Raw genomic sequence first — 72089 nt, forward strand, 5'->3', positions numbered from 1 at the left:
AGAAAGACATTTTGGTGACACAAAATATTTAGATATTTTTACAAGGTCACAGCATGTTACTAGATAAGTGTCTAGATGTCTGAATGATGAAGGGAACAAAGTATTTGCCATTTGCGAAGTTGTATTTATGTATCTCAGTTGATATGAGAGGGACATATTCCAATTCATTGGAGTCACAAATGTCACAACAGTGCATGGTCTTCCAACTCTACAACAGAAAAAAAAAACCCACAAAATATTTTGGAGGTAATTCTTACTATAGGCAAAGTGCCCAAACAATGAGATGCATATGATACGTATCAGTCATCCTAAAACATATCATTCATTTAATTTCTTTGATTTAATTATACATGTTTTGCTTCATTCAATGCTTTGGGTGTTGGAATGCTTTGGGTGTCCAATGAAGAAGCAGAAGTCCAACTTTGCAATAGGAACTTCCATGTAATATATTTATCATGTTACACCAGACTCCTACTTTTTTATTTTTGGAATGGAGTATACAAAAAATATCAACTGAATGATTATGGAGAAATTAAAATTATGGCATTGAATTATTCAATATTGGCATATCTATAGAGAAAAAAAGATTCATATCTTTTAACAGATTGAAAAAAAAGTTAAAATTTGATTTAGAACCAGTCTTCAGTTAAATGTATATAAAATAAAAAAAACCTTGACATCCAAAATATTTTTATGTATTTTTTCTACCACTCCAAGTAAAATATTTCTAAGAAGCCCAGAAAGATGAGAAATCACCTAAATCTTATGCAACTGTACACACAAAATAATGAACTCGTGCCAGTGTGAATAACTATGGTTAATATTTTTGAAGATGACATCATATGACTACTATAATTTGCTTTATCAAATAATGATAGATTTTTTTAAAAAAAGTAAATATTTCAGATGCTTTTTGTTCTATCTGTGATTTTATTTTCTGTCGCAATATTATATGCCATTAAAAAGCAGTGATTTTAAATTAAAAAAAAAACCAACAAAATATGATTTGAAGACTGTTAAGTATTGCCTTTATCCAGTCTATTTTTTTTTCTCTTCTTAAACAGAGAATTCCAGCAGTCTAAACACAATTTCCAATTTCATGTTTTAAATGAAGATTGCTTTCATCAAAGCTTTTTCAGTATGAAAATTAATAAACCCACAATTTAAACTCGGATCCAAAGATTGTATGAAGGAAGAACTTTCCGGGCCTCCTTTCTTCTTATTTCCATGCCATCCATTTGAAACATCACACTTTTTTAGGAACTAGTCATCCTAGTCTTCCCCTATAGTCTGTGAATCATATCATCTGAATTCCAGTTTCAGGAATGTTAGTTTAAGCCTAGGCTTGAGGTGGGTATCACCTTACCTAATAGGAGGATTGCAGTATACATTTGTACTTCATATGACCTCCTTACAGCTGATGGAGAGAAATAAACAAGTTCAGCATACTTCAGCCAGGGAAATAAATTGCCATGTCTTTAGCTGAAGCTCCTGGCAAGTAGAAGCTTCAAAACCCAACCTCTTGCACTGCAATTCTAAGAAAATAAATATTTAAAGCAAGCTCAAGATAATAATAGAATGCAAAATCATTTTGTAGTAATATGTCCCTTCTTTCCTTTCATTCTACTTAATATGAATGACATTTAACTTATCAAAAGCTTGAAATTATGTTCCAACAATCTACTTTCAATTTTAAATCTACAAGTCTACTTATCTTCAGAATGCATTTTATAATTGAGACATATTTTTTATATTTTTTATTATTAAAGTTATGTTTATGAGTATAAATTATTATAACATGAAGAGAATTTTGTGAGATAATTCTGTCGATCTAATTTTTTAACACTTAAAGCAATAATTTTTTCAGACCTCTTTTGTACATACCAATTAAATTCTATAGTTCAAATATAAAAATGCATATATATATTTTATTTTATTTTTACAGTTTTTGGTTCCTAATGACCCCATGACAGGGTATTTTGAGGGGATTAATGATCTGCTAGAATAGGTTCATTGCCCAAGGTATAGAGATTTAGGATAGTCATTAATACAGAGGAAATATTTTGTACTTCAATCATTGCTGTCAAGTTTCTTAATGTATTCAGACTTTAAATAAGCTCTTAAAGACTGTGATAATGCAAATTTCAAACTTGAGGTATCTGACAAGGCTCACATTGAAACAATCTCTTAGGAAAAAGATCTTCAAAATATGTCTTTCTACCCCTTATCTATTTTTTTTTTCCTTTCTATCTGACCTACTTTTCTCCTGCACTTGTCCTCTGAAGTCCTTCAGTAATCAGGCTGTACATCTATCTAAAGCCCATGAGCGAAGTTTTTTGGCCTTTGGCTGAAAAACTTTAAATAGCAGTACTGTCATATAGCCCACTGAAAGACAGATAGGCATTCATGTGAACTGAACAAGTCTCTTTAGAGCTAGATATATGTATACACACACACACACATATAGAGAAATACATTGATATATATAAGTGCATAAAAACACGCAAGCGCAGATGTTTACGTTTTTGCTGAGACTGCTGAAACAACTTAAAATATTCAAACTCGGACTTTGTTAAGTGTAAAGATCAGAAAATCCTTACTTTGTAGTTCTGATTTGCATTAATCTGCCTGTGATAACTTTACAAGAAAATGTAAATTGAATTAAAAAAATGGTTTTCACTAAGGTTTTTTTTTTGTCATGCTAAGTAAATCAAATGGAGTATAACAAGAATTTACTATTTAATTTACTCCTTACTTTGAAAGTATACAAAACATGGTGACTTGGGCATGTTTTAATCTGATTTACTTTGGAACTTATTGTTCACATAACAACAAGCTTCTTGTTTCTGTCTGTTTAGTTTATTTGTTTTTTTAAAGGAAGGCTTATACTTTTACACATACAGCTGTGGGAACACCTCTTTTGGATGGAATACACTCCAGAACAAGACAATACCTGCATTGTCATCCTTAGTATTGAATTTCTGCAGGGCAAAGAGAACCTACCTCACATCTCCAACAAGGCCTTGCTGGTGAAGAAGCCACTGACTCAGATCAGCCCTGGACTGCCCTGATACAGCCTCTTCCTTCTCCTTTTTATAGTCTATCTCAATGCCTTTCAGCACATCAGTCTCACCTCTTCTTAAAGCAGGAGGACAGCATAGCATCCTGGCTTAATAGTTTGCTAGAGCCTAAGGCAGAAGAAGTTCAATTTTTACCCAAGTGAGCTATCCTGCCTGATATCAAAATTGCTCATATGCATTTTAGATGAACTACATGGGACAGTTTTCTTGTTAGGATCCAGTTAGATTGAACCTAGTGCTTTCCAGACACTTTCAAACCACCTACAAAGCACCAAATTTAATCTGCTGTGTAATCATGAGAACAACAGCATTATGGTTATAATCATCTGTTGAATGAGAAATTACCAATCAGCTTGAAGGTTGCTTGTGGCCACCCTTCTGATTCGGTTGCCTAATTCAGGAACATGAGTAAGAAAGAGTGGATCACAGTCAGGAATTTAAGTGATTAATTAATTTAATGAACTTTGTCAACTTTATTAAATCTTTACTGATCTTGCAAGTCCACGTGGTTTAAGGATATATGGCCTATGATAAATTTATATTATTGTTACCAGTGTTTGTCAGTTTTAAAACATTTACCCAACTGCTAACTTGAAATTTGTCCTCCTGTTAAATGTACCTGGAAAAATCACAGAATATTATGAGTTGGAAGGGACCCATAAGGATCATCAAGTCGAACTCTTTAAGCAAATGTCCTGTACAGGGATCAAACCCATGACCTTAGTGTTATTAGTGCAATGTCCTAACCAACTGAGCTAATCTCAAGGTCAACTGACAGTATATGGCTTCATATTTGTGTCTTGAAGCCTACTTAGATGTGCTGAATTCATAAGTAGGAATATATTTAATTTCTTTTCAAAGTTAAATTATTGTAATTTATCTTGAAATTTGAAGGCAAGCTGAGTTGTCTTTCCTCATCATCCTCATGACTACTATATTTCAGTCACCTTCTCTCCTCCACAGAATCACAGAATGGGTGAAGCTGGAAGAAATCACTGTGGGGGTCATCTAGTTCCACCTTCCTGCTCAAGCAGGTCTCTTAAAGCATGTTACTCCAGATTGTGTCCAGATGGCTTTTGAAAATCTCCAGTGCTCAGTGACCCTCAGATTCACTCCAACATCTTCATACCATGTTTTCAAAGTACCTTTGAAACCATCTTTAAGGTACTTACTTAGAAAGTAATACTTGGAAATTCAAGTAATGATTTCTGAGTCAGAATTCTCTCTCTTGAATTGTGTCAGGTGTAGCATACTAACGAGGTTAAAAAAAAAAAAAAGAAATCTTGTTAGCATAAGTAGGTATTTACAGTACTAAATGCACATTGGGAGCACATCTGTTTTCAAAAATACCACACATACATCTGTCAGAGAGCTTGTTCATGAAGGTAAACCATAAAAACTACTCTGTGATAGAAAAAGCAGTAGTTCCCTATAGAGCAAGATTGATATATGTGCAAATACAGGCTCCCTACTTAGAGAAAGGGATCTATTTACGTGTGAGTCATATGTACCTTTTTGGGGCCGTGTTCTTCCTTGAACAGCAGTCCAAGATAATCACAGCAAGTCAGGTTAATTACAGTAATAGCCCATGTACCACTTAGCACATCTTAGCCTAAAGGCTGAGAAAGTGTTAATATTCATGCGTAAGGCTTTTGCTGGAAGCTTAGAGTTTGCTTAAACTTACAATTCTAACATTAGGTATTCCACTAAAAAAAAAAATAAAAAATCCTACATTGCCTATAAAGTCAAGGATCCTATCCAGATATTTAAGGTGGAGTTTGTTTTATCTAATTTTCAAAAAGGCTTTTTCATGTTCAGTACTGTGGCTACTTTGATGTTTAAAGCTCTTTTTTTGTGTGGTTTAATGGGTTGTTGAAAGGCACCTCACTGGGCAGCATACTCATAGTTTACCAACATATGACAATGGTGAGTCAATCTATTTCATACAGGACCAAGTAAAGGCAAACACTTCCTAATAGAATGATGAATACTGTCTCATCTGATGATTCACCAGATAACATTCCACCTATTTTCTGTGACTATGTATCTTGGTGAACATTGTTTCCTGTGTTACAAAGTTGTTTTGCTGTTGTTTCATGTGTATGTGTTATTCATACTTCATTCTATCCAAAATGGATGTTAATGGTGCACACGTATCTGATGCCTGCTAGTCACCATCAAGAAACAGGATGATCAAGTAACAAGTAATAGAAGAAACAGCAGATGTTAGTGAACCCAATATCCCTCACTTTTTGGTCCAGTTTTAAATATTCTCAGCTGTGTGAATTTGAGGGAAATATGCATCTTGTCCCAGAATTTGCTTTCGCTGCCAGAGACTCTGCTTAGTGGTTGTGGTGGCAGCGATGATGATAGCAGGCCCAGAAGCAATGTTTTGAATATGTATGCCCCCTTCTCATCACAGAATCAAAGAAAGGTCTGTGTGCTGTGAGTGGAAGATATGCAGTTGATTTAGTTTCTTCTAAGACTGTTTCTCTGAAGGCATTCCTTGCTTTGATCAGCAAGTTACCATAAATAAAAAACATAGCAGTTGCATAAAAGAGTCTTTTTCTCAGGAAAGAATAATGTATTCTCAAAACTCAGCAAGCCCATAATCTCTACATGTGGTATGGCTCCAGATCAAGAGCAATCCTTTCTACTATTTCCTGGTGTATAGATAGTGCAATTGGATGATTTGTGATATGTTTTTTCTTCTTCTGGGAACAGCATATATAGTAAAGGTTTGGTTAGTGCTTGGGTTTTTTCTTTCCAACTAAGTAAACTCTTTGTTTAGCATAATAGTGACAGTTCAAAGTCAGTTATTTAATATTGGAAATATAAAATGTTGCATTCAAGGCAGAAAAAAAATCCTGATTTATATAAAAAGAACAGTTGCAATAAATGAGAATACTACAGATTGTTAAAGTGTTTGGAACCATACAAGATGGGAAGTAGAGATCACCACTCTCCTCAGTAATGCTTTAAGTAAAACACAGACAGACAAGAAACTTTCTCACATATCTTGAAATTATGCAGAAGTATATTTTCCCATCATCATCTATACTATCTTTACTGGAAAGAGTGTAATTTTATCTCATAGGTTATAATCCTTCCGTGCACACAGCACAGCTGGCATGAATGCAGCAAGTCAAAGAATGTAAAAACGTGTAAGTATTTTAGTTTGCAAGTCTGTATTGGTTGATCTGATGTAAGAGACTGAGAGTGTTTTAACACGTGATAAAATGTCTTAGAGTACTTGGACTTTTCTGTCTTTCAGCTACCAGTAGGATGTTCACTTCCTAAGAGATGTTTGCTTTGTCTCTGTATTCTGCATGGACCTCTTGCATCCGCTTGGAGCTGGGGAGAAAACCTGAACCTGTATTCATTAGGGAAGAAGGGCCTTAAGGTGCTGAATGGGACAGTTCAAACAAGTATTAAATCTTGCAGACTGAATTGCAATTTGCATTGTTCTTTGGCATTTGGCAAAACATTTAAGGACTTCCTCTGTATTTTATAGAATGAAGAAAACACCAATTAAAATGCATGTAGCTAGAGTTTGGGTTGGCTTGAAGGAGGACAGGATTTACATAAGCAAAAAGAAAGTAAGTTGGAAGGAGAAAAATAATTCATGGTTTACATAGCAACAACCTTAGTCTCCTGTGTTATCAAGTAGTGCACGTTCTACAGGATGTGATCTGTTATGCAGAGTCAAAATATAATTTCACCTTTCAAGACATTTCCAAAGAGAAACTTACTTAACAACACTGTCTGTACACAGGAAAGTGACAAAAAAGTTGCTCAGCTACACCACCAAGGACACCATGCTACATCCTTTAGATGTGAGAATTACCATCACATAACATACATTTATATATAAAATATCTGGAAAATATTATACAATACTTTGATTATACTTATTCATTATTTTGTCACAGAAGACACAGATATCATCTTTCCATTTATTTCTTGCATTTATTTCCAAATAAGTTGTCATGGTTTGAGATAGCCCAAAATCCAATTCCCTAGCTCCATCCCCTTCCCACATCTCAACGTAATGTGAGATGGGTTTTCCCAGACAAAACACAACCAGACTCAAAGTAGGGGAAAGGGAATATATTACAATGACTATACAAATAAATACTACAATACATTATATACAACCTTAGCTATCTCTACTATGACATATAGTATTTACAATGGATCAGATCTCTTCTCCCCTCCAAATAAAAGTCCAGGAGGGAAAGAAGGACAGATCCCTTCCAGTCTCTCAGGGCAGCAGCTTCTTCTAAGGCAGCAGGCTCTCTCATGCATGCAGCTGTTGCTGGATCTCTGCCAGCACTCACGAGGGAGGTATCCCCCTTGGCCACTCGTCTCTCCAACGAGGGGTCTTCCGTGGGCTGCGTTTCCCAGGACAAGGGCGCTATCACCACGTCATATCACGAAGACGCAGGGGGTCTTCGTGACGGTCTGGTATCTCCAGGAGATTCAAGCTCCTTGCAGGGCCTCTGTGCCCTGTCTCAGGCTGCGAGCTTCTTTGTAGCTTGCAGCAAGGGAGGGCCCACAAGGCCAACCTCCCACACACCGTCCTGGCTGAGCTCTCAGGACAACCGAGCTTCTTAGCTCCTTTACCCATTTAGGACTTCTAATCAGTAAGAGTCCACCCCCTCCATTTTTGGAGGTTTAGGGGAGTTTTGCAGTCCTTACCCCCAAGCTTTCTCTCTGTAGAAACTTAGTTCTGTTCTCTGCTGCTGGTTCTCTACCTCGGTTTGAGCAGCTCTGAGTCTTCCTTGGCTGCATGCTGTTTCTGCTGCTTCCCTGGTTCAGGTCTTATCAGTTGGCTTTTAGCCATAACCTCTGGACACTGCCGCCACTTCTGCTCTGTCTCTGCTCACTCACGATGGAAAACATCCTCCAGCTCACAGCTACAGACACATAGTCCAGCTTAACACTGTTCCAAGTCTCTGTAGCCCCCAGCTGGGGCTGGGGGGGGCCCAGAGGCCCCAAAGGGCTCCGAGCCCCCTTCCTCGTGGTCTTTCACAACATGGCTACTTCTTCCAACCTAAAACTACAACTCTTCTCTTCCGTTTGGTTGTGGTATGCTTACATTTTTGCAGGAGCGCTCATTGGACAGAATTTCAAAACTTCCAGGGGTTTCCACCCCTTGGGGTCTACCACTTTTCTTATCCTCTGGAAGAAAACAAAGTCGAAACCACTACATAAGTACAGTACATGAGATAAAAATTTGTTAATCACGGGCTACTGCAACATCTCTGACGTTAGATTTTCCAGGTACAGTGAACCAAGGGCACTTCTGTCTTAGGCTACCTTCGCCTGAAGCAAAAAAGAAACAAATGCAAAATTCTTTTACGGGTGAGATAAACTCATGTATCTTTCAGATTATTCTAAACAGTTTAGGATTAAATTGTGTTGCTGCTACAGTGGTTCGATAGGCATTGCCCTAATCCTCCATCAGTTTTAGCTATAACTCCATTGGGATAAATGATTACTCCCCCCTTCTTTTCATAGTTCTTGAAGATTGGAAACAACTTATTTAAATACAATTAATTAAAGTCCTTCAACATATTCCGTCAGTAGTTAGCCCTTGCAAACCAACATAATCATGAGCTTGAAGAGACCAGCACCTTGATTAAAGATGTAGATTGTTCTTGAATTGCCACTTGAGTTATATTAAAGAAAGATACCTACAACAGTCCTCAACTGTGATTTTCTTAACTGAAGATTAAATTGCTCAGAAACAGATGACCAATTAGAACAGTAGATGATTCAAATGTGACAAAAATTTACAATAAATATTAACTTATTCTGGAAAATAATTTGAATATTGATTATTCCATTATACTCCAGAAATACTCATTTTTCAGACTTTAATTAAAAGTCTGAATTCACGTGGTTTACTGAACTCCATCAAGCATAACAGCACACAAGTAGACCATGGTTCCCATAGCCAGTTAGTTTAATCTGTTAGCCTCTTGAAAACAAATGGAAAGCAGGAATTACTTGCCACAACTCTGTCAGGATAGCACCTTTAAAAACTTCTGTAAAAAGTTCAATGGTCTTTTTTTTCTTCTTTTTAGAGGAGTCAGATTTTCTACATGTACGCTAAAGTAAATGGGGCTTTCTATTTGCAGGATTTTCCTGAAATCATTTCAGTTTCCTAGTGCTGCCAGGAATCAAAAATCAGGAAGCTGTTTTCTGTGAAATTATTTGAAATAACCTCTCCATTCTGAATGGAAATCATTAACTTCTGTGGTGTGTGCCCACCCAAGCAACTATACCACTCCCCTCCTCAGATGGACAGGGGAGAGAAAATATGGCAAAACGTTTGTGGGCCAAAATAAGGACAGGGAGAGATTACTCACCAGTTACCATCACGGGAAAACCAGACTCAACGTGGAGAAATCAGTTAAATTTATTAACAAACAAATCAGAGTAGGATAAAGAGATATAAAAACACTTTCCAGCCACCTATCCCTCATTTCCAGACTTCACTTCTGAATTCTCTACCTTGTCCACTGCAGCAGCACAGGGGGATGGGGAAGGGGGTTGCAGTCGGTTCATTACACGTTGTCTCTGCTGCTCCTTTCTTCTCAAGGAGAGGACTCTTAACACTCCTCCCCTGCTCCAGTATGAGTTCCCTCTCACAGGAGACCGTTCTCCATGAACATCTCCAATGCAAATTCTTCCCACAATCGCAGTTTTTCAAGAACTGCTCCAGTGTGGATCATCCATGGGGTCATCCATAGGGTCACAAGTCCTGCTATCAAACCTGTTCCAGTATGGGCTTGTCTCTCCATGGGGTCACAGATCCTGCCAGGAGCCTGCTCCAGCATGGGCTTCCCGTGGGATCACAGCCTTCTTCAGGTGCATCCACCTGCTCCAGCATGCGGTGGATGTTTGCTTCCCTGTGGACCTCCATAGGCTGTAGAGGGAACAACCTCCATCACCATAGTCTTCCGGATGTGCTCCAGCCCCCGGAGTACAACTCCCCCTCCTTTTTCACTTACCTTGGTGTCTGCAAAACTGTTTCTCTCACATACTCTCACTCCTCTCTCCAACTATATTTGCACAGGTTTTTTACCCTTGTTCTCAAATCCGTTATCACCATCACCAGTGGGCCTGGCCTTGGCCAGTGATGGGTCCTTCTTGGAGGTGGCCGGCATTGGCTCAGTTGGACATGACAAAAGCTTCTAGTAGCTTCTCATAAAAGCCACTTCTATAGACCACACCCACTAAGATGACCTGGCCATGCAAACAAAATAAAACTTCTAACACTTCTCTTTTCAGAATGAAAATATTACCTTAATAGAGAACTGTTGGCTACAACAGAACTGTCTTGTGAAGCAAAGGTCTAGAAACAAGCAGCTGAGTACACAGAGGCTGACTGACAAAATAATTTCGAAAAACAACTATTTCAGCAAAACAGTAGAAGAAAAGCTGACTATATATATTGACACTAATGAAGAGAAGCGGAAAGTAGAGACTACCACTAAATTTAAAGATTTACCAATGAAATACCAGGTAGGTGACATCTGAGAGAACAGAACTTTCAAAGGAACTAGCAGAAGGTGAAAGGACTCTGGAAAATTATTACTTGTCCATTCTATCCTCTCCCAAGTGCCAGATAATTCCCTGACTAACTTATCATCTGTATTTTACTTTTTCTTCACAAATACTTTTGTTTCTCAGGTAGAGCTTAGTATCCTGTTGCAATTATCCCTGGCAAAGGGAAACTCATGCACTGTTTTCTATTCTTTTCTCTGCTTATAATGCAGGTACAAAGAGAAAAACATCTATGTCAGAAAAAAAAACACAAAAACCCTTATTTTGTAATATAAATGGGTATTATTTCCTGCAAATATTTCAGACTTACTTTTTTTTGTGATTGTCCTCTGGTTTTTGCACCTTTATTGATTAGGATAAAATAAATTGTTACATCTCAAAGTCTGTATCTCTAGAGTACTGTTTTGGAATACAAATTATAAAAGATTTCTCTGTTTAGAGTATTCATGCAAGTATGTCTATGAAAATTCCAAATATATTCATAGGAAAATTTACACATGCATTTAAAGAAGAAAATGCAATTGAGTGAAACTTTCATGAATATAAAGACAAAAAATACAATCAAAATCTCATGGTTCCATTTGGAAAGCTAAAAACGTTTTCTAGATCTGTTTTGCTTAGTTGAGATAGTTATTAATTTTTTATACCAGTTGTGAAGTATTTAGTAAATGAAAAAGATTTTTCATTTATAACATTATGAAATACTTTGGGGTATAGGAATTCTTAGTCACTAGAATGGTCATCTGGCACATGGCATCAAACAAGGCAAAAAATAAGTTAAATATTTGAGTATTTAAGACAGTTTATAAGGAAATTTATAAGGAAATACACCACTCATTTTACTTCCATTTTGTTGTCATATTCTTATTATTTTATTTTATTTTATTTTATTTGCTATGATTGAAGGCAGACTAATAAAATTAGAAGAAATTATTTGTTAATTTGGAAATTTTTTTTCAGGACTTGAATGTCTTGCTTGAGTTCTTTCTGGAAGGAGCAAAATGGTCTTATGTTTTGTGAATCAGTAGTAAGTAAAAGCTTACCCTGATGATGACTTAATATAACACTCTGGAAGAATAAACAGTTGATAAATGCAGAGATTTGATGACACGTATTTTCAGAGAAGCAATCCCATTCTCCTCCAAGCAACACTTACAATAATCTTTCACTTTTTCTTTGGACAACTATTTCCCCAGTTTTTCAACAGTGTAGTTGCAGTGGGAGATCTACCATCCATGGGGAAATTCAAAGTGATGCACCCAGCTGAATAGAAGCTATTATTTTACGTTTGATAATGACCTTGCTTAATTACAACTGAAAGCACAACCTGACTTCACTGAGCAAGCTGGTAAAAAAGCAAAATATCAGCTGTCTACCACACCACCTGGTATCCTAAATCCTTCTAAGGCAGTTCTTTAATCTGGGGAATAGTAGAGAGTAAGTGCTTGCTGCTTTAGCTCCTAACTTCCTTCTATCCAGAAACAGCTAAGTGTGTCATTTCTTATAATACCAAATTTCCCTGTGGTACTTGGTGCAGCAAAACAACTAATGCTTCTGTCCTGCCTTCCAGAGATGACAAGGACAAATTAACATTCCCGTCCAGTCAAGCTGAACTCAGAGAGCTGTTGCCAAGGAAATGTCCTCTTATAGTTAATACCTGCACATCTGGAGGAGGATGGGGCTCAGTCTCACTTGCAACCTAGTCCAAAGGCATAGGAAGCTGATGGCGGAAATGGGTAATGCCAGCAGGCAAGACTGAGTGGTCCACATCCATTCTGTTAAGCGTAAATAGCACCACCTTGTGTTCTCAGCCTTCCCATTTGTAAGATGACCCTACTGTAAATCATTCCTTTACACTCTTTTCTATAGTAATTAAAACAATGCTCTTCGCTGTGCCCCTGGGTTAATACAATTTGTTTTATTCACAGCCTAAGTCATTTGCCTCCCTGCAGCACATTGCTATATTGTGTCTATCCAGCAGTGTTGAGGGAGCAAGTAGAGTACATTCCAAGGTGTACATAAATCCAGATCAGGTTATTTCAAATGAAATAATAAGGTAAGTGCTTATGCTCAACTCCTGTGGGGAAAACTCACAGGAAGATAAAGAAGGATTCAGGAAAATCAAAGCATTGCCTCAGATTCCTTCATTTAAAAATGTGAGAAGAGGGAGAAATACAAAGATGAATGTAAAGAACTAGTCACTCTGAAAATGTCGTAAAGGACGGGACCATGACCGCCATGGAAATACCACCCCCTGTTTTGAAGGTGGGTATCATACCCTTCTCTCCAAGTCACAAATTCCAGTTATTAACACTGACACTTAAGAAAATCAGAGGAAATTTTTAAAGAACTGTAAAAGAGTCTACCTTAGAAACTAAACATTATAGAAAAAGCCACAAACCAACTAGTCCAGTTCATCTAGAGAAGGATAAGAACAGAGCAAGTATATATAATAGTAATATCCTCCCAGCCTCCAATAATTTTCCATTTAGAGGCATTCCTTTGTATTTTGTTGCTCAAATATATATATAACAGATTTTAGAAGTGTTTCAAGTAGTATACAAATCTTCCTGTGAAAATTAATGCCATCTCTTGGGTTTGGACTTAGCTTTCACTGAGGTAATTTGATAGTGACTTGATTTTTAGTGAAAGAGGAAGGAAGCAATCACTCCCTATCATCCTCCTTCATGTCACTGATGATTTTTTGTAGAATTCCTAGTGACCTCTTTCTTGAGCTGAAAAGTTCCAGGTTAGTTCATTGTCCACCATAAGAAATTGTCACTGAAGACTTTTGATCAACTTTGTTGATCATGAATTACACATCTGCATAGTAATCTTTCCTGGTTAGTTTTTTATTCCTTTCCTAACAATGTGATTTTCTGAATGCTACCAAGAACTGGGCTATTTTCATGCAGTCATTTGTCATGAGTCCAAACACTTTGTGTTTGTCAGCATAGAGTTCATTATTTTATATAAAAAATAGGACTGTTTCTTCCCACACCTGCAACTTTACATGTATTTACATTGAATACCTTTGACAAGTCATTCAATCTGCGAATGTCCTTATGAAATATTTCACAGGTATCTCTCAACCTAAGCACATTGAGAAACCTTGTTTATTCTGATTTAATTTGGGTAAAATAAGTTTTTATGTGAACTTTTAAGCAATGGAGTTTAGAGGGGATGCTGAAGTCAGTAGGTAAGATGAACCACAAATGGGATCTGTTGTAGTCATTAGCCACTGAAACTATTGCAAATGACAGTCTTGGGAACTGAGAAGGTACAGCTTGTACCTTTTGTTTGATTCGCTCTATGTTCCAACAAACCATACTCTTCAGTTAACAAAATATTTAAGTGGTAATCTGTACCTTGGGAATGACTTGCTACACTATTGTCTGGATATTGACAAGAGCTTAGAGACAGCACTGCAATGGACTCACATTTGTCTCAGTAAGATCAAGAACCTCAGACCTTTGGTTAGCAAGAAGCAAAAAGTACCTTTAACATGGGATCCATTCTGAGAAGAGGAAAAAAAAGTAATAATTTGCTGAAGATTCCGTGTATTTTGCATATTCCTCGAATTCTCCCAGTGGTTTAATTTGAGCTATTTTGGGGTGAAATACTGCCCCATGGTAATATATCCTATAAATAGAATCCCTTGATTACAAGTATGGGAAGAGATGTCTGGATCATTCAATTTGATCTATCATTTTTGCAGTACTGTAATGAGCTGTTTTATTTTTCTATTTTCAATCCGTAAATGGTCTTTGTAACCCTGCTCATTTGTGAGCAGGATAATGATAGTTATAAAATAATTTACTTTATGATGAACTAGTATATTCCCTGTTGTTTGTTTATGAAGAAAAAACATTTAAGGAAGTGATTAAACAGATGTTTATTGACATGAGTTGTACCACTTTGGAGGAATGTGAATAATGAGGTTTAACTTAAGAGACTATTCACAAACAGTAATAGAAAGTTACATATCTAGATCAACAGGGACCTAGAAGCTTTAAGAGTAAGTGTTTCACTGTACTTACCTTGTCTGCATTTATTTAGTGAAAAAATTCCTGTACTAAAGGGACAGTGTCACCTTCGCACCTCAAAAAAATGATGGAAAACAAGCATAACTAACATCAAGAAAACATTTCTTCTCAGGTAGCATAAGGAGAATTACCTGTCACCTATGACTCGTCATTTGCTATATCTTTTCAAACAGATCCTCTTTGTTATTGACTAATTGGAAGAACAATAGTGGGTATACAAAATATTCCAAGAAAGATAATGAAAACCCTGGATTCTTATTGTTCCATTAAAAATGTAGCAATTCATCACTTAACATCATTAGTGGCTGATAACTGGAATTGTGTCTATAATACCCATTTGAGGTTTTATTGTGTTTCAGTCAACATAAAGCATACCATAGTAGCTGTCTGTATTAAAATTTAGATGCTGCCTGTTGAAAATGGATAGTAATTTGGTGATTATTCATATTTTTAAACATTCTGAATTACACTAATTTATTATGCAAAATTAAATTGGAGTGCATAGAGCATATGGATTTTTTCCATTTTTTTATTCTTATTTGTGGCAGTGATGAATGGCAGATAATTTATAACACTGAAGTTTAATAATTAAAATGACTTTTATTATTCTGTTTACTAGTTTCTTCTTTCTGCAGTCTCTTGTAATTTTGCCACATGATTAGCAACAAATTTTGCACAGCAGCACCTTCTAATAGAACACAGCATGGATAATTTTCCATGCAGATTCAATCTCCGTCTATATTCCACTAATCCCTTGATTGTTCCTGGTGAAAATAATCAGATCCCTGTTGTGTTCCTGATGCACTGAGCATTTGTAAAGATAATAACAAGATTCAGTGCATCAAAGGACTGAGAATATGCATCTGCTCTTTGGCCTAACTGAAAAGGGCCACACAAGGAGCCTGGTCGATTATTCACTGAAGATTAATTAATACAGCTTCATTTGTAGACTGTATCTACTTGCAGTGGAAATATGGTGTTGCGGGGGGTTAATCTTACCCAGCTCACAGGTGCCCACCATGCTGCTCTTTCACACTCTATCCTCAGCATAACATGGGGATAAAATAAGATGAAAAATCTTGTGGGTTGAGGCAAGGGCAGGGAGATTGCTCAACAACTGCGATCATGGGCAAAACAGTCTTGACTTTTTAATCTATTGCCTATTGGTAACAAAGTAAGAAAGTGAAAAATAAAAGCAAAACAATATATTTTCCCCCAGACTCCCTTTTTCCCAGGGTCAGCTTCCATCTTGACCCTTCTACCTCCTCCACTCCAGGTGGTGCAGAGGGACAGGGAATGGGTGTTGTACTCAGTTCATAATGCTTAGTCTCTGTCACTCCTGTCTCCTCATGCTATTTCCCTTCTCCAGCATAGTTCCTTCCCATGAGTTGCAGTTCCTTAAGAAATGTTCCAGCATGGGTCCTTCTCACAGGGTGCAGTCCTTCAGAAGTGGCCTACTTCAGCTTGGGTTCCCCATGGGCTGCAGTTCCTGTCAGAAAGTCTGTTCCAGCATGTGCTCTCCAAGGGCTGCAGCTTTCTCCAAGTCACATCCACCTGTTTCAGCACATGGTCCTCCATGGGCTGAGGTGTGGGTATCTATTCCACCATGGGCCCCCATGGGCCATAGTGGGGACCCATGGTCTTCTGCATGGGCTGTGGGAGAATCTTTGCTCTGGTTCCTGAAGCACTTCCTCCCACTCCTTACCTGACCTTGGAGTCCTCAGGGCACATTTTCTCGCACCTCTCAGAGTTGTTATGCAGCACTTTTTACCCTTTCTTAAATAAGTTATCACAGAGACACCACTGGTGTTTGATTCAGCTTTGGGCAGTGCTGCATGCCTTTCAGAGCCGTCTGGAACTGCTTCTGTTCAACATGGGGGCAGCTCCCTGTCTCTTCGCCAAGAAGCTATCTATGCTGCCATGGTCTTACCATGTAAACCCAGTGCGGGTGTTAAACTAGCCAGCTAACCAGGAGACTTTTCAGTTGAAAAGGAACTGATGCCTTTTTACAGTCTGCTCACTTGACAGTCAGTAGGACCCAGATGCTCTCTCACCAGACACAGCTTAATAACAAGCCAAATAAAGAACCCAGGCAGTGTAATGTTCTTTATGAATTCCTAATACTACACAACATTGGTATGAAAGCCCTACCCAAGTTTACATGGTTTACTACAGTTCAAGTTTGTGGTTATCTATAGCTGCCATCATAGAAAATAAGCACTTGACTAGGTGTGTCTCATTTGGTTTGGCTGACAAATTAAGCTAGATTATAAGGATTTATCTGTTCAGCTGGGTACAGCTACAGGCAGAAGTCCACAGCAAGGTGCATGCTCCTTGGTCTTGCTCTGAAACTAAATACATAAACTGTCCTGTTTCCATGACTCTTATAGAGATGATCATAGCCTTAAATTTAAACATACATTTTCAGACTCTTTCAGAACTGGATTTTTCAGAGTAGCAATTTCAGCTTGTATTAACCTAAAAATATGGAGTCTCTGTGGATCAGAGGTTCATTTATCTTAACTTTCCTTTTTACTGTGCAATCTAACATGGTGATACAGAACAAGGGAATTAAAAAAACTTGTAAATTGTATTTGTACATATTTAAAGGCCTTCTGCATTGTTAGCATCATAGAAAGAGACGTTAGTGTAAACAATATTCTACTTTGCTGTGTTTCTCATCTTAGAAAAATAGCTACAGAATAGGTTTTGAAAAACTTTTAGAGATTAATTCTTTCTGTTTGTGCTGATTGGCAAAACTTTCACTGACATCAATAAAACATAGACAAGGACAGTGTAGAAGATTTGAAAATGCCTTCTAAGTGCTACAATATGGGATTTTGCATTTAATTACGCAAAAGCGTCCCTTGAAATTCTTACATTTGAAATACTATCTTCCCTTAGGGGAAAATGAAAAAAAATAATATTACATGTTTTCCATAGTGATCAAATGAAGAATTAAGAAATAGTAATTGAATTGTTCAGAACACAACATATTTATTGATCTCAGAAAGCTTTTCTGCTGGAGAATAAAATAGACATCTATAGCCTCGTTCATTACCACTTTAAATTATTATGGATATTTCAGGTGTTGCAGCAAGTGTTAATGAGACCAACTGTGAATGTAAACTTTATATATCTGATTCTTCCTTTCTGGAACGACCATTTGTATTCAATTTTTTGGGAGGTTTGAGGGCTAAGTAATTTGGCTCCTGATCTTAAATGTCAGCTAAACCTTACATAGCTGTCTCCTACTGCATGGCTACTCTGAGTGTATAATTAGGAGTAGATCTAATATTTCTTCTACATTGCAGCACCATAGTGTCTCTCGTACTTCACAACCAGTCTCAGGTTGTCAGTAATTCAAAAGAGTTCAAGGAAGGATTGAAAGATTTAAACACTAAATTTTAAATACTGTTTACCCTTGTGCCCCTTTGTTTCTCCATCCCAGGACCCTGTACTCACAGGGATCCCATTAGCCAGCATCTCCTCTGGCATCAGTATAGCAATAAAGCTTTAATTCTGTTGTAGTAACTCCACAAACCAGAGACATCCCTTGATATCTGATGCTATTTCGTTGTCTTCACCAAAAAAAATAGTATTCTGACATTAGCCCTCTTTACGATCTGCGTATAGTATGAAAAGAGCAATATCTCTGAGGTAATGCTCTCTGCCATGAACCACTTCACTCTGAATGTTTCATTTCAGTCACCCAAAAAAAATTATTAATTTGAAACACAAAATTTGTTTTATTTTTCTGTCTTCAAAAATTGACAGCTTCCTCCCTCTCTTTTAAGTGCTGCAGATGGTACAAACATACAAAAGTTTGATGTACTACAGACTTGCATGATTCTGCTAAAGGTATTTTGCATATATCTGCTTGTTAAATTAAAAGTAAATTGCAGTGTCGAAATATTGGATTTTACTTTACAGTATAATTAAACCCAGATATCAAATATTTGTAGGGAGGATATTAGAAAGACAAGTAGAAATTGAAATGTGTAGCATTCCTTATAAAATATCTTACCAAAATGTGCTTTGCAAGCTATCAGTATTTTAAATAACTGCAAATAAAGTGGTCTTTTTCTCTTCTGGAAAATTAGGTTTTGTCTTGACAATAAAAAATAAAATAAGTGGAAAATTCCAACTGGATATACAATAAAGGCAAATTACAAATAACTTTATCTTTTCCAAGGAAGGGTGAAATAATATATTTCTGTAGTGTGATAGGGGTTTTTTGTGTATCAAGATGCTAAATCACAATGACTAAAAACATACAGGAAATTAAAAAAAATTGTTTTACCTAATCTTTAAGTACGCAAGTAATGCATGGCTAATTTAAAATATAAATTTAGATGTACTATTATTTTTTTTTCTGTATGTATGAATCTTATGTGGAGAAAAGTACTTAGAACCTGAAATTTAAAATGTCCTATTACATATCCTGAGGAAAACCTTCCTTGATTTAGAAAGACCATATTTGTATGTCAGCTTCATTTAAATACAGTGTGAAAAAGTAGCATATGAAATGTGTACTTGGAGAAAGATTGTTGATGTCAGCATTTTAGTTTTATTACAAAGAGCAGCTCAGTAATAGCAGTAATACCACTCAGAAGTTGAAGGTATTTTGTGATCAACTTTTTGTAATATTGAATTTTCATGAAAAATGTGACACTAGCAAGTAAAAGAAAGGTGACTTTGCATGCTATCTCTTGCATAAACTAGAATATCAATTATCTCTACTTTGCTTCGTTGTGGATTCACTGGGGGTATACATTACATTAAGTTCTGTTCACAAAATTTTTTTCCTAATGTGACTCCTTGTCCCAGCATTCATGTTTTTAGTATATTAAAATAACATCAGTATAAAGAAGGAAGTCCCGGTGCTTTTTAAAAACAAAATGCTGAGTTACAAATCTTTATGATTAATTACAATAAAGCACATATATTATGTTCCTTTAAGGATTTCAAATATGCATTAAAAGGAGCAAATCTCACACAATTTTGAGGTCTACTGCAGTAAGTTTGGTGGAGTTCTAGTTAAGTATGAGGAATTCAACTAGTGCTGCTATAATGAATCTATACAAAGGTGGGCTGAAAAATATGGCACGTACAGAAAATATGGAAGATAATGAAAGAGAAATTCTTTGTCCAAAACTTCTGAATGTACCTAACACTGGAGCAAACAGAAGCTCAGAGTGAAAAATCTTAGGTCAGAATATAGCCATGCATCTTCCAGAGAAATGGTTCAATAACATACTGAGCATCAAACACACTATATGCTACCATGGCCACTTATTCTAGATATTTTCTCAAAATAGCAATACAGTTTACTATGGAAAACCAGGGGTTTAGCTCCTCCTAAACAATCTTTTTACTAGTTCAAAAAGGCAGAGACTAAAATGGGCACAGTGCTGGTTGCTCACATAGATATGTGTCTAATTGTTTGTACTTGTGGCTTGAAAAGAAAAAAACATGAAAACATGTAGCAGATTTCACCCACATACACAGATGAGTATATTCTAGTTTTTGACAGTTGATCAGGACATAGCATCCTGTGGTAATATACCACATGTGCTAATACTGACAGTTTACTCTGGGGTCATATTTTGGTCTTAATTCTTTAAAAAAAATCCACAAAACAAAAACCAAAACAAACCATCAAATAATCAAAACTTCCAAAAAACCCCATTCACTCTATATTTTGAACTGGAATGAGATATATTCTCAAAGATTAAAGATCAAAGAATATGTATTTCTTTTCATGTCAGTATCAATAAAACTTTGTCAATCATCTGATAAAGCTACCAATAAATCAACTTTTCTAAAATTTGTTAGGCAATGGACAGGTGTTAACATGAATATTAGATATCTATAAGTGTTATATTTTGCTATTAGTAATATTTTTGCATCTGACACCTTTATTAAGCACAAACCCATAATCTAAGTTATTTTCATTTTGAAGAGCAATGGAGGCTGTGAAAGGTATTCCATTGGAAGCAACTGCAACCATTCACAGGGCTGGAGCATGATATCTTGGGCTAGACTGCCTTTTTGTACTGCTATGTCATTCATATCCTAAAAAGTCAAATTACTTCCATCTTCAGTTGATTTTTTTTGGTGTTTTTTATGAACAAATACACAGACATTTATGATTTTAATAATTATGCTTAGAACTGTCTCTGAAATCTTTCAATAGTAGTGATTTTTCTTTCTGGTAAAAAATGTCAGCACTTATAGCTATACAGATTCAGCATTGGCTTTTGTAGGCTTCTTTTCTTCATGGTATTAAGTTATCAGGTGCTGGAGCAGAGTCTCCTGTGTTCTTCAGCTAATATTAAGGAAAAAGCTCCTTAAACATCAGACCATCTTGGGAACTGCTTAGAACGCAATATGAGTTAGTGATATGTTAAAACACTGCTCTGAATTAAGAGTACAAATGCATTAGGAACTAGGCAAATAGGGTATACATCTATTTTACAATACTTTGACATGATTCTGAAAAAAAATTAAGTAATATTTTATGATATGATGACATGAATTAGGGTATAAAATATACCAATATTAATAAATAACAGCATTTGGATTATATATGGTAGTGATAACATTGAGATCTGTGAGATGGCTTAAAATACCTTTCTTGTATTAGTTATCATAAGTTCACACGCAGGAAACACTTTTTTTGTGTGAGAGATGAGTAATTTTCTGTTGAAATATACAATATTTTGTCATTAGATAGTCCCGGAACACCCATAAGGAAAGGGAGTGTTGTTTCCTCCCTCTGAAAAAAAGTAGTATGAAAAGAAAAGAGAGGTAAACAGAAATGTAAATTATGATATCTGAGTAGAGGAAAATGGTAATTGTACAACATCAGTTTTCAATCAGTGCAAATCCAGAATTCTATTTCTGTTCACTCTATTCCTTTGGGCTTCATTTTTAAAATCTTGGTTGAGAACCACATTTTAAACACTATATTGAGATAATTTTTTTTCAGATATGCAGCACTGAAGAATTCCCAAAATGCACAGTACAACACTGGGAAATAAAAGCAGAGAAAGATAAATACGAGAATTGTCTAAGGAAATAATGACACACTGTATGAACATTTTAGGTCTTTGGTAGCCTGAAGATCTGCACAGGCTTGAAGGGTAAAGACCTTTCCCAAATCTTCGTTTGCGAAGACGGGCCATACTATACTACATGTGGTTACTTGTTCAGTCTAGAAGAGTTTGTCTTGCATGTGATGTGGTGTATCAGGATATAACTCAAAAGCCTCTTGTTTTGCAGTATGAGGAAAATATGTCTTGCTGAGAAAAGTAGACTGTCTTGTTCAGAAGCAACTATCCCTTTTGAAGAGGAAATAAACATAGTGGGGGTTGTTGTTTCCTGATGGCTGAAGTGTGTCCAGTGTATTTGTAAAATGGCATTTTTGCTATTGCCTAACTTGTCCATGAGGCTCTGTGATAAATTATAATGTTAACATTCTTTCAGAAAAGCATGTTAACAAATGCTAAGAAATTATCTTTGTTCATTGATCTCACAAATCAAGTACAGGATTGCTCACATTTTTTAAGTGCCACAGGACCTCCAGAGCAAGTATCCAGCCCCAACTGGACAATTCAGGTTGAATGTATTAGGTGTCTATGCTGCTTTTTCAGTAAAAAGAGCTATACAATCAGCAATGCATACATGACAACTGAAGAACTACCTAAAGAGGAAAAAAAGATATACTCACAGTACAAAAAAATAAATATTACCTATTTCTATCTAGAACTTTGCTGTTTGATTATAGACTGTATATTAAGGTATCATTGCTCATTTAATTTTCAGAATCTGAGCTTTTGGTTGTTGTAGCTGTTTCTTTCCTGAATGTAGCATTTAATAAAGTAGTGATTTTCCTTTACAGACTCGTAGAGACAGGCTGCTCGCAAAGTGAGAAATCTAAGTTCCCACACCCTTTTTTCCTGAGTTTACAGTTTTTTCACTCTCCTAAGTGATGGTAAACATATTAGCCAAGGCAGACTTGCCTTTTTTTGTGTAAATAACATACATAAAGTAAGATCACACAGTTTGCTAATACTTAAATAAAAGGACAGTCTAATAAACATTGCTTTGCACAAGTCATGTTTCCAAATTCTGTGATTTTTGCTTGTACCGTGTATCTCCTAAATTAGGGATGTAAGAAAAGCTGAAGATGACTATCACATAACTGAATAGGTCATCAGTTTTTGTAGATAAATAAAGCTTCAGGCAGTCACAAACTGATTTGGAGACCATTCAGAACATTCTGTTGTATGCATTAAGCAAGTAATTGCCAGAGAGTAGTAGATATTTTCTTTTATATATTTCAGTTATAAAGCTGAGTAGCTATAATTCATATCATCAGCCACCTGCAAATAACAAATAAATCTGATGCCAGAGAATAACATCTACTTCTGAAAACTCCAAAGGAGACATGTAATATGTTGCACCTACTCAGATACGTACCTGAAATCAGGTGACAAGTGAGGTCACTGGATAACAACAGAACAGAGCAAGCATTTCTCATACAAGATAAAGGAGGCCAATAGACTCAGGAAAATGCTCATTCTGCTTGAAATGATCAAGAAGCAGCACAGCCTATTATAGCAATCACATGCTAGTTTCTGCCTCCCCTGCTTTCCTAAGGAAAGCACTTTTGTGTAATCACGTTCAGTGCAAGGCTTTGTCTGCCTATCTGTTTTCCTGTAGTAACATTTTAGCCTTCTAGTTCAGGAGAAATAGGAGATGCAGAGATAGCAACATCCTATGGGAAGCCAATGAAGCATGTTACCTGGAAATTGCATTCTTTGGTCCTCCAGGCACTAGGATAAGACGTTCTTCTTGTCTCACATAGCGAGCAAGAAGATGCAACGATACACAAAGCAGTCCATGCATGTTTGCCAACAACTCAAAATCTGTATTTCCAAACCAACTGCAGTGGGTTTGTGTAGTAAAACAACACTTCCTCTTTCCAGGAGGAGCAGGATATTCTATATCATGTTACATCAGTCCAACTGTAAGAGAGAAGGGAGAATTAGCTTGGCCCTTTTTCTTTCTTCCGGGATGGCCCTGTAGGCAGCTACGTCTGTCCGAGATTCCATTCTGTGGGGGAGGTAGAATTTTTTACTGTTAGTTTCCTTTGCCTGTGTGTTTGTAGCATTACTAGTCTCTTCTTTTTTTTTTTTTCTCCTTGTAAATATAAACTTTCTCCCTTGGTAAGCCCAGGTTTTTCATGGTCTTTTTCCTTTCGTCTCTCCTTTTTTTGGAGGGGGGGGAATCTGCGCAGGCTCGGTGGACACCTAGCGTTCAGCCAAAGTAAGCAACTACAACAACCATCCCATGACTGATTACACATCCACCAGGATTTCAAAATTGTTGAAGAAAAAAAAGGGAAAGAGTGAACTGGGAATATCTCAGTGAGAGTGCTTGTAGTAGATATGTATTTTTAAGGTTATATCAGTTATTGATTATATGATGATAGGGAGGAAACAAATGCATTTCTATTTTCCTGCAGACAAAAAGTCAAAGAATGTACATTCTGCTAATTACAGGAGTATTTAACTGTTCTCATGGTTGTGACAGATTTGCACACCTCTGCCTACAGCATGATCACAAAATGTTCATAAGAAGCAGCTTTGCACAATGACTCAGCTGCAGATCTCGGTCTTGATTCTGCAAGTGAGGGGATACTTCACTGATCATCCCTCCTCAAAGAATCCCCCAAAAGTCTGGCTCAGATATGGTGCCAAAGGAAGGACATCCCAGAGTAAGGTCATGTCACATTTCAGAGAGTGTGTATTGTACTGTGGCACACAGGACATTCCTGGAGAGGTTCAAAATTATGCCAGATAACTCTTAGGCTGTAGAGTGGCACAAATCAGAAGAGTTTTATGTTACCTCTTCTTGCTGTCTTCTGACTTGTCTGCAAATTCTGTGCTGTGCATACCACAAAACCACAGCCCCAGTACCAAGATTTATCAAAACTGTTTATTTGAAGGTTGGAGTCAGGACCCTGATCTAAATTATTCAAATACAGTAGTGGTACTCGAGGTTATTTAAAATGTTCTATGCTGACTTGTTACTTTTAGGATTAGTACAAAAACATCCCACAACAGCATGCAAATAAAGGTAGAGTATCTTTCAGGGACATATGTCCAGAGGATCTCACCTTTGAACAAAATGAAGGGAAATTTTGCTGTTCAGAGCCCCTCCTCTCCCATTCCCCCACAATAGAAGGAGTGATACCAGAAAGGACAGGAGAGACTGAGCTTAGCAAATAGACAGATGGGTATCAGGCTGACATAAGGCCTGGAATATGCAAGTATTGCTCAGGCAGTCCCAGAGGATTTACAATGGCACATTTTTTGACATTGAGGAAGTTACAGTGAGCTCAATGACTTATTTTTAATCTTCATTGCATACATCTCTGCTATGCTGTATTCATATTGTAATTTGAACCAGATCGCACCCTTTGGTAAAACAAAGGAGAAAAAAAAAAAACAAAACCAAAAAACATGGAACGGGGATGAGAGATTTTGTTCACACTGAATATGTAGCCTTGCTATGTGGTAAAATGTTATGAGCAGATGTTGGTATGAGGAGAAGCAAATCAGGAAGATCAAAATGATTACAGCATGGTTGAGAGGCTGAATTTAAGTCTCTTTAATAAAATAAAAGATCATTGGCTGTCAAATAAAAATGGGAGTTTATACAAAACATATGAATACATGAACACAAAAAATATAGAAAAGTTGAGCTTGAATCAGGATAGATAAATCTTTTAGAATTTATTATCTGGTCCAACAATAAACAAATACTTTGCAGTTTGTTGTAAATTTTAAGATTGATAGAAAACTGTTCGATGATATTCAGACTGGAAAAATACAGCAAACTTGCAGCCCAAGGGATGTGCAGTATCCATAGGTTTCAAACCTGAGAGAATAGTTGGAAATATTGATATAATTCTTCAGGCTCTGCTTCCTTCCAAATCCCAAATCTTTTCAATAACAAAATATTTGTGAGACACCTTGAATATTTTTTCATTAATATATTTCTGCATTTAATTCCAAGTGTATTTGTATTCTGATTGAATTAACAAAGATGTAAATCCAAAGCAACTCTACTGAAGTCATAGGAAATAAATTAAGGTAATATCGGTTATTAAGCAGGCTGAGACTCAAGCTATTAATACTGTTTAAAATTCTGTGCCTTCCACATACTTCAGGATAGCATGAGAACTGTTATGTTTCCTCCTCCTTCCTACTCTGTTTTTTCTCACTGTACAGAGAGCAGCAAAATCTGTGTGTTCTTTTCAGGTGACATTCCATATTAAGGGCCAGGTCATGCCATCAATTTTTAAACACAACTACCCACTGAGATCAATGCAGAGTGCTACTTAAAACTGACAGTAGGGTGTGACCCTATAATGCCAAGAAATACCTCTTTACTTGACTAAAAACCTGGTTCTAGTCACAACAGCCACCTACGAGCATTAAATACTGCATTTGTAGGATTCCAGTGCTGATGTGCTATATCCTACTGTGTTTTCAAATGTGATCATTGCTTATACTTTTCAGCTATCTAAACTTCATTCTAGTTCATAATAATAAGAATAAGAATAAAAACACCCAACTGCAGCAACACCACAGTTTTAGCATTGAGTAAAGAACTGCTGAGGGTGTAGGTCCCGACCAACGTATGCATTATGCATACATGCATCCTTGTGCTCTACAAGGCTTGACTGGTCTCTGTAGGACCTCAGGGTAATAGTCATAGAACCACAGAATGGTTTGGGTTAGAAGGGATGTCAAAAATCATCTAGTTGCAACCCCCTGCCATGGTCAAGGATGCCACTCGCTATATCAGGGCCCCATCCAACCTGGCCTTGAACACTTCCAGGAATGGGGAATCTGCAACTTTTCTAGGCAACCTGTGTAGGTGCTTCAGCACCCTCTGAGAAAATAATTTCTTCCTTTTACTCAGTCTAAACCTGCTGAGGATGTAGACCTTCTGGGCTGTGAGTGCCCAGACTTTCGTCCTGTCCTTTAATCAAAGATATCCTAAAAGATTGATGTACATCTTTAGCCACACAGCAAATACTGTAATGAGGGCAAAGAGGGGTATTCAGAAGTTGGAGCATGAAGCAAATGGATAAGGCCTTTGCAAAACTGAAGTCACCAATTTATTTTCAGATTTTTACTCTCTTCTTTGCAACTGTCATGCATCCTGCAAAAAATAATGATAGTTTTTAATGGGAATAATATTCCATCATAAATTTCAGCATTTTCATATTCCAGTATAAGTGATTTCAGGTGAGGTGTGTATTAGAGAGGTATCGCACAAAAAAACAGGTAAAATGTTACAGCTACAACTGTAGCTAGATCATTACAGATAAGCTATGCCAGCAACTATTCATCCTCTGCATTTTACAAACTCATTTTGGTTTTACCAAGCCAGTCAAAAGAATAATGACCTAATATTCATTCCGTTCCTCTGCCTTGTCCTCATGTATTTACTTCCACACATAGACCTTACTCTATACAGGTAAAAAAAGTTTTGATTCATTTCCTAGTACAGGCATGTCATTGCCTTTCCATGAAAGAACAGATGAAAAATGTTTGCTTAGGTATTGCTTTAGTATGGAGGGATTGAGCAAGGGAATGTACTCCAGGCATGCATTGAAAGCTTCTAACTCCCATAGTTTAGAAGTACCCTTACAACTGTGACATTTTCAAATAGGATTTAAAACCAGCTTTTCCAAGGGGCTTAAAGATTGCATTAAGTACAGAATGTGATTTTTAAAAGGGCAGAAACAGATGACATGTAACTTCCAAGTTGCTTTCAAAGGAAGGCTGAGTTATTAAATGCTAAAGTCACCTCTAAAATGTGATTTAGGCTGTTAAATCAGGTAATGGCTTTTGAAAAATTTACCTTCCATTAATAGAAGGATAGGGTTCCGTGTGAAAGAGGAGATATTTTTTTTTACACCATTTCATAAGTTCCAACACTTTTTGACATAAGAAGACTTGATCAGGCAACTATAATTTTCAGGGAATTAATAATGGTTTTTGAATCCTCATCTTGCAAAATTCAGCCTTGGGAACTTCTTCCACCAAAGAATGAGTGAAATTCCCTAGAGTTTAGGAACTCCCTACCTTTAGTGAGTGTGACTTTTATCCTGTGAAACATTGGATTAGAAATTTGAGGTCTGCATTGTTGTTTTAAGTATGCGGGGTTGTTAAATGTCTTCATTTTGATGCAAAAGGAAGTTTGACAATCAGTATAAAAGCTAAATTCCTCCTCTAGCTAATGTCCAAACCTGTTTTACTATAACTTTTAAAAAACTGAAGTGCAGTTTCTGGTAGAAAATAATTACTTCTGTATCAGATCTAAAATATTTCTGTTCCAAATTAATTGTCAAAATCCCCTCCTCCTGTGATTACACTGCAGAAAGTACCATGTTCTCACTGTAAAAAGCATTATGGGTAGTTACAGGAAAATATGATATCTGTTTCAATTACCTTAAGCATCTTTCATTAAGCCGAGTTCAAACTGCATCTCCGACCTATGACGGTGACCCTTCATAGTAAAAATACTTACAATACAAAAATGGGGTGGGTGGGTGTGGTTTTGGTCGGGTTTTTTGGTATATAAAAGACTACAAAAATTCATGCCTTAGATGATGGTATTTCTGAAGCCAACTGGTTCAGGAAAAAAAAATATTATTGTCACAGTCAGAGCTCAGATCTGCCCTGATTTCTCAGGATGCAAAATACGTGTTTTTACAAAGTATCACAAGTGTTGCTGTCTTTAATGTGACATAAATTGAGGCATACACATAGGAATAATTGTAGAATTCATTCAGTTTCTGCTGCATATTTTTGATGTTCCATTTATAACCCTGAAAATGACAAACATACCAACAGAAGGATACAAATAACACCATAATAGAAGCTTGTGGAGTACATTATGCCAGTCAGCTTTCCATACAACACTGTATCAGCTTTGCTTTCTACTTGGTAGCAGAACTCCAGTTTGTAAAATATAAGACATATTATATCTTCTGTATTGCCTGTGACACTACAAAATACTTCCATCAGTTACTGTTAACGTACTGAAAGTTACCTAAATTACATATCAAGGTCAGAGCTCCACAGTACCACCTAGCTCATAATGCAATTGCATAGTTTGGCTTTTTAAAGCTACGCATATTGCAGGACCCAGACACCCGTAATTTACTGTGACATGGAATTAGATGAGGTGCAACCCGACACTATATAATTACCAACTTGTGATAAAGCACTCTGGTTTCAGAGGCCACACAATACGCAACAGGGGAACTGTCTGCAGAACTAGACCTAAAGCAGATCATATGCATAGTAAGGGCACTTCAAAGGAAGACCAAAACATTCTTTCATTGTATTGTTATTTGTGATACTGGACATCATTCATCTATTTGTAAACATATTTGTCTACGGTGTTTTTGCCGAAAGTGTGTTTTCAGTAGAAGTGAGTAACTTTGATTACCCTCTCTTGTTCTTGCTTACAACAGGGATGTCATAGCACAGAAAAAAAACAAGCATTCCTATGCTGAGAAGTACAGGTATTTTGAAGGCTGAAATTTCTGCCTGTTTTAAAAAGCACAGTCCCGAATTTCTGCTTCATTAAAGTGCTAAGAAATTAATCCACTTAGGACACTGGTTGTTCTTCATTCTTTCTCAATTTTGTGAAGAAGAATCTCACAAAGATGATAAAAAGATCTCTTTTTAATCATTGCTTTTTCCTATGATGTGAATTAAATAATTATATCAGCTTCTGGGCCATATAATAATGTCACCTGCTATATTTATTCTCTGTGGCTGCAACGAGTTTGGAGAACACCTGAAATGTGCACAGCAGTTGGAGAACCTCTATATGTAAGTTATATCTGTGCATTTACACTTGCTGCTGTTCTACATAAACTTCTTAAGTGATAGCGCAGACAAAAGAAAAGTGTTTTCAGAAAGATTCACTTAGTGTGAAGCAGACTTGATGGGAGGAAGTCTTCCCAAATGCCTTTAGCTATCAACTCTATCACATAATCCACTTTTAGAACTAATGAGAACCTAACCTTAGAAAGATAAAGAACATTTTTCGTCTGACTGCACCATAGTCTGCAGTTGAGGGATTGTGCAGTGGTGGCTATCAAGAATGACGCTGCCAGCAATGGGTGAAAGAATCTCAAGTCAGTCAAAATACTTGTAACGTGTAAAAAGGTAGCATTAATATGTTCTTTTGAGGAGTGAGAAGTTTCACAGGCTTCAAAGAGCACTTGCACACGCGCGCGTGCGCACACGCAAAAATCCTTTTAAACTACTGAGTCTGCTCATTTGAGTAATCGCTCAAAGGTGAGTAAAGGATCATGTCATTGCCCTTTGGGACAAGCTTTCATGAAAAACCTGCTGAGTATTTCAATAACATCAACATGTACAATGTATAAAAAGCCTTCAATATGAGCTTACTTCAATTGCCTGGAAGTTTTTACACTTGCACATGCTGCATAGCTAGACATTTCCCTCTCCTTTTCGTTTCTTCTTATCTTCTACTCCTTTTTCCTGCCATATGCCACTAATGTAACCAGAGGCCATTAGGGCAACTCACTCGCAGGCTCAGATATTGGAAAGTACAGTAAATGATCAAAGCTCAGGGTCAGTGTGAGCACCTGGTTGGCTTTGATCACCATCATTAGTTATGACAAGCAGGAATCCCTCTTGTCCTCTCAGAAAAGTGTTCATGCTGGTGGTGTATTTATTTTGATCTCATACTGAGAATAAAAGTAGCCTTGTGATTAAAACCCGCAGCATTCTGCTGGAAAGCAAAGTTACCTCAAAGTGATGGGGATGGATTGCATGTACCTTAAAAATGAAAAATATAGTATGATGCTTTTAGTCCACAATGTCCTTGTCAAAAAACCTGTTCAGAACAAATATGTCTAGCTGTCTGCAAGGAGGATAAAATTCAAGAGCTTTAAAATGAAAGAAAATAGACAGCTCAGTCTCTTTTTCAATCCTGTTGTTCTGTTAGCTCATAGTTCTTTTTGTGGTTAGAAACATCTTCTCTCCTTTAAATTTATTTTTCATAAATGTAAAATAAAATTATACTCCATTACAGACTGATTTTTAAATTGTTAATTTCTCCTGAGTTTCATCTGTGGTACATTGGCTCATTCCCTGCAGAGTGAGTATGTAATTTTCTTCAAAATGCATTTTGAAAGTCTGGTTATCCTATGTTTATTCCATGTGAGTGTCTTCATTAGTTTAGATTGCAATCTTTTTGTTTGAATGTAGTCTTGTATCAATTATTTTCATAGGTTAATTGTTACGAGAGGAGGAAAGTAGAAATCACTGAGCAACTTTTTTTCTGCCTTTTAATTTTAATTTACTCTTTCTTGCTCTGTCTAAAAGGATGGGAAAGAAGTGCCTTGTAGTTTTTGACATCCACTTGTTCATTTGAATTTTCTTTCTTTGATTGTAATTTATTTTCCTCTCTCTAATGCTTTATGTTCCAAATTCAATTGTATGCAATTACATGAAAATAACAAACAGTATGGAAATAAGGCATAGTAGATTATAAGAGGAAAACTCACAACAAGCCTAGGTGGTAAATTATCCATGAACAATAAAAAAAAAATTGACTGTTCTGGTCTAGTGATTTTCTATCAGTTGTCTGATATTCTGTGGAATACTTACATGATTTTAGGAACCCACTAAATAGGTGTTCTGAATTAGCTTTTACAAGAATCTTCTTCTCTATTCCTCTCTCTCTCCTCCCTTCTCTCTCTGCATTTGGACACACACATGCACATAGAGAAACACACGTACACATATATGGATATGTCATTGCAGGAAAAAACTAGCCTCCAGACTTAGTCATTTCTGAAGAAGCTACTCTTGGTAGACAGGCATATTGTCTTTGCATTCCAGTATCTAATTTTTAATATTTCAGGTGGAGGGTGTTCACCAACATGTTAGTTTCATGAAGAGTTTATCACACCTATGAACAATGTTTCACTGCACTTCCCACTGATAACAAATACCTGTACAACTCTTGGCCAGCTCTGAAGGTCAGTTTGAAATTTAGACTTCTACGCATTCTCTGGTCACCTCCATGTTATATTACACAAAATCGTCTTTGTGTGAATTAGCAATGGCAGGCCAGTCCAAAAAGTCTGCTCAACCTGCTTTCACATAGACCATTTGTACTTTGGTATTCAGTTCTGCTAAAATTGTGTTGAAAACTGATGTTTACTCTTCATACCCTATTTCCATACAGTACTTGAAAAGAAATTGTTTGAGTTTCTTCTGATGATAATCAGGTATTCTTTTCTCTTTGTTCTTCCCATGGTAAGTGTGGGAAGATGGCAGGGGGTAAAAATTAGAGGAAACTGAAGTTATATTCACATCCTAACAGAAGTTATAACAGTACAGAAATTATAGGTGATGGCAGTCATTGGCAGTGAATAACATACTTGAATAAAGTGGGAAGACCCATTGAGGGGTCTCCCTTACACTGTTGGCTTAGCAGGACTGTTCAGTGAAGAGTCCCCATAATGAGATGCTGACAGATTGGTTGGGCACAAGTCTCAGCTATCCTGGGACACTGACAAACAAATCAAACACTAAGGGTCAACAAAATCTCCCCTTTCCATGTGACAGTAAGTTACAATCTACTCTCTTCTTGCTAGCTCATAGCCCCTTTTCTTTTCTACATGGGAATTCCTCATATGTAAACTTCATGAAGTAACACATATTTTCTCAAAGTGAATAGTATTGTTATAAATACAACAAATTTTTATATGTTTTGAATTTGTAAAAGATAATTTGAATGAGGTTGTCTATTTCTGATTTAGCTATTCCTCTATATTGCAGTATGAATCATGACGGAAAGTACCAGGAAGTAAATAGATTTGAATTTAGGAACGTTTATAATAACTTAGAGAGATTAGTGGCCTTTATAGATTATCTTAAGCAGTAAGAGGGCTAGAGATACTTACTTCTAAATAAATTCCAGCTTTCTCTAACATAATAAATATCACTTTAATCTAGAATATACAACACATTTTACTTCCTCAGAAATTCACTTTCCTCTCATGTTTCTTGGATGTTCTTTGATAGTTCTTACTTGTATTGTGGTGCCACCAAATGCAGCATAGGTACTGCACAAACACGTGTTCATCCTAGGTGAACAAAGACTAAACAGGAAAGATGTATTAAATACCAGTGTTGAAACAAACATGATTTGGTCACAGCTGCCCCACAACGTGGAGGCAGAGCTGAAACCAGAATCCACCTCAACAACCCAATACATCACTGCATTTAGTGCTAAATCCCATCATTCACCTAAGTGAGCCGCATTCCCAGTATTGCCAAAGTTGGTCAAGTATTTTGGGAACACTGTAGGTGGTCTGAATTTGTTAAAAGAATTTTCCCAATGCTTGCCTATATTTTTAATAGGTATGCAGAGCATAAACTAGTGCTCTTTGTTCTTGTAAATGACTATGGATTTCCTAAACTGCTCTGAAAAAGAACTTGAGAAAAAATGTCTTTTTTTCACAAACTGATCTGCTGCCACTTTAAGCTACACTGCTTTTTTTTTCATTCTGTGTTGGTTGAGATCTCATTTAGTTGCAACAACATGAGCCTAATGCCGCAGACATATGGATGTTTAGGGTAGTATGTTATTGACAAATTCTTTAGACTGATGATTTATTTTGTACATCAATGGACAACACTTGTTCTGTCTATGAAGCCTGTTTTCTCAACTCTGCTCATCTGGGAGAGACATGCTGTGCACAAATGGGTACATAGTTTGTTTTATCCTATTGAACCTTCTATGGAGCCATGTATTTCATTCTGATTTATGTCTGGTTTAACTCCTTCAGTCTGTTCTTTGACCTGCAGGTATGCCATTCCAAACTGAATTGCACTTCAATACATAAGTGGTGCTCAAGGAGAAGGGGAATGCTAGGGAGAAGAACTATTCCTTAACAGTATGCTTGTTGAGAGATTTGAAACATCACTTGAAAACGATGCATTGAGTCCTGTCAATGGTATTTTTAATGCAGATGAACACTAGTGACTTCAAAAGGGCTCAAAATGAAAATGTACATCAAGTGCCTCTCCTGAATTTGCCCTGCTGATGCTACTAAAGTCAGATCAACTGAATTCAGTAGGATCAAACCGCATACTCTCAGAAAAGTAAAGGTTTACAAAATTTGCAAAAGCTGTATACTGCTGAAATGCTGAATAGTGTTTTCCATAATCACTGGTATTTATAATCACCCTGAACATTTCAGGTTCAACAGAGGGTATTTGTCTTGAATTCCAGGAAAACAAAACACACTGTCATTTTCTGGAAAGAATCAGCTAATATCATGATAGTGGCTGAAGCAGATATACCGTATAATTGCTCTAGCTAAAAGTTAAATGCTACATTCACTTTTTATAATGTATTTATTTTTTGAACTAGGAAAATTTTCTTTTCTTTCTTCTGTAGCTATTGGAAGTAGTGAAAAAGAGTAAGGTTCTTGAGTGACATGAGATCAGATGTGGAAAGTCCTCAGGGATACTTCTTGGGAAATCTGAAATCATATGATGGCACATACAAGAGATATCTCACTGCATGGGATGAAGTGAAGTTACCCTTACTGCAAGCATAATTTGACATATTGAATGTGCTATCTTGACAGCTACCATTATCAATAATTAAATAATATGATTACCAACTTCTCAAGTTACATTGTACAACACTGTTTACTGTACAACCTTTTAGGTAAGTTCATGACATAATCTTGGATGGATTTCTTATAAATGGTCTTACACAATGATCTCCTCATGATTCTTCATGTGTGAAGCAGTGATTTTTGTTTGGTTTTTTGTTTTGACTTTGTGCACATTTGTAGGTCTGAAGATAAAAGCTTTGGTTTCAGCTAGAACCCACTTACCTTGGAACTGGGACATGAGATAAATTCGCTAGCACATTGCAATATTTCAGGATTCCTCCTGGGATATGTCCTGGGACAACTCCTGCAACCAACACAACGAAAAGAAGAGAATGTTGATGAAAAAGTAAAGTAACTTAAAGTCTTTCCAGAAATATTTGTGTAAGTACAGGAAATAGTGAGATCACAGCATACCTTATTGATGCAAATCAGAAGCATGTTTTATTCTGATTACAATCTTGGTAATTCCAAGAACAGGGGATTATTTTTAAAAGTAATTTTTATAAGCATCTTTAAATGCAAAGTGTTACTTTCAGATTTTTGTGGATTTTTTTATTGTTAATGTGTTTTCTGCTCTATGATATTATTAATTTATGAAATGAAAACAAGTGACTCATCAAAATGCAAATGTGTTTTAGCTCCAAAAATTTCCATACTTTAAAACCTTTCAGCTATTTCTGGTCTTGCTTCTGCAATAGCGGATCTTGTGAAAAATATCATTTTTACTGCTGATTCAAAGATCTCACCTTGCAACTGAAATTGTTGGCTAGCCAGTTGAACAAAAAAAGACCTAATTTAGTTAAAAATTCGGTCGTAAATGTGAAATCTGTGATTTTACCTCAGGCACTCTTTTATAAGGGTGGGATTTATGCTACATAATTCTGGAAAGTAGGATAACCACAGCTCTCATCAGTTCTACATATCTAAACTAGTCTTTACAGTGGGACTGTAAATTCACTGTGCTCTAAAACGGGCAAAATTAATTAAACTTTAGTGGATTCTTTTCCCTTACGTTGACAGTATGCAGAACCTGTAGCTTGGTGCAGTTGATTGACTCTTAGATTGCTCAAAATAAATGAAAAGCTCCCAGCACCAAAAAGGCATCTCTGAGACTTTGCAAGGGAATAGGATAAAGATCTGATTACAGGACCAAGACCTAGAGATTATCATGACAATATCTTTCTGCTATTTTTGTGACAACTATTGTACAAAAGTTATGAAGTGACAGAAATAGAGGTCATTCTGTCAGAATCTTAAAATGTGCAAGCTGAAGGCCCTATTTGTTGTTCTTTTCAGCTGTCATTTTAGGACCAGCTCACCTTACAGTGCATTTCTCTTTTTATGAGAAGGTGTCAGCTGTGAAAGGTGGTCTTAGATAGATACCAGTGCTTGTACTTCAGAGAACATTGGAGACATGCATACATGAACACATGTCTATAGTTATATATGTGTGTTTATATACAAAATGAATATACAGATGGAAGAAATGACATGAAAAATAGTATAAAAAATTAAGTTTTCACTGGTATTTCTACAAATAATTTTTTATAGTAAGTTTATAAAATTCTGATGCAGTCAGTGATTTGAATGAAGACCTTGATTTCCACAAAGGCAGAGGGCAAGAAACACATCATGACTGAATAGTGAATAAGTTATGAATATTGTACCCCCCCAATTAAATTTATGGTGAAAGTCTTGCTCAAATCTATTATGACTTCCACATGTAAAAGTTATGAAATATTTTACAAAATCATTTTCCTATTTTTAAATTGGTTATATCTGCACAACTCCAAGATAAAGAAGGTTTTATCATATATTAGAAAGTTGAATTCAAACCAAAATACACTTTTAAAACTATAATGATAAAAAGTATAATTTTTGTCTTTTGTTTTGATAATTGACTTACTGATTTTCACTGATTTTCACAAAATTTCACAATAAATTAATTTAATCCTAGTAAGTTCAAATACTTTCAAGCAGTTTTATAAAAAAATAAGTCATGTTTATCATGTTTTCCTTTGGTTTAACATTCTGCCTGTATTTGATATTTCATCCTTCTAGATTTCACTTGAAAATTTGGAATGACTGAAAAATTGACCCTGTAAAAACTGATCAGTGCTTTCTGGTTGATTCTTATTAATAAGATGTTCTGCTTCCTAAGAAAATATTTATAAAGACACAGTGATTTGCATGCATTGATATATCATATTTTTTTAAGAGGCATGGTTAATGTGTATAATTTTTGTATTTAAAGGCATAACATTTTGAAAAGAACTAATTATATCCTTCATTATCACTTGATGACAGAGTATCAACAATTTTAAGTGACAAGCAGTTTGTAGAAGAAGGTTTGCCGCTTTAAATGTCAGTTAAAAATAAAATCCCTCTTTTTCAGATTATGGATTTCAGGAAGGCATGAAGGATTGGTGCTAAAAACCACTGAAAGAATAACTATTCATTTGAAGCTATGCAAAAAATGAATTTGAAAATGTTCAGGTACATTGAGTTATACTAAAACCTCAGTAAACGTTGCTTCAAAATGTCGCTCCATCATGTCCCTTTTGAGGCAGTGGACAGTAGCAGATCCTGACGACCCATGGAGTATTAGATATTGAATTTTTAATGATGCTCACTGTATTATTCTGTTCTGTTTATCCACTCAGCATCTATAATATTGGTATAGACCTTGATATATCAGCACATTCTTGGTTTTCTACTCGACACTTCCTACCTTAGAAATTTTCTGTCACAGAGTAATTTACTTAACATTATATGAACTATTTTTACTTGGGCAAACCCATTCAACAAGAAATACATGTTTTGTAAATCTTAATGTTGGTCTATTTATCTCAGACTGAATATTACTTTGGAAATAGTGTGGCTTTATTCATTATAAAAACATAAGAACTCCATGTTTGTGCTTTGGCTTTATGACTTGGATAACTTGCAGCAGATGGCTGCAGATGCTAGTATTTGGACAGCTGAATTATGAAGTGGTGATATTTTTTTGCCACTTAATCTGTCTCTCTGTCACCCTCTTTCTCTCTCTCTTTCTCTCTTTTCCTATTTCTATCTCTCTCTACCTCACATTTACTGTTAAATAAAAATTCATACTGTTGACTTTTCCGTGTGGTCTCATTTGCACCTTAATTTGAGTAGAGGCATCTCTCTAATAATTTTAAAGAACCTGATCATAACATGTCCCTATTCCACAATCATTATATTTTCTTCTAAGAAGTTCTTCAGGAGTTCTGACCACATTTTTGATGCAGCCCAGGATACTGTTGGCTTTCTGGCCTTTAAGTGCACATTGCTGGCTCATGTCCAGCCTCACAAGTGGAAAACATAAGGAAATATGCACCCTCACAGCAAAGAAGGACAAAAACGTTCCGGATTACATTAGGAAAACCATTGCCAGGAGGTCAACAAGGTGATCTTTCCCTGCTACTTATCTCTTGTGAGACGCATCTGAAGTGCAGGGTCCCATTCTGAGCTCCCCAGTACAAGACAGATAGGAATGTAGTGGAAAGAATCCAGCAAAGGGTCACAAAGGTGATAAAGGGATTAGAGCTTCTTTTGTGGAGATAAGGCAGTGAGAGTGGGGATGATTCAGTATGGAAGAAAACTCAGGAGGATCAATAAGTATAAAGTTCTGATAGGAGCAAATTGTTGTGGCCAGTGGCAGGACAAGTGGTGATGCATACAAGTTAAAAAACAGGGAATTCCATCTGAATATAAGAAAAAACTTTTCTGCTATGAATGTAATCAAACACTGGAAAAAGTTTCCCAGACAGACTTTGGAGGCAACAAATGTAGATGACCCTGCTTGAATAGGAGGTTTAATCTAGATGATCTCAAACTGTCCCTTTCCAGCTTAACCATTCTGAGAAATAGGGTTTTATAGCTTTCTGAGAAAAAATCTGCTATGGCACAAACCTGCCATTAGCCAGGACTGTTTTATAATCTGAAAGTCATGGATTGCCATGTTTGGATCTTTAAAAATGTATTTTGGCCATTCCCGTTAAATTAATGTCAAATATTATGCTCTACCAGGGGAAGTTTAGGTTGGATATTAGGAAGAAATTTTTACAGAGACAGTAATCAGACACTGGAATGGGCTGCCCAGGGAGGTGGTGGATTCTCCATCCCTGGAGGTTTTTAAGATGAGACTGGATGTGGCACTTATTGCCATGGTCTAGTAACCACAGCAGTGTTGGATCAAGAGTTAGACTTGATGATCTTGGACATCTTTTCCAACACGGTTGATTCTATGATTTCTAAATATGATTTCCAAATATGATTTCCAAACCTAAATTTTAAAAGAGATCCATAACAAATGATAAAATTAAAAACAAGTTCATAAGTTATTTAAAAAACCAAGTACAAAGATAATTCTTAACACTGAATCAGGAACAAGCTGGATATAGCAAAGCCCTACTATCAAAAAAACTCCAAACCTATTTTTAACACTCTCAAGACCAAAATTCAATTTTGTTTCCAGTAGGTAGAGTTCTAAAATGGACTTTCCTGAGATATCTTCCTGTCTTTGATATAAAATATGGAATTATTTTCTGGGGAGTGGAGTGAAAGAAAGAAAAGTGAGGAGTATATTAAAAGTTTGTTTCATGGTGCATTAATTTTCCAGAACTGGAAAGACTGAAAGGTTTGTAGAACATCCAAGTTGTATAGTTGTGGAATTTAATTTTGTTAAGAAGATTTGTAGCATTCAGCCTTTTTCTATGATGTTCAAAGTATTCTTCTTCATTTTTCTATCTTAGAAAAAAAGGTCCCTAGAAATAGAAAACAAAATCCTGGTTCTTTTGAGATGAGAGACAAAGCACCCTAAGGGGGTAGGATTTCACCTAGAAGTTACTACATTCAATTTGATTATCTCTTCGTCTAGTACATGAATTGTGCTTAGAAGTGGAAAGCTTTCAGTCCACTTTCACTCTGGGCATAGATCCACTGAAACTCAGGAAGTTACATGAGGAATATGCTTAGTATATTCTCTGAGAAGGGAGGAAGAATATTACTATAGAGATTTTAGCAGGCCTATATATCTATATAATTTCTGTAATGTTTTAAAATAAAGAAAAATTTCTATAAGGTTAGTAGGAGATTAGATCACCTGAACTGGAAGTATATGCTGGCAAAAAAGCTTTTGCTTGTCAGCCTTGATAATATACTGCACTGAAACTGGTAGTGGTGATAGTGGGGTGTTAGCTGATTTTATTTTCCTTATGGATGAAGCTTTTTGTCTTTTAAAAAACCCCACAAACTTACATAAAAATATTTTTGTCATAATACATTAGGTTTTAAATGTAACATCTACAGGCACATATGCATGTACACACCTGGTTATTTGGCTCTCATTTAGTATATGCAGAATTCAAACTGAAATTTAATTCTTTATATTAATCTTTACTGCTTATACATGGTGCTGTGCACTTGCTCAAAAAACTCACTGAGAAAGACTTAATCTCATAAGTTTCACACTTAACATAGAAATCCCTTCTCAAAGACCTCTGAGAAACTGTACAGTAAGGATAGGTAGAGCACTGCTTATTACAGTCTAACTTTTTGGGATATTTGTTAAAGGCATTTTCTTATGAGTATTTTTTCTATCTTAACTAAATAGACTAGGCATTGGTTTTCCCAGCTTTTCCTAAAGCATTAAAGTAACTTTTTGAGATATGCATTCTGAAATGAAGATATTGATTTTGCCTTCATAATAATGAGATGAAAATTTTTCTCTTTCATAATACAGGAAGACAACTTAATTTTTTAACATTTTTAAAGGCAATGTAGGGTTGTTCTTTCACAATTTCTGATTTTTTTAAGCTGATAAATCTTAACAACTGGGAAAATTAATATGTGATTAGAAATTATATTTTGTCATGTTGGTTATCTTTAAAGACAGTAAGGATACAGTAGAAAGTATGATCATAGTATTATGTATAATACTGCTTGGATGCTTTTGTCTTCTATTTCTTTTTGTTGTTTCTATGTATTATTACATTTCTATATTTGATGGGTTCACAGCAAAGGTAAGGATTGTTAATAATCAGAGAAAATATCTGAGGGCACAAAACTTATTCCTATCACTGTTTGCAAAGTCAGCACTGCTCTATTACAGTTTGTTCCAACTGTAAACTGAAGGCAATCATAAGGAGCCTTAGTAACAATATAAAAACTTGACATGATGAACAGTTTACCATGCTCTTCAGAAAACTGCTCCAAAGATTTATTACACTTATAACCTTTATTGTGAGCAGTTGTCACTTTATTTGCAGTTTAAATCTGTTTGTTTCCTCTTCCAGGATTAGGACTTATCTCTGCCTCCTACACATCTACTTTTACGAAATGTCTTGCTGGTATTTACTTGCTGATCTCAAGGTTACTTTTAAACTTTGTCTTTTATATAATCACTGGCCTAAAATAAAGTAAAAATAAAAAATAATCACATTTTTAATTGCAGTAGCAGTTTCCAAAAGCTACATCCTGGCAAAATGTAATAAAATACTTAAATTAATAAAGCACTTTTAAAAAGTCCTTAATACAGAATCATTGAGTATCCATTATGCATACTACACCTTGATTTTGTGCTGTCAGTTTTATTCAAAGAAAATGTCTACACGATTTTAGCGTGTAATGCTTATATCTTCTGCAAGTCACCTCTCCCCTGAACTAATAAAAAATGTAACATGAAGTGTTTTCCTTCTTTCCCAAGAAATCATAAAATCATGCAATTAGAATGTAGATGGTCCAAGGTGAGGGTCTTGCAAGCAGATCTGAATTATGTCATCAAGACTCCACAGGCAGAAAACACTTAGTAAAAGGATGGCTGGAAGATATTCTAGGCTTTAATAAGAGGGACAAGATTTACAGGAATTCTACCATATAATTATCCAAAGCAGGAAGTACCATTGTGCATGTCAGATATGAAAACTATTGTCTCAGAAGAGGCAGAAAAGTTTTACATAGAAAAAAATAAGAAATAGGTAGATCTAAAAATATCGGGTAAGTTTCATGTATTGTCACAGCTGTTTTTTAAAATATACATGAAGCACAGGTATAGAACATTACACAAAAGGGGCAAATCAGAATACTTTGTAAAGCAACAAAGCTCTGCTTAAGCACATTTTATTTTGGACTTGTGTTTGAAAGTAGAACCATGTTGACCTTAAAGTTAGCAGGACACAGCTAATACTGTTGAACCATTTTTTGACCATATTTGAAGTGAATTGGATAAGGGTTCGAGAAGCATTCACTCTAGTTTAAAATGTTTCAAACACTTTTTTTGGCACTTCGTAGGGAAAAAGATAAATAAACCATACTTAATTTACTCTGTGCTTTTAGTTGAGAACTAGGGGAAAGTCTAGATGGTTCTTCTCTATTTTTAAAGCATAAAAAGATTTAAAGTGGAATGTCTCATCAGTTCTAAAATATGTTATATAGGGCATTCAGGAATGATAAAATTTAGAGTCTAAACTGTTGATAATATTATGTAACTATTTTATCATTTAACAATTATTCCTGTTTATAGATAGATTGTTTTAAAACCCTGGATGTGTGAACAGAGAGGTGAAAGCATAAATATAAAGAAGGGCTCCTGTGACTCATATTTAAAAACAAGCACCTTGTAAGCTGGGGGAAAAAAAGTAAGCATGAGAAATCTAGTCCTAGTTTTTCTAGGATTATGCTGTAATTGGGATAGAAATGAAAACTATTTTTAATTTTGCACTGCAAGTCTCAAAGTACATTCACTTGCTCCAATTTAACCCTTCTGTATTCATTCTTGCTTATTTATCTATGCAGTAGCTGCATTGAAAAGGTTTGCCAAGGAAAAGGAAACTTTACCAGCTAAACAGATGAGCCACTTTGACATTTAAGATATTAAAATGATAAAGAATGTTTCTATGCATTATCAAAATCTGTTGACTCTGTAAATAGCTGAAAACTTTGAGAGAATGTGTTTTCTACTGTGATTTCTGCTAAATTGAATTGCACCTTGATAAATCACAGGACTCAAGATTTGAAACTTCCTATTTTAAAACTCAGAGAGTGAAAATTAGGAAGATTGACAGTTTGTTCCCTCAATTTTTTTATTAACTGCTCTGGGGTAACTGTATAGCATAGCTTTTTCTTTTTTTTTTACCCCCCAATGGTCCTGCAAGCACTCCAACTTTCTGACAGGAAGCACAAACTCAAGCCCAGACTACACTTTCCTTGTCATTTCTACTGCTTCTTTTATATTTCTTGCTTTCATATGTAAATAATGATGGGTTATACCAGTGATAAACTTCTACTCTTAGTGTTGTTTAGCACTTCATTTCTTTTCTGTTTCCCATTTTTAAATCCCTTTTCTCCCATTTCCTTAATTATGAGAATAGAGGAGAGTGAACTATTCATATTAAAGTTCCTTTTTTGCCTTGGGTTCCTCCCCTCAGTCCCATTTTATGTATTGATTGCTAAGAAAACCAGAACTAAACAAAAACCCTGTTTCAGATAATTTTCATCAGGAATAAGATATAATGAAAACCAGGTAAACATAAAGTGATACAGACAAAAGATTCACTTCTTGTTCCCAGTAAAAGAAGTATGTTGTTTGAATTTCAGAAACCTCTACAGTTAATGAACATCTCACAATTTTTCAGAAATTTATAGGAAGCAGCAATATCCTTTTCCAGTGTTATACAACTAGAATGCACCGATTCTGTTTAACTAAAAAACTGAATAAATAGGTACTATCTAACAAACATTGGGGTATTTTGATTTCTTGAAGGAATGGAAGAAGACAGATTTCTTTTGTTATCATCTAGTACAGTAAATTCTCTTACTTTTTGCTAGTGTTACTCCATGAGGTTTCAGTGTCAACCTCATTCCATGAACTTTTCTTCAGATAGATTCTCTTTTTTGAGCTACGAACCTGTGCATTACAAAAAGAGAAAGAAAATGAAAGCCAGAAATTGAAATTGAAAAAAAGTTTAAAAAAGGTGTAAAGAGTAACATCATATGACAGATGAAGTCATAACTCTAAACATCAGGTCATTGTCAAAAGACAATGCTGCTTTTGAATTTAGAAACCTTTTTTGAGATAAAGTGAAAAGTTGTGACTGGAGAAAAACTTAATTCTGTTCCTGCATTTACAGTATTTTGTCCTCACAACTAGGAATTCCTATTAAAAAAAAAATCCAAAAAGAGACAACAAATAGTATACAACTTCAGCATAGCAGTGTGTGGCTTTAAGAGAGACAGCAGAATCAACTGTATTGCTCAATCTTTTCACTCTCAAACTATAATAGATTTTCGCGGGGAACTTATAGATTCACTTTGTGCAGAAATATCTTAAATAAGGGGAAGTTTTGAAAATTCATTAAGGGCTGTAAAGCTCTAGAAGGAAATGTAATCTATATCAACAGATAAAACAAGTTGGTGACCATCCTTCAATCCTGAGGGCAAAGGTCAGAACCTGGCATGTGTCCTCACAGGTTATCCCACCCTCGAACAACTCTGAAGCCTTTTCCAGATTTCTCATCTGAATATCCTACACACTATGATAAGTGGAGTCGTGGGTCAACATTAGCTTTCAAAAGTACATTTAATTAAATAAGGTCACTAAGCCATTGACATTTGTGATCACTAAATAAATTGTTTGAGGTATATTATCTGGGTAGTTATTAATCATATTTTGAATCAAATAAATGAGTTCAGAGACAGGATCTTTTGTTTTGAGTTGTTATGTGCAACTCCCCTATAAACAGCAGTTCATTAAATTAGGTCATTAGCATCTTCTATTGCAGTGAGCATGTGCACATTATGTTACACAGATCATGTACTAGTTGTGTGCTAACACATTATCTAAAACAGAGTTTTTGAATATGTGACTAATTTGCAGAACAGAAAATGAGACTTTTCCTTTCACAAGTTCATCCTTGCAAAATGCTTGTTTGTTTCATTAGGGTATAGGTCCATGGGAAGAAAGACGAAAAAGGAATCCTACAAATGCTTTTTGTAACTTAATCTCTCAGGATTAGATGTTCATAGAGTAGAATTTGAAGATTTGGTCTTGGTTCAGGTCGCTACACTCTCATCTAAATCAATTCTGCTGCCATCATTACTTTCAAGGGAAACCAAGGGAGACTAATCTCAAGGAGTTTCAAAACTCCAAATCCTGAAATCAGTATTCGATTTTATTCAAGTTCCTGCTTGTCTGACTTCTGCTACCTTTATAGGGTAAACATAGGGCAAGCCCCTTCCTTTGGAGGCAAGAAGAGCTTTTTGCTTGGCTTTTGCTGAAGACCCTGAATTTAACACCTGAAGGCAGGCTGAAGGCAGTTTAATCAACACCAAAACTATCTCAGGCGATAAAAGAGTTAGTTTCATTTAACACCTTTATTAAATATTTTTTTAAAAAACTCTCTTCAGGGTATGACTATTGAAGCAACAGATCATGAAACAGAGGTATCTTAACCAAATCAAATTTTGTTTGCCAAAATTCAGTAAGACAGTTATCTACATCCTCCTACATCCCTTACAAAAATTTGCTTTGTTGCTTAGGTCCAAACCTTGAAATACTTGCTAAAAAAAGCCCTATCCTACAACTACACAAAATAAATGAATCTTTCTTTAGCCCTCAGCTCTTATGGGAATTTCCTTTGGTTTGAAACCTCATGTTGTAAGTTTACCTCATATACCAAAGCGCAGTGTGATCTCTGTGCTGCAACCTACTTCCCTAATAGCTTCAGCAATACCCTCCTGACATTTTTACTCATAGGACATGCAGTCTTCTCTTTCACTGGCTGCATACAACAGTCCATGCATGCTTTCCACGAGGGAGAAAACCTTTCTTCTAAACTCCTGTAGTAATTTCCTCTAACATTTCAAGAACTACTTTGATCCTGTGACATACAATTATTTGCCTTTCCCACAAAATGGTTTCTTACCTGCTGGAGCTCATCCAATGTGCCGTGACTTTCCCAGATGTAAGTGTAAATCTTTCACACTGTTAACATTCCCTCCTGCAGCAACACTTTTCTACCTCAGTATTCCTTTGAATTCCAATTAGGATGTCACCGTTCTGATTTCAGATGTTAAACCAGAAACAATTTATTATACTGTCTCTTTTCAGTCAGATAAATGTGTATCTATTTGTTTTCATATAATTTCAGTTTGTCAATAATCCAAACATCCAAGTCAATATCAACTATGATTTCTTGACAGATCTTGTCTAATCTTACCCACAATATAACTCAGTGATGATAGTTTTGAAGATTCTGAGCCTTTTAATGCTGAGGGAGGACAAATTACTTTAAATGCTAATAGTTCAATAAATGTATAAAAATATAGATTATTTAAAATAAGACAAAGATTTTGCTTTTTATTGGCATTTTAGCAAAGACTTTTAAGTCCACCATGATAGTAAAATGTTACGTGCAGAGACTTATAGAAAGTGAGTATATCTAAGCTCTCAGTAAAACTATGGGAAAATTTCTCTTACTTCACTGAAAACACTCTGTAGAGGAAGTGTAGGGCAACTTAGGTCTGAAATGTCCATGTTCCATTCTTATGTCTCAGTGCACACTTTGTACAATACAAATAATGCAGCTTTCGTATCTTTGGAATAAGATCCATTACTGGACACAAATTACTAGTATTTGAAAGTGTTATAAAAGACTTGATTTTCAACCATATCTCTGATTTATTTTTTCAAGATCAATGAGAAAAAAAAAAAGCCTGAAAGGTAATTCAGAGGTTTGAAGAGAAAGCAACAAATATCATGTATCTTTTCACCACACATAATGTATCTAGAGGAAAGAATAAGCAGTTCCTTAAAAAGATATTCTTTCCTTCATCAGTCAGCAAGATTTACTCCATATTTAGCAGATGTTTTCAGGTGTTTCATATCAAGAGAGAACAACTTTTTATCAATTGAATACCCAGGTATAATCTCTCAAGCCTTAAATGCAATTGAACTGCTTGAGCTGAAGCAGTGTCTGAGGTTAAGTATGTGTGTCAAAATCTCAGGAATTCTGAAATTCTCTTTTCTACCATTTATATTTCGTGTGAATGTGGATACTTTGCTTTACTTTTCTGTATCTCAGCTCCCCACAGTTCCACTCCATGATAAATACAATTATCTCTGGATAGAAGTATTGAATATCATTATAATGACCTTTCATGTGAGCTTGACAAGTTTTTAACAAGCAACATTTTGAATACTTAAACTCCTAGACGGATCCAGGTGGAGATGAAGCAGACAGGAAGAATTTTTGTTCCAATGTGGTTTTTTTCCTTTTAAATCTTATCCTTAATTCAACAGTAAAAACAATAAATTTCAACCTTTGTAACTACAAAGAAAGTTAGAATTTTTCTTTTTCCTTTCTGAAACTGGAATATGTCTTTTTCAAGTAAAAAAAAAAAAAGAAAAAGGAAAATGTGTTAACTCTTCTGACTTTAATTTTCCTTGAAATGCTACTTCAGCACTTCTTTCTACAAGACAGAATTTTACCAACTTTTTTCCCATACATTTGGTCAACTAACATGTTCACATTATTCTTGATTTTTAAGCATATCTGAGCCTATGTGTCCCAGTATTTTTAGACAAAATACAATAGGAAGGAGGGGTTGGGAGGACACATTTAGAGTGGGATGGGATGAACACAAAGGATAACTGCCCTTGTATAAACTTATACCTATGCAAAATTTGCTGTTTCTGTTTCAAGCCCGAAGCAAGGCTGGTGCAGTCCTTTGTCCTACACAGCAGTTTTTCCAAAAAAAAAAAGAAGGTAGTTACCTGGCCCTACAAATTTCTTCTCTGTTATAAACAGTGGGCAGACGGCAATGAAAATGAAAGTAATGTTAGTGCTCACTGCTACAAGAGAATAGATCCTAAATAAAACTACCCTGAACCTGTGAACACTTAAATCACTTAAACATGTGTGGAGTTTCCTTGATGTTGATGTTATTATTCCTCTGCTGAATTTAAGCACATGCTTAAAGGATTTGCTTGGCTGGGGCCTGTGAGCAGAAGCTGACCCTGCATTTTTTTTTTCAAGTGTGCATCGACAACTGCAAGTGTGTAATGTAAACCAGTGCATCTAGTACAGATTTTCAATGGTAAAAAGAAACACAGCTGCATCAGCTTTCCGTCTTTTGGATGTATCTTTCAATTGTTTCCTCTGATGTCTTGAGAATCTTCACATTTTAAGGGAAGTGACTTCTTGCTTGATTGTAATTTCCATAGTCAAAAGTTTAATATGTGTCAATCTTTTGTAAAAACTTATCAAGGCTGAGAGAGATTTAACTTACACACTTTAAGGTGTCCTTTTAATTGCTAGTGTTTCTAAAAGATGTAATCATGCTTCTTTGGTACCATTTAATAAAGTTAAATATATCAATCAGTAGCTTTCTCCTTCAATTTTATAATAGTTTTAGAAACAAAAGCTGCTTGTATCTGGTCTATTGTGTCCAGGGGAAATGGTGAGAGTGTACATTTCTTTCAGAATATATAACCTAAGATCATAAACCGTCTGTCTACAAAGTGCAGAAATATTTTATTGGCAGTCTTTCTGGGCATAGTCTGGAAATTAAATGTTCCCCACATGAATGGGAGTATAGCTGTTGTGAATCACTAAAACATAAACATACCAATGATATTTGGGTTCATATGCACATGTTATATGGCCCTCGCTATAAACCTAAGTCTGAGCTGCGTGGCTGCCAAGCAAGAAAAAGTGGCAAAGGGAGTTGAAAAAGGTAACTTTATATTAAGGTGGGGGGAAAGAAGTAAACATTTTCCACATCTCCTTTAATAGAAGAGACACCAAACTACATTTTTTTGATTAGCAAGTTCCTCTTTTAACTGCGGGTCTTTTCATTGTTCTACTTTACAGCTAAATTCCCTGAGACCTGACGTGGGATTTAGTAAGCTTTAGATAACATAATCTCCATCTAATGGGAATTTCTGAAGCCAATCACTAAGTGTATGAATTATTATAAGAGAAGAAAATCAAATTTAATATCAAAGAACTAACTTTAGAAGTTCAAGCAGCGGACAATATTCATTTTCCATCGACAGAATTGTTTAATAAGAATCTATCGGCAGTACAGGAAACACTAGGTACTCCGACGATAAGTGAATCATGATGGCTTATTTCCTTTTAATTCTATGATCCCAGCTGGAACAAGGTGTGATTGGAGAATGGTTTAATTGTTCATAGACATCTGTCTTTGGATTCAATTGAAAAATAATATCCTGGGCATAAAATGGACTACAGAATGTTTGACATTTTTATATCTTTCACAATCAAGGCATTGTCAGAAAGTCAGGTAGTGGAGCTCTGAAAAACTTATGGATATATTTAAAGTAGAAGAGAATAAAACCCTGGTAATATATCAATAGACACAGCTGGAAAGCAGATGTTCAATCGAGTGCACCCTGTTCTTAGAGAAAGCTATTAAAGCTGTTACTTACTCAAATGAGAAATTTCTATAATTTATTGTTCTTGCATTTTTGATTTCCCCTTTTCCCTTCATTTTATGCAGACTATAGTGCCTAATTTTTTTATATTGTTGAGGTCAATTACCCTGAAAGTCTGTCTTAGTGCAGCATACTAAATGATTTCTAAAGAATGCCCAAGGCTACTGTCAATCAAATTAGCCAGTGACTTATGAGTTGTTTACTGTACTGTGAAATGAAGTGATAAATGTTTGTCAACCAGTAAAATGTGATATTAAGTATTGGATATACCCACTTGAAATAGGTTTTGCATCAGCTTTATTCACTTCTTACCAAACTGGCACATATTTTTGACTAAGTTCTGATTATGAAAGGAGACATATAATATTAAGCTTTATAAGGTATTGGTAAGGAGACAGCTTAAGCCTTGAAAGGCCTTGTGTGGTCCAGTAACTGAGGTGGCATGCCACTGAGAAGTCATATTTTCCATCTGCCTGATAACCAGTGTCAAAACAGTGTAATTTTTTTTCTTGAATGTTCTCCTTCCTGTGATTCAAAATAAAAATTTTGAGGGAGAACCTCTGGCTCAAGTAATTCAAAAAAAGGGTGATACGGAATGAGGAAAGGATTGGGTATTTTTTTACCCCTTTTAGATGTTAACTACATTGGAAATTAAAATCAGAGTGGGATATCATCGCTTGATGTAATAACATATTCAGAATAAGCTTCTATTGCATGATTTCCTAGACAATGACTTACTAAAGTACTCCTCTGAGGTTCCACTGAAGAGAAACTCCAGCCTTCCTTCCAGAGCTGTGAAAGCTTAATTAGTAGTTTGTGAAAGAAAATCAGAGCACTGGAAGTCCAAACCAAACAAGAGCATCAGTTATACTTTCTCCAGAGGGACATTTCCTCCCACCAAATGTTTTCTTAAAAATAAGATTTAAATGTTGCAAAATTCCTGTTCACACGACTCAGAAGAGAGCTCACCTCTTGGCCTGCTTCAAATAGCCAAGTACTTCTGTAAAAAATATGCTAGAAATGCAAAGAAGGAAAAACTACAAATAACTTTGGTTTTTTCTCAATATTTAAATTCTTGATATAGTTCCCTATAAAACTCTTCCCATATGCAATAACAATTTGAAAATTTATTTCACTGTCCATGATGGATGACCATGTTTTATTTTTGTCATATTATTGTCTTTTTAGAAATAGTTTTACTACAGATGGAGTCCTTTTTATATGTAATTACTATTTCAGAAACAAAAATAAAACCACTAAATCCTTACAAATTTTAAAATTAAGGCAGTATCAAATAAGGTGTGCTGACTAACAGACTCAACCTTAAGGAAATAATCACACATATTTACTAAATATTTAAACTGAAGATTGGAAATCAACCTTATTCTTGTGTCTTAATCTCTTGTTACATTATGACTGCTCATTGAATATTTGGTCATTGAATTCAAAAAGAGTATTAAGTTAGGCACTATTACATTGAAGGTATTGTAATTTTAGGGGATTTTTCATGAGGAAGCTGAGCTGCGTATTCAAATCTTACCCATCTCTCTTTCAGGAAAAGCATTTTTGTTCAACTTTTTGAAGACTGATTGTTAGGTTGACACAACAAACACTTTCAAATACCTTCTTTAAAAGGATTAATTCCACTATTAAAGAGATTAAAATGTGACATGCTAAGAATTTTTTTTGTCTTAAGCAAAGGAAAACAGATGTGGTAGTAAGAGGTAGATGAGATATCTGGGGAGTTGATTCAATTTTTTGTTGCTCATCCATATTTAATGCCATTTCATTCTATAGTCTGATATCATTATTTTAACATCTGCAAAGATGTATTTGAAAGGACATTTATAGTGTTTGCCACAACTGTGGCAGAGATCCATTTCAATTTATGTTTTGGTTTTTTCTTAGGTCCTATGCAGTGCAAATCAGCTTGATATAAGTCTCCTTACTCTAAATGCACGTGCACTATTCAAATTCACAAACATCTTACCTTTATGAAAGTAAACTGAAGTAAACTTAGAGATGGTCAAGGTTGAAATCATTAAAATATAATTTTCCTTATTGCTTTGTACATATTTTAATTTAATCTTTCAATTCTAGCCTTTAGCATGTAATATGACATCTGATCCTCACAGAATAATGCCTAAGTGAGGAAATATATTGGGGACTCAGCTGAATCCTTAAGGGGAGACTACTCAACTCTTAATATGTGAGGATCCTCATCGTGGTGTGAGTGAGAGCAGGCAAGTCTATTACTACTTCTAAAATAACTGCTAAGCTGACATGGAAATATAAGAGCAATTATGTTGTCTTTTACAAGATTTTCCTTTCTTTGCATCTCAGGGGAAATCTTGAATGGACAACAGCAGCCAGCTTCCAGTTTCTTTTCAGACCTCTCCAACAATTCAAAGAAGCCAAACACAGTAGGGGGAATCTGTTTCATTTAATTCTTCTGAGTGGAAACAGTAAGAATAAATAATGATCATCATGTAATATAATGTAGTAAAATGATTACTTCACACTAAAAAGTAATTTTTTAGAATCTTTTGTAATTTGCTTTAAGAAAATATTGCTTAACTCTCCTTTTCTTTTTTTTTTTTGAAAGTACACTAAGTACGTAGCTGTATATTTTATGGACAGCATTTTCAATCTTTTCCAGGTGAATCTAGGCATGCATGCTTTCTCAGTCCTCTAATAATCTGTGACCTTTCCTTTTCCTCATGCCAAAGCTTAGTTTTTCTAGGCCACTTAACCTGGAAAAATAAAATCCTATACTGGGCTGCCTCCGCTGGGCCAAAGCATTATAGGTACAATATAGTTCTGTATTTTTTCAGTCCTGCACCTTGTAAAAGATGTGGAAAACATGTTTACATCACTGTCTTGACATCATTTCGCAAATGCTGTTTTGAATTTTCTCGTTTCCCCTTCAGTCTTGTAAGTCTGAAAATCTCCTCCAACTTCTCCATCATTCTTTTTACTCTGGTCTACTCTTGCTTTTAGGTACAGAATGAGTCTTTCTGCCAAAGGATTATGCAGCGTGTTTTCAGGCGTCTGGCCAAAGAAAGTGCTCATTGATCCAGGCTTAAAAGAAGTGGCAATGCAGTATCTCAGAGGTGTGGTTGTCATGCCAGTAAATGGAAGAATTCTTAAAGCATTTGGTTTCAGTTTTTCACATCCTTTTCCTAGGAGTAAGGCTTCAGCACCTTCTTCTTGTAGCAGACCTGATATTTTCTGTGTGTAAATTAAAAAGAGATGAGGAAATTGCACAGCAAATAATCACAGAATCAGACAATACAAACATGTCTGTGCATTGCAAGTGCCTGAAGACTGCACTTAGAGGATTTAATCCCATGGCAAAAGTTTGACCTCATCGATCACATCTTGACCAAGCAGAAAATCAGAGCCCTGGCAAAGTGCAATGGCTTCACATGTAAAATTTAATTAAAAAAAAAAAGAAGTGAGTCTGAGAAAGCAGGGTCTGGCAGCACTCCTGGCTTTCCCCATCTGGGAAAAAAGGTCAACATGCAGTCAGCACATACAGCTCCACGCAGCACACAGAAGTCCTTGGTCAATCATTTTAGAGAAAGTCACTGAAATCAATAGTTAAAGTCCTGTTGCTTTCAGTAGGGCAGGATTCTACCTAGCAAGTCTGAAACTAGAGAACATAAGTGACTCCCTACAGCAAGAGTATGTGAGCTAGTAAGGCTGACAACAGAAGCAGCAGAGTAACATTCTCATTGCAAAGGAGACAACAGAGCATCCATTTTTCCAGTTTCATGACCATTCACATATGGTGATGTGAATGAACTGTATGGCTGTGCTCTGTATTTTGATGTGTGCTGACACACTCCAAAAATATGCATAAGTTAAAGATCCAATCATTCCAGCCAAAGATGGCTTCAGCAACTCAGATCACTGCTTTCTTTTCTGCATGTTCCTCACACCAACTGCAGACGGTAAAACAGAGATTCAGCATTCTGTAAAATCCTTTTTGTGACATTGCCTTGCTGCTGTAGGCAGTTAGCAGTCCTTAAATGTAATCAGATATTATTCTTCCTTTGGGTTTTCAGCATGAATTTTGTTACCTTTTAAAAAAAAGAATCACTTTCAGTCCCGTATCCATGCAAACCTTGGGCACAGTCTTTTCTCTTCTTTCGCCATGACTCCTACAGAGCTCTTGCAATGTTAACTCATACCTTCTTTGATAAAAAACTATTAAAGATGTTATATTGCTCCCCCTCAGGAGCAGGTACTTTTTCAAATAATTTCTGTTTTGCCCATAATTTATTGGCAATATTTGCCATCTTGTTGAATACTTTATGCTGAAGTCCTGATGTCAGTGGCATGCTTCACCCTGCTGCAATGCAACTTACATCAACCTGCTCAGGGTCTGCTGTAGATACCAATGCTCTCACCTGACCACTCCTCATGAGGTAAACTGTTCTCCCCTGCAGGTAGAAATATTACTACTCCACTTCTGGATCTTAGCTGATCTCTTCGGAATACTTCTACTAAATTCCTCTACCCTATTGCATTAGAACTCACTGCTCTTTGACAAGCATGTTCTGCTGCTTGTGCTTTTCTACTCCTTTTATATTCTGCATTTTTATGTTTGTTAAATTCATAGTGTCACTTTCAAGCACACGATTATACATATATTCATCCATTCTCCATATGTTTTATAACATGAAGGAGAGTATAATCTAGAGAATAATATCAGCCTACTTAATTTTTAATATAAAATATTGACAAAAATGTAAACCTGACCTTTTCATGGTAAGTTTTCTAGTATGGTAACCAGCTAAGGTGAATGAGAACCTGCATAAGGGCTTGTAAATAAAGGAGAGTAGTGGAAAGAAGCATGAGATGTGTAGCTATCACGTAGTCTATGCTTGGCAATGTTTGTGTTAGTGACTGGCCATATGGTTGTGTGAAGGCATATTATTGTTCCTCTGTTTTGGCAGAGAGGTTATGGAATTGTGAAGAGAGGGAGAGTAAGAGGTAGAAAAAGTCTACAAAGAAATTTCCTGCTGAACAGCAATGAATTTAGCAGAAACTATCAGATAAAGATCATGGCTGACATATTGAATCTGCTGTTTGCATCCATAGATATCATGCTGGCAGATGGAATTATAAAGATTATACGGCAGTGAAAAGAAAAAGCCACCTAAATATGTCTACTTTTCTAAGGACTGCGATAAAGCTGTGGTCTTTAAATATTTTTAAATTGGTAAAAAAAGTGATACAAATCTGAACAAAGGAACATATAGAAAAGCTAAATGTTACTTTAATGTGTCCTCTGAAACTGTTTTAATAGTGATGATGTAGTAATTTTTTTCCTGTTTAAGTAAAATTGTTTGTACACTACTGGAACTGTTAGTCAAGTATATGCCAAACCATGTGATAATTAGTATATTCTCTTCTGTAGTGTACCAGCTAATTTGGTTTTTTTATCTTTATTAGCACTTATAAAGGAGATAGTGAAATGTTTATGTCTCTGAGATGGACTTCCCTGGCTGTGGTTAAGAGTTTGTGTTAAAATTCCTCCAGAACTTAGGCATCAAGTTTAGGGCAGTCATCAAGTTTTCATTTATACTGGTTGGGGAGAAATTTCTACCTGCTAATAGTTTAGTATACAAGTTGTCTGATCAAATATGCATTTCTTTCTTAAGGTGTGAAGAGTTGCATACTAAACTTAAGCAAGAGTGCTGTCTAGATTTTTATTGACTATATAGAAAAACTTTATCACCTAACTCTGATTTAAATTTCTGTATTGTACATAGGTAACATTAAGTAAGATTAAATAACTAATTTCCAGATTGATAGAATTACATAAAATTAATTACAGCTGGTATATTATCCAGATAGGTGGATAAAACTGGTCAAAAAGCTTCACATTTTCCAATCTCAATGATTATCTGTGATCAATTTCCCAAACTCTTATTTCTGCTGCTCTTCTGGAAGATATGCAAACAAAATACTAAAATAATCCAAAATTAAGACTATGTGTCTTATATTCCTTCCAGAAACATTTTTGCAGAGCAAGTGTTAATGACATCTCCAGCTGCATGAGTCCATCTACATTATTATTATTATTAATTTTTTTAAATGAGGCATTTAATGAAACAAGACTCCTGAAAAGACCCGTATGGTTTTTTTCCTGCTAGAAGCATAATCAGCAGTGCAAAGTTTCTTGCTGTGAAGTCTACACAATAATGTTTGTTGCAGCTTTGATTTCTGGATGAAGAAAGTACACAATAAGCAATATACCCTCAAAATACTTAAGATAAAATAAAACATGACTCATTAACTAATATGATAGAGAATTTTCTATTGACCTGTATTACTTTATCTTTAAAGATCATTACCCAACAGAGCAGTCTTTTTATCTAACACATTAGTAGCCATTTGTTTGCTAAATGAGTTTGGAGATCTACTTAGAGATAATTTAAATACCTTTAAAACTCCATTAGATATGTTTATCATCAAAATTTAAATAGTATTCTCTTAGCTCTTCTCCACTGCTTTAGAAATTGCAAATGCACAAATGTCTGGCCAGTACCTCTGGTTGTCAGCCTTCTAAGGCAAAAATTTGACACCAACATGGTCCATTGACCATATTATACACCAGTAAGTCTCCACTGAAATGGCCACAAAAAAAGAAATTAGGAGAGGTAAGTAGCAAGGACCATTCTGTGTTGTGTTGGAGTTCATAGACCCAAAAAGTATCAAGAAATCACAGGATTATTTAAGACTTCTGTCTTATCAACATAAAAGCTGAAATTTCTAAGACAAAATACCATCATCAAAGGGAAATAAATATTTTATCTCATGCTTAACCTTATTAAATAATAGTCTTAGAACTTTTTATAGTGAAGAGTTGTTCAATACAGATGTTTAACCAAAGTTTTTACAACACACTTCACAGCTCAGGAACTGTTGACAACTCTGTTGGAAGCTAGAGAAATTGCGCTCTTTTGAGGAATAGAAACAGGCTTGGTTTGTTTTGTTTTGTTTTTAATTAATAAAACCCATCATCACCAAAAATAGAAGTCTGGGAAACTGAAACACAAGCAAACAACCCTCAAAAATGTAAACAAAATTACCTATCATGTCTACTTGCATTAAATTATATATAAGTCAGAAGTTAGATAAACTTTATGTCTTGGGTATCTTTCGGATAAACCTTACAATTCATAACAATCTACATTTGTAGGTACAAGGAAAGATGTAAATAAAATGGGTTGCTAAAATACATAAATTAACATCATGTAAAAAGTAAAATAATCAACAGTAAAATAATTCCAACAAAATACCATTGCTGGAAATCATCCATCCAAACTCAATTTTCTAGGAAAAATATTGAAGGTTTTTCTTCTTTTCAAACACCTCATTCTTTGTCAAGATTACTGAATTTCTATATATTAAAATAATCCAATTATTCTTTAATATAAGCACTGATAAATGTTATTCTACACTTCATATTTGCAGTCAAGACAAGTTGATTCACTGAACATTCAAGAAGTGAATAGTTAGTCATTTTGTATATTATTAAATATTTCTACAATAAAAAAGAGTTTATACCTGATTAAAATAGAGACATATTTGCCACAGGAAAAAATTACTTTAAAGGACTTTGCTTTTTGATCACTTTAATAACTAGCTTCTCTTTTCCAAAATATTATTTTTCTGTCTAGAATAAAGGTAAAAGCATATTTCTAAGGGTTAATATTTTATTTCTGGAAAGTACTAAGAAATAAAAGAATTTCACTAATCAGATCAGAAATTCTTCTAACTCTCTGACTAAAATTAGAGAAAATGCATTTTCTAGAAAACCTTTGTAGTGTTGGTTCACTCAGCTATGAAATAAGTCAAAACTAGGAAGATAATTTATCATTTCAAATACATTCCTGTTCTCTGAATAAAAAAATCATTTACAGAAAGATGCTCTATACCTAAGTAATTTCTACCTGTCTCTTTCACTCTCTCTCTTCATACATATATATATATATATGTGTGTGTATATATATATATATATATATATATATGCACAAACACACGTATGCAGCTAAGGTACTGTGAGATAAAAACTTCTGGTTTTCAGGAAATATCTTTTTCTTTTTCTTCTGATCAGTAGTTGTTATAAATTAGAACTGTTTACCATCTATACAGTATTTGTTGTGAAGTGTATATTCTGAATATATCTGTATGTGCTGAAACCAGGGACAGTTGAAGAATGAGATGAGTATCTACTAACCAAGTGCAGTAAAGTCAGATCGTTTGTGTAATAGCTCCTACTAGTGTGGAAAAAAAAGACAAAATTCACCTCCATTCTACCCTACTTGCATAGTTCATCACTAACCACACTTTCAACCAATTTGACCTTTCCCTTGCTTTTATAAGGAATTACACAGACAAATGTCACCAAAGAAAAATACACTTTTAGTCAAAATATAACAGATAGCATACCATGCACATCTGTAAATGCCTAGCACATATGACTACCTGAAGAATTTTTAAAATTAATGTCTTGCCATGAAGAGAACAGTGTTGGCTGAATTAATCACTGGGAAATGCTCCTGCTCCACATAGCCTCTCACCTGGACAGTTACAATTGCAGCACGTAGCTCCCCCTCTGCCTGTGTCAATTCCAAAATCTCCTCACCCTGGCATGAAACATAAATCACATATTGAAATGAGCAGACCTTTCCAACTCTATTCTAGTCATTTATAGTTACACTAGGCTGTATTATACCATGTGCCCTTGATGTAGCCCATGGGACGACTTCTCTGCCAAGAATTCTACCTTTCAGACCAATAAAATGCAGGGCAGTATAGCAGCCTGGACTGAAAAGAAGGGTTTCATTATTTTTTTATTTTATTAAACAGTTTATCACAGCATACTGAGGCATTTATTCTTCTGCCTAAGGATACACAGTCTACTTGAGTTAAAATGTTTGTCTAGAGATGTTATATATGCTAATATACACTGATGTGACTTCATGTATTTTCCTAGAAATCAGAAGCTCAAGGTCAGCAGCGAACATTAGAGAGAGCATATGCATATTCTTGAAGGAAATTAGTAGATGAATATGTCTACTGAAAAATGACTGAAAGTGTCACAGAAAATGACTCAAACATAAATGTGAAAAACACATTTGTCAGATATAGACATTTGCAACTCCCTGTAAAACTGGATGAAAATGCCTGACTTAGGAGAAAAAAAATAGAAACGGGATATTGTTCCTAATTGACTTTTTGTGGCAAAATTTTAAAGTTAACAGTCATGTGATATTGTGATCTGCTGAGGTTTTATGTTGATATAAGCCAGATGGACTGAATTAATTGATAGGTAAATAGATAGGACATGTTTGACCAAATAATATTAATGCACTCTGAAATTAAAATAAGAAATAAAAGGAAACTAACTTAAAAACAGATCCTAAGGAAACTGATGAGAATATTCCCATTAGCTTTAAGGGGATTAACTTTATCAAACACCTATTAACTACATTATGTTAAATGTGAAATATCGTATCTGTTATGTATAAAGGTAAAACAACTACTTGGCATTTTTGACAGTTGAAACAATATTAGGACACTTTTAAATTATACCATACTAGGTCATGGTACTGCTGTGGTTCCCACCAGTTAACCATTAACTTCAACGGGAGCTGAGTGAGTACATAATAGATATCTGTCATGCAGAGAAAGCTTTAAAAAAAAGCAATGTAACAGAAAGAAAATAGAAGATCACTAACCTACGAGAATTGTGCTATATTTACCCGAATCTGTTATTCTTACATAACTAAAACAACAAAACTCTCACACACTAGTGATTAAATTATCAGGAGGGTTTGATTCAGTTTCTTGCTGTTTGGGTTTTGTTTAGGGTTTTTCTATTTCATAGAAGGATGAATATGACATAACCTCAAACAGGTAGCTTTTCATTAATTAAGGTACTTAACAGTCTCCTTGTCTCCTTTTCCTTCTTGCCTTCATCCTCCTATCTTCTTATAAACTTTGCTATTGCAACTTAATATTTCTGTGCCTAAAAAGTGACTTTTAATTGACTTTGCTTCCAGGATTTTACTGGATCTGGCTGAAATGGAGTCAACTTTTTTCATAGCAGCCCACTGGGAGCTCCTCTGGGATGCACTGTGTTTTGAATCGGTGCCTAAAATGGCATTGATAACACGGCAATATTTTGACTATCACAGAAACACAGACTGGCTAAGATTGGCAGGGATCTCTGAAGGTCATCCAGTCCAACCACCTTCTCAAGAAGGACCACCTACAGCCAGCTGCCCAGGACCATGGCCAAACATCTTGTGAATATCTCCACGGTTGGAAACTCCACAATGTCCTTGGGCAACCTGTAACAGTCCCCCATCACTCACAAGTAACAAAGTGTTTACTTCGTCAGAGGAAACCTGTTTTCCAGTTTGTGACCACTGCCTCTTGCCCTGTCACTGGGCACCACTGAAAAGAGCCTGGTAAGATCCCTCTGAGCCTTCTCTGCCCAGGCTGAACAATCCCAGCTCTCTCAGACTTTGCTTATAGAAGAGATGCTCCAGTCTCTCAGTCATCATAGTGACCTTTTACTGGACTCTCTACAGTGTACCCATGTCTATATTGTCCTGGGGGCCCCAGAACTTGACACAGTGCTCCAGGTGTGGCCTTACCTGTGCTGAGTAGGTGCTCTTGATTGAGTAGTGTTATTGCTGACCAGTGCTTGCATAGGCTCATGACTTCCTTATTTTCTCACTGCCCTCTCAAAAAATGGATTGGGGTGGGAAAGAAGTTGGGAGGGAACACAGTCAGGATAGAGGATACAAATTGTCTAAAGGGCTACTTCATATCATATTGCATCATGTTCAGGGATAAAAAATTAGGTGGGAGGGGGGGATATCTTCCAAAATAGCAGTTGCTGTGAGACTGACTGGGTATCAGTCTGTGGGAGGTGGTGAGTGATTGTCTCTGCCTCAGTTGTGTTTTATAATCTCTTTGCTTCACCTGTCTTTATCTCAACTGTCTTAAACTGTCTTTATCTCAACCCATGAGTTTGCTCACTTCTGCTCTTGTGATTCTCACTGAAAGAATACAGCGTGCAGCTGTATTCTTTCAGTGAGTTCTTCAGCCTACATTGGGAAGGGCCTTTGCTGCTACCATGTCATATCTAGAATGGCAATTAATATTAATTTTTATTACTGTAATTAGTGCTTCCTTTGGAGGAAGCAGTTTCAAACTTAATGTTTTGCCAGGCAAAGAGTTAAATTAATCATGCTTTCTGTCTTTCCTGTTTAAATTAGAGTAAAACTAGTCAAGTGGGACCCCTCAGAAAGGGATACTAAAGGGCCTCTAATGTTTATTGCTCCCATTGAAATGAACTGAATTAAAGCATCCTAATGTTTATTGCTCCCTTTGAAATGAACACAATTAACAGAGATACCTGATGGTGTTATCATGCCTTGTTCACCTAGCCCAGACGTTACCTAAACTGAATCATTTTGAACAGAAGCACACATTTCTTGCTGAAATTAATGCAAAAATCCTCCTACTTGCCTTTCCTATATCCAGACAAATAATTTAACCATATTCCATACATATGCATGCTTTTCAGCTTCAGAATCTAACACGCACTTTGTTGTATTATTGTTCCTAATGAGAATGAATTAAAACCCAGCAGAGACATGACCCAGAGCCTTTAACTTCCTCTTAACTGTCAGTTTGACTTTCTGTAACACTGTGATCAACTGAATCCTAAGTGGGAGTTGACACTGACTCAACTTTCTGCAAATGCAGGTAAAATGAAATGTGAACTGCCTGAAATTCAAAGATGATGTAACCTGGTTCTGCACCATTACACATAATAGGTATCTTCAGCTTTGTATAGCTGCAATTTCATTTCTTTAATAGCGTGGACTTAGATAAGAATCATGTTGTGGACCTTATTTTTTTGTTGTTTTGGGTGAGGGTTTTTTCTCCTCTCCTTTCTGGTATCACGACTAACTTCTCACACAACACAAAGTTCATTTCTGAAAAAAATCCTGGCACTACTCTTTAATGGTAGGTTAATGGGCTGTGAAATTTCAAATTTTCAAGACTGACTTTGTTATGAGAAGTGTTCTTTATATCTTTTTTGAGGATAGTAAAGATCTCTTCCTTTAAAATACCTTAATACTTAGCACATGAGAGGAATTGTATCACAAATCATATCTAACAATGAGATTTTCCTTACTTTCTTCTGATATCAACAGCATTTTGGAAGAACTGCTGTCTCAGGTAGGATTTGCTATTCCTCTGTGAATCAATAAAACTTTCTGCAATAGACTAGAGGATGTGCCTGCTGTGAACTTAGATGAAAGGATTCACATACAACAAATCATCTGGAAGTTGATATTATAAGCCACTGTCATCTGCTGCATGATTTCTTTCACTATTTGACATACTTCCTCCATATTTGCCATTCTGGCCTGGACTTTTCATTATGCATCTTCCAGATGCATGATACGTATGTTTATGGGCAGTACATATACACATACACATTACATGCATACATATATACACATACATATATGCACATGCATACATATATATGCATGGAATGCCCATATAAATATAAAGAGAAATTACAGGAGAGAAAATAAGAAAGACTGTGTATTAGCAAGGCATTTCCCCTAATTTTAAAGACATACAGACCATGGCCATTTATAACGATGTGACACTGCCTGCAGAGAACTTCAGTAGCATTTTACTGAATCATAGAATGACTTCACCTAAATAAATTATCTACAGACTTTGTAGAATTTTAATGTGATTTCTTTAGGAAATATTAAAACAGCAGTAGTACAGAAATAGTTTGCACATCTAATTAATATCTACGTGTTCAATTCTTAATCTTTGGAAACGTTTACATTTTCTTCTGAAACTTCTCAAGGTAACATTATTCTGTCTCTTCAGTGTTATCTTTTATCGGTGTAATATCAAGGCAATCTATTCAAATTAGATTAATTTCTAAACATATGCATGTCAGTATAGCTTTCCAAAACACATTTCACTCAGACTAATTTTCGCTTTTTTCTTTTACATAATATCTCTGTTTCAAATGTGTCTGAAAGACTTCAAAGAAAACATGACAATATTTGAAACCAAAGCAACAACTGTAAAAATTTAAAAAATGAAAATAATATTTGTCAAGGGCCCCCCTCACCACCCCCTTTGCCTTCCAGCACCAAAACCAGAAGGTCACTATTTCAGGGGAATAATAAAAATGCTCTTGAAAGAGAGAATCCCTTTTAAAGGTTATTGGACTATTAAATATCACCAGTACATTCCCCAAACCTGTTCAACACAGTCAGTGATGCTGGGCATGTCCAAAAGGCAAGGCTCTTGCCTTTCCCTACACAGCTCACTCTTCTGTTCATAAAGAGCATGTCCCTACCTACTTCCCTGTCCCCATACTCTAAAGAGCCTGCAATGCTTAACTGGGAATGCAGTTTTTCTCAAATTCTCCAGTAGACATTTAGTGCAGTTCCAAGTCTGACTGTATGTGTCCAGATTCAAGATTCAAGCCATGCAGTCAGTTACAGTGTCACTGTCAGTGGTTATGCTTTAAGGGACATAGAAATGCTATGCTAACACCAGTCAGAGAGGATAAGCTCAGAATGATAGAATAAATTCAGAATCTTTTGCCCTGGCTTTCTAATTTTGAATCTTTAAGGTACACTCAGGCCTTCTGGTCTTCCTGCTCTGCTCTGCAACCTCGAGGTCAGGAAGATTTTTTAAGAAGTTCTGACCTAAGCAGTTGTCTGCAAGAGGAAATTGTTATACCAAATGCCAAAAAACTTATGATGCAGTGAGAATTGCCAGCTTACCTTTGAATTATAAGTAGTTTTCACACTATTTGCAAATAAATTTCAAGCAACCATTTCTAGTTTTTTCTGATCAGATGCTGTTTCTTGTAATGGTGTGATATATGAATAGAAATTATTTAACAAAATAATTAAAGGGCAAATATTCATTTTCTTTAGAGAAAAATAACCTGAGTTCTATTTCAACTTCAAATATATTCATCACTTTTTGAAGTGCTAATTAGACATACATATCATATTTTATTTTGCAAAACTGTTTGCTAAAAATAGCATATGTTTATTAGTGGTATCCTTATTCAGCACTCATATTACAAGTATTGTTAGGGTATGGCAAAATTTTGAAGACCGCTATTCTTTAATATGCTTATACATTATTTACCTTTACATTTTGGAAATGTTAGAACTTCACCAAGTTACACATGAGAGACAAGATAGGCTCTCTAGGTTTGCTTAGAACTCATGAATTCACTGTTATTCACCTTCATCAGGTGCAGGATGGAAAAAAACCTGAAATGTGTCAATATTTATACATCTATATTTAGATATTCTGGCATTTCCTGTATGAGAAATTGATTCAAGAGACAGAAATGAAAGTGTTGACATTATTCTGTTGGAAAGTTTTCTGCTGACATTAATTAAGATTTCTTAAACTCATGAACTTTGATAGCATTAAGTACTTAATTTGATATTTTCACTCAAGAGGTTTTAGAGTAGGCAAATATGGAGACTGTTTTTACTTCAGTTTTTTGACATCTATCACTAAGAGTAAGATTTCCTAAGAAAGAACTGTCTTCTTTACTAACATCCCTTTTTCAGCAAATATTCTTATAGTTCTTCAGATGTACTAAGTTTCTAATTATGATTCTCCCTGTAGGCCGCTAAATATTCTTCCCTAAATATTCATATTCACGAGTACACTTGTCTTCTGGAAATCCTGTTCATAACGTTTGCCCAAACTAATTTTAGGAGTCTAATTTAATAGGTGATTCAGAATCAAGATTAAATAAAGTGTTCTGAATCCTCTCTAGACAGCTCTTTCTCTTCAGTGATTATAGGTTTATAAGCATATATATAATAAGGATATATAATAAGTAGACAGCCATCTGTGCAGAACATATACATACTCCCCAATATGATGAAGAACATATTACTGTTATGGGTCCCTTAAAGTTGTCAACTCAGATATTGGACAATGCTATTCTAATGTTACAGCCCACGTGAAGTGGCCATAACATGAACAAGCAATAGATATGTGCTTGTGGACAGTCATTAGGGGTGACTGACTTAGGTTATCAGCAGTGCTCACTGCTATTTTGCATAATTTATTCTTAAAAATGTAATGTGAATATATTAGATAGCACTTAGAAAGTTAAGGGTTCTGAGGATCAAAAATCTAGTCAGGAAATATAACGGGAGTGTTTCACATTTGACAGAATTTTAAAAGATTAAGGTGATGCCAAAATCTTTTAATTAGCAAGTTGTTAGCTGGATAAAGAAAGAGAAAAAAATTAAATGTGGTGAGAAAGGGAGTTAGGATTTAACACACAGAAATAAATATGTCATTTTGGTTAACTAGAGCAGAGAGTTAAGGAAATGCAATCTGTGATTGTGAAAGAAGTGCAAAGAACAGCATACATAAGAAGATGATGGAAAAATTTAAAATTGGTCTACAAAGCTGACAGAGGAAGATGAAATGTATCAGTACAACAGAGAACTTCTAATGTTAGTCCAGTGGGAAATGGGGCTAAAAGACAAGTAAGCAAAGGTATGGAGACTTAAGGGGCTGGTGACCTTGCAAACCAAGACACAACAGCAAACACAGAGATAACAGAAATACAGAGAAAAATCTAGACTTTTTGAAGATCCATTGCTGAAGACAAAGAAAAGGCTGGTGAACACCTCAGGTGTACTGTAATACAATACAGGTATTGTAATATCTGACAATATTAAGTTTCTGACATCAAGGAGATAATATTTTGGACAAAAAAGAAGTTAGGTGACACAGAACTGAAGGAGGCATATGGCAAGATTTGTGTAAGAACAGGAAAAGAAATCTGGAAAGAAAGTACAGAATTCTAGAGAATAATGCATAAAGGAGGGGAGAACTATGAGCATGGAAGCTGGTTATGTTGGTTATGTTAAAGAATATGCGTGTTTTCCCACATTTGAACTCATGTTCATGAGTAATTTAGAGAGTAGGAAACTTAACTGAGAATCTAGTCACCAAGGAAAACATGGAGTTGAAGACTGCGTGGATTGTTTGTGCTGTTAAAATAAATAAAGGATTCCAGAGAGAGATTAAGAAACACAGGTGTGAGTGGAGCAATGGAGTAAAAAGTGGAAGAGTGAGAGGTGAAGAAATGGGACAATTAACAGGGAAAGAGGCAGGTAGTGAGGGGGAGATGTAAAAACCATTAGTTTTATGGAAAGTATTATAAGAATAGAAAGGTTCAATGATACAGATATTTTCAAATTAATATTTGAGTTAATTTAAAATTTAAACATTAATTTTTTTACAAATTTATTATTAAGTTCAGATATAAGTGGACAGTGCTGAGAAAGAAAGACAGAGAGAAAGAAGTAGGGCAATCTTTCTGATAAACCAAGGGAGGAGAGTGGGAAAGAGAAATTAAAAACGTAAAAGTACACATGCAGGTTTTGAATCCATGAAGAAATGGAAAGCACAGAGAAGCCAATCGCTTTAATAAGGATGAAGTTAGATGTCTAATCCAAATGACCCATGAATCCATTCACTTAATGGAAAAATGTGTCCACAATGTCTTCATTGAAGCACGTCATGAATAATCAGCATACTATCTACATGTTTCCATTAGTAAAGACTGATGTTCCACAGTGGGCTGGTGGTGTGGATCACGAATATCTTGAACGAGTAATCATTGCCACAAAAGTCGCAGCTATCAGTAAAAGAGAAATCACAGTGCTTCTTTTCTTTCCTGTATTGGTGCTAATTGTAATAATCAGTGAAAAAATTAACAGACAGTAAAGGACTTTCAAAGAAACATTCAGCTATGTTTATTTGGAGCCCAGTGCTTTCTCTTGTTTGCTCTCTAAAATTGGATGGATTGCAAGCGTAACAGGGAAACATTGGAGGAGTGATTTTATTAATCTAGTCATCTCCTCAGAGGATCAGATTAGGATGATTAATTTAGTCAATGCAGAGAAAGTCACAATCACTGTTTTCAAAAAACATCTACAAGCATAAAGTGTTGGATAGCTTATGCACTAAAAAAAATGGGACTACTGATTTTACAATATATTCTATTCTGCTACAAAGTTCCATGTTTTTCACACCTATTAAAATTTACTTTATTGAATTCAGAGCACTTGATGGCCTATGGCAATTGCATTTGTTCTCTATCTCTTTAGAATTTTATAATTCTATGGAAATTAGGGGAACTTTTATAAATAAATAATAAATGGTAAGGTGGTTTCTTTTACTCAAACTGTATACTTCTAACCAGCAAGGAAATTAATGGGACTTTTTTTTAAGTCTTCTTGGGGAAGCAAATTTAAATTGGGCTAGTTCTGCAGAACTCACAACCCATCTTTAGGCCCAGGTCAGGAACCAGTGCATGGTCTCACTCTGAGGACATATGTGGGACATATATGAATCAGTGTAATTCTGGGAATATCTGTTCAGCCACATTCTCTTCCTATAGCTGAAGCATCATCAGAGGAAACCACCTATAGCAAAGGAATTGCAACTAGATTGTAATAGCATATGATCTACTGCTCCCACCTCAGGCCCGGTCCTGAATACCAGATGGTCCATAATATTTAGGAAATCTCCAGTGCATCTGGGCTCCAGTAGCACACTGGGTGTCTTCACAAATGCTCTACACTTGTTTAATCCTTCATGGAAGGCAAAGTCCATGGCTCAGTTCAACGCAAGCAGTAATATTTTATTGGCATGACAAAATCTGCAAAAGTATCAATGAAAGAGCCAACACCTTCAAGGGTTTGCACAAGGTAAAATAGACCTGTACCTAGTGTTCCAGCTCCTTTCTGTAAGTCCTAGAAGGGTAGTAGTTACTTAGCCCAGTTTAGTGGTAATAATTTGAAAATTACTTCTTTAGGAGGATGTAGCATCACATTCTTATAAGCTACCAGATCCCAAATATAGTTCAATGGTTCTTTCTGTATGCTTACCCCAGTATCCTTAATTTTATATTCTCTATTAAAACAAAACTATACAAGGATCTTAATTATATAGAGCTTTTTCCTCATACCTATAGGGTATATATTCATTCAACTGACAAGCAAGGACCATTAAGGACTGAAAACCTGTTATTTATCTTGTTTTCTTCTAGTACATTAGGACAATGGAGCTACAAGAATTTGTACTAATCAAAGAACTTGGCCCATGTTTTCTAAAAAGTGAAATAAAGGCCTTTCCCAGCATTGTGGATCTTAGTCTATCAAAAAAGTCATAGTTAACAACTATGAGATGTGAAAATATACCTCAGTCTTTTTGCTTGCCATTTTTGTTTTTTCTTTTGTAGCAGAGTATTCACATATTTTACCATAACTAAAAAATGTCTACTAAAAAGAAAAGCAGAAAAAGCTATCTATAATAAAATAATCGTAGTAGTTCATAGCTGCCAAAATTATTCATATAAAAGACCAAATTTAAATATGAATGCGGGAAGTTTTCTCTAAAATGGAAAAATTTAATTATTCCAGATCTCTCCATCTTTCTGGTAAGTCACCCTTTTGAGACTCCGGGCCATTCTCAGTCTCCCGATCTTTTTCTAATGAGTCAATATCTTCTGTGAACTAGTGAGGTTTTAACAACTCCAACAGGTTCGGAACAAGCTATTCCACCTGTCTCACGGATTATACCTTTGTTAAATCGTCAGAAGTTACATTCACATTTTTCGCCTCTGGTTCATGTCTGATTGTTTGCCCTCTCTTCCAGCTCTTCCCCACTCAGGATCATTTAGTTCATTAGTCTTGCCTAAAGTGGAAGTACTTGCACCTGCCTTCAGTGGAGTGAAACCTGTGTGTCACAGTCACTTTGAGTTTGAAATCTGTTCCCCAATCTGCTTACAGCCAGACAGAGCCTGGTGCTCTCCACAGATGTCATTATCAAGCTCTCGATTCCGTTTTCCAGGCTGTTAGTGGAAATACTGTGTTACTCAGGACCTACTGGACCTAAACAGATACATTTGCTACATCCTTCTGTTTTAAGAATGTGTCCTTGATAATCATGCTCTTAATACAGGCTTCTACTCAGTTTTCTATTTCTGTTGTCTAATCCATGTTTTCATGGTAAGTTTGTAAGTGGTCTTGTACAGCAAAGTCTTACCGAAGTCAATATATGTATATATGTGTGTGTGTGAATATATTTATATATATATATTTACTGCTTCTCCTCTATCTACATGGCCTATTACCCTCTTCTGCAAGGAAAGTAGAGAGGCTTGACACAATTCATACTTGAAAACTTGATTTTGAATGTTCTTGCTGTGTTTTCATCTAGGCACTTTTCCCTCTCCCTGTTTTCTGAAGAACTAAAATAAAGCTGCCTAGGTCTTTAATATCTTGGCCTTTCCTTGTCTCCATTTTCAAAACTGTATTTTGCCTTTCTTTTCTTCCAGAACCTCATTATTTGTCCATGAACTCTCAGAGTGAATTTCATTGATATTAAAAAAAATGTGTTATGTTTTCAGTTGCTCCCCATATCATCACTTGTTTTCAGAAATATGTATAAGTGTGTGGAATTCCCCTCTTGTTTTGGTTTGGTTTGGTTTTCTCTCTTTGGTGTCTACAGTATATTCATTCCATGCAGATCAAGTTCTGACTATAGCACTCTAAACAAAAATTGGGGCCACTCCTCACTACGTCAAAGTTGATTCCAGTTCCACAGGACAAGACGATTGGCAAAGCTAGGATGCATACTTTAAAAATTACTCATATGGAGTCTAAAGAGAAATACTTTAATGCTACAGAAATTTAAAAAAATCATAATTGCTATAACCTGTAAAATGGTGCTTTATTAATGGCACTGGCAAATCTTCTATGAAGACTATAAAAACTTTCTAATTCTTATATACTTTTACTTTATAAGTTTGCTAAAATTCAGCCTTTTAAGATTAAATTTGGACAGACCTTCAAGCCTTAAATTTTGTGGGGGTTTTTTTCTTCACTTTGCCCAAACCAGTCACAGTAGTCCCAGTTTTAACCTCGGAAAGTAAAATTTATTTAATCATGTGAAAATATTATAGCAACTTTTTCTTACAATAACACAGTCAATTGTGAAATTTTTATGATCATGGATATATTTTTTGCCATCCATCTGAAAATATCTCCTATTTACAAATTGCTATTGTAGCATTCTCATATGATCTCTAGAAATTTCTTTGGGTTTTGGTTTTCCATTGAAATTTTTCAAACATTTCTTCTTCACTGGAACATGCACAGCACCTTAAGGACCAGTCTTTCAATCCCTGTAGGTGACTGTTTATGTCCTGTTACACCTCCTACAAATGCTTATCTGACTTGATAATTCTTTTATATCAGAGAGATGTTGGAAAAGCCCCTTTTTATTCAAGGCTTCAAATAGAAAGCAGGTTTTTTTGTTGCATTTTTGTTGAACATTTGAGTTGGTGCTAGGTACTGAAACAATTTTTGTTTGGCAATTCATTTTAATTGTTGTACCTTTTCTATGTATTTACACAGTGGTTCCTTAAATTCTCTTCTGTTTAATCATGCTTAAAGAATTTTGTACATATTCCTTTTAGATAACATCACATTTTCAATTCATCGTACTGAAGGCATCTTCTTTAGGATGAGAAGACTCACAACTAATAGAAGTGTTATATTTCTCTGCATCTATTCAATGACTATGAAAGAAGTCAAGGAGGTTGAATTCAGACATAAAAAAGCATAGCTCAGATACCTGTGACTAGGTGTCTCACTCCCTGAGGGGCTAGCTAGGAAAAAAAATAAAATATGAAGATCATATTTTAATCTGATGGAGAAAGGCATATAGAAATGAGATAGTAAAAATATTTATTTGGTCTATTTAACATAAATTAAAATTTCCCTTACCAGTGGCAGGCCTTACTGCCATGAAAAAAGCTTCACTTAATGTAGAGGTCAGAGAAGGAACCAGTATCAAACAGCTTTAATGATGAGACCCTTATTTTTTTTTATGTGCCACAGATTGGAGGGGTTTTGTTAGATTTCTAATAAAGCCATCATATTTATTATTAAAATTTTAAAAGCATGATAAGGTTAGGCAATGCTTTGAAGGAACATTAATAGTTGGGAATTCTTTGCCAGCACTTTAGAACGCTTTTAACCTAACTATCACATTTCATGCAGCCAAATGTGTTAGTGATAAAATATAGTCAGGACCCAAATGAATAAATGAATAATTGCTTTAGCAGAATAAAAGTAGTTTCTGACTCTGCAGACATTGGCTTTGATAAATACAGCTGCCACCTAGGATAAAGCTGATATTGCCTTTCAGTGTGTGCCCTTATTAAATAGAGATCTTGCTATAGGTCTTACTATAGCATGTGGGACAGAATCGCTCAGGGTGCACTGGTTTTCTTTTCTTTAGAGGTGTGAGTTGGAAGCTATTTTTTTCGCAATGACCTACTGATTTCAAATGGCTATTTGACTTATTGTTCATTAACATTTCATATCTTCATTGATAAGGGAGATAAATACCTCCCTGGGCTGGTAATTGCCTATGGAGTTTAATGCCTTCAGATGAAAGAATCCAATACACTACTGATTGAGCAGATTAGAAGCTCTTTTAAGGATTTGGGATTAGTAGGGCTCCATAAATGATCTGAACCTAAGGTCAGTTCTACAAAGAGGCTTCATGCAAGTCTTTGCAATGTAAGCCTCTGGGTTTCTGGTACTGAGGTGGCATCCAGACTCTGCATTAGATGCTTTGGTTACTTGTGTGATGCCTGAAGAAAGTTGGTGCCTTACACTAGAAATCCTAAGAACCAGAACAGTGAGGAGTTCACTAATACCTCCTGAAAGCTGGCAAGTGCAAAAGGCTGGAAATGAGTGCTTGGTTGCACTACTCAAGGCAAAGCAGAATCTTCCTTGATGGCTCTGTTGGCCATAGCCCAAAACCTTCCCAAGTAGAATTCCATCCTCACTACTTTTATGATTGGGAAAGTAGGGTATGACTGGTACTTTTGTACAATTGACAACTGAATAGCACCAACAAATACCCTGAACATGGGAGGTCTGAGTTTGATATCTTCCTCTGCCTATGAATTTCCAAATATGCTTTCCCCATCTTCCTGAAAAGTGTTCTAGTTCCCAAGCCATTAGCCTCAAATGGTTTATGAAGGCATCACATTCCGTGTACTGTGTCCTCCTCGTACAGAGCAGAAAGACTGCAGAAGAAAAACAAGCCACGGGAGTGGCCAGTGAACATCTCACAGGACTGAGACAATTGGACAATAGCTGAGCTATGACTACCTGCCAGAGTAGGTGATACGACCAGCAAATTTGGCAAACACAGTAAATGTTTGGGTGTTATGGGAGAAGGTTTCAAGGACATCAGCTAACACAATAGTTCTCTCAACAAAATAGAGTGCTATCTCTTGTTTAGCAAAGAGATAGCCAGCTAGTCTGCTGTGCTATTTATATACCTGTTTTCCACCTTTTTCACTCCCTTCAACACCTTACTGTTTCATTAAGCCAGTTGATTCATCATTTGAGAGTGGAAAAGTACAGCTCACTGAGCACCCAGACAGTTTAATTTAATTTTCTCAGGTTTTTAGATGGGGGCTCAATTTGTTGACCCCTAGAAATTGAACCCAGCCCTTGCTGTTGCTAATCAAATCCTGGCAGTCTGTTACATCAGGGAGAAGAGTTTCGAATTATAGTAGCATTAGTTTGTAGAAAAGTTTATTTTGTTAGACCTGACATGATAATGAACCTTCTCTTTATCCATTTCAGTAGATAGAAAATTTGGTACTGGATATAAAGAGTTGTATAGTGAGGAAGGAAAAATGAGTCTACTTTCTTATTTAGTTATAGCACAGTAATCTCAGTTCAAAAAGGACAAAGTATGGAAGAGCTGACTTTCAGACATTAGGGTTTTGTCTGCACTTTCTGACTTTTGTTTGTTTTATTTGTTTATGTAGTGCTATTTTGTGCTTGAAAAATTAGAATTACTATTTTTCTCTTATCCAGGTATGGTTATCAATTTCTGTATGGAAAAGCCTTCATCTTCATGTCAGTAATTCG

The 72089-nt window shown here is 35.6% G+C and overlaps 1 long non-coding RNA gene across 2 annotated transcripts; it reads left to right on the forward strand.

The window, feature by feature from the left end:
* Positions 1-23667: 23667 nt before the first annotated feature.
* Positions 23668-47252, forward strand: LOC116785230. Of its 2 annotated transcripts, XR_004356436.1 has the most exons (5): positions 23668-23838; positions 34259-34534; positions 34665-34865; positions 36880-36980; positions 47210-47252. It is a non-coding gene; the product is annotated as an uncharacterized LOC116785230 (long non-coding RNA). The 2 variants fall into 2 exon arrangements; XR_004356435.1 differs by lacking the exon at positions 47210-47252 and having other exon boundaries at positions 36880-37538.
* Positions 47253-72089: the final 24837 nt, after the last annotated feature.

Source organism: Chiroxiphia lanceolata, chromosome 3, assembly GCF_009829145.1.
Source record: "Chiroxiphia lanceolata isolate bChiLan1 chromosome 3, bChiLan1.pri, whole genome shotgun sequence".
NCBI classification, from domain to species: domain Eukaryota; kingdom Metazoa; phylum Chordata; class Aves; order Passeriformes; family Pipridae; genus Chiroxiphia; species Chiroxiphia lanceolata.